We start from the raw sequence: 72,089 nt of genomic DNA, 5'->3' as shown, positions 1-72,089 counted from the left end.
TATTAAGCTCAAAAAGAAGAAAGGCCAGAATAAGGATTCCTCAGTCCTTTTTAGAAGGGATAACAAAACAGGAAAATAAATGTAAGGTCAAATAGAGGAGCAGGGATTGAAGAAAATATTTATAGAGACTGCCTCATCTGGAGAGCCACCCCATATACAGCCACCAAACCCAATCACTATTGATGCCAAGAAGTGCTTACTGGCAGGAACCAGATATGGATGCCTCCTCAGAGTTTCTGTCAGAGTCATGCAAATACAGCTGAGGTTACTTGCAGCTAACCAATGGACTGAACAGGGTGACTCTAATGATGGAGCTAGAGTAAGAAAAGACATAAATGAGAGGGTTTGCAACCTGATGGGAAGAACAACATAATCAATCAACCAAACCTCCACAGATTCCATAGACTAAAACACCAACAATAGAGCACACATTGAGAGACCCATGTCTCTAGTTTCATATGTATCAGAAGATAGCATTGTCTGGCATCAAGTGAATAGGGCTTTGTTCCAGGGAAAGTGCTTTTTACCAGTGTAGGGGAATGGCCAGGCACTGAGCTGGAGAAGGTAAATAGGAGAGGGAGCACCTTAATGGACACAAGTGGAAGGGAAGGGGGATGGATCAGTGGGAAAGGGGATAACAATTGTAATGTAAATACAGAGAATAGCCAACAAAATTATTTTAAAAACATAAAGCATTGAACAAAAAGTAAAAGGAAAACATGATGAAATAATAGTGATCAATTGAGAAATGATCTTGTTCATGTTATTTGTTAATTTACATATGTATATATTCATTGACAATTTTTTTGGTGATGTGACTGCCTGGTCAGTCTCAATATGGATAGTCACAAAAAGGATGCCTGTTGGTGCATGGTACATAGAAATAAATAAAACACATTATTTAGTAAACTTTGTAATATTAAATGCACTGAGAAATAGTCATAATAATCAGAAATCAGAAAGTCCTTTATATAAAACCCCATGGAAAGTAGGTTAATTGCAACAGAGTATAATATATAATGTGTCAATCATACCTGTTACATGTTCTAGAACTTTCCTTTGGCCTCTTCATTATTAATATTTTTAATAATGAATTGGAGAAGAAACTCTTGTTTACAGAAGTTTGGAGATGATAAAATAGTAAAGACAATAATGAGAAACACACAAGATTGCAATTGTGATCTTATTAGACTACTCAAGACTAAGTGGGTAGTCATTGAAGCACTTTGTTAAACACTGCTTCCCCTGAATTTGCTTGTTTCCTCTTAGAAGAAAAAAAAAAGTGCTTAGAAGAGTCAGATTTAAAGATTTGCACCTAACCAATGAACAGAAGCTGATGATCCCTGTGGTTGAATTAGAGAAAAGCTGACTTTGTAAGAGGTCAATTTAATTTTAATTAACCTGGACCCCTAAGATCTCTCAGACACTGGATCACCAACCAGGCAGCATACACCAACATATATACAACAGAGGACTGCTGGGTCTGGGTTCAGTCAGAGAAGGTGCAGCTAATCCTCAAGAGACAGGAGGCCCCAGGGAGTTTGTAGGTCTGGAGAGGAGGGTGGGGTGAATAAAATAAAAAGAAGTTTCAAAATGCTAAGAAAACCTACAAGTCTCAGAAAACTTGGTAGCTTGAATGACTGAGAAGCCTTCTTCCCAAAGTTACAGGAACACTTATACAACTGCAGTGGAATGGATACTCTGTCTGTGTGTTGCACAGGGAGATCAGTGAGCCTAGTATCTAAGGAGTCAGCTCTGTACTCAAGAGGCTTCAAGAAAATGCAGCTGTGTTTGAGTCATCCCCAATTCCTTTAGAAAAATGGATATAATTATTGCACCAATGAGTTCGACTTTTGGGTTTATATCGCTGCTCAATAGGGATACGTGGACATTTCTTCAAACCTCTAAAAAACGTTACACATTCTCAAAAAAAGATTAAAATAAAATTCACAGCAAGGAAGGTACTTTGTAAATATACCCTTAATTTTAGATATATATATGAATTTATTGTTTTATACTTCTGCCTTGAAGTATAAAATTCAGCAGGATTCGTTCAAGACTAAAAGCTTTTGACATCTCACCATGTGTGTCTATTTTTGTTTTATATTTTTACCTGAGATGAATTATTTAAAGCTTTTTTTATAAGCATGTCATCTTTAATAACACTTTAATAACTTTTACCTTTAGAACTGGATTGATAAATTCTTCAATTAGAATGAAAAATTTGTTTAGCCCGTTTATGTCTAGTAAGAAAGTAAATTGATGCTGTTTTGTTTTTTAAATAAAACACCTGTTGATTCAATAAAAGTGACAGAATTGTTATTTTCAGATGTCTCTGACATTATGCATGCAAGTAAGTGAAAAAGAAAGTATTTTAATTTTAATCAAGCATAATGCCAGGAAACACTTAGAGGACATATGCTACTTCTTCGTATCCAATACACATAGTGTTTTGCTGTTCCTTTTAAGCTCTTTAATACTGCCAGTAGGCTAATTAGAATCAATGTAAACTAATTTGTAATTTCTACTTTAGTACTCAGTGATAGAGACAAAACTATTCACATTACCAATGTTATTGGATCTGCTTTTCTGCTTGAATCTCTCATTTTAAGTTTTCTGTAGTTCCTATCTACACACTATCATTAAGATGTTTACAAAGGTTTTATATTGCATGGCAAGTATATATTCTTAGATATTATCACTAACTCTCATATGTTCCTGGTTCCATAAGGCTCAAAATCTCTGTTTCTTAGCATATGAGTGATAAAATGAAATTTATATGTCTCTTTGATTTGCTTCTTTTAATAATCACACAACTTTGTATGTATTTATGGAATATGAGGTATGTTTCCATATCCTATATCTAAAGCGAATATGTTTTCAATAATCCCTGATGTTTTCTAAATAACCAGATTGCCTTTTGTTTCTAGGAAATAGATTTAACAACATATATTAGTTAACTGATATTTAAAGAAAAAGAATGCATCAGTTATCTGTTAAGTACCAATAGGATGTAAATCCCCACAGTAATTCCCTTTCAGGGCCAAGATTGACCAACAGGACTGAAAGAAGTAGAGAACAGCAAGGTGCCAAGAAGAGCCTTAGATCATTTTAACAATCTTTGAAGGTTAATCTTCCAATGGCAGGGCTTTCATGCAGCATACTATAGTTATATAGCTTTTATGAACTGCCACCCTGGCTGGAGTAGGCATTGATGTACCTAATTTTAAGTCATTTATGCACCTTTAAGTGTTGATTACCCACACTCCTGTAACTAACACTAAACTCATTTTAACACCATGTTGAATGATGGTGACATTCCAACCGTGGTCTGTGATCAGGTCTCTATCTGTTATGATTAACTGCTGTTCCATGTCTCCCCAGGGAATAATGGGACCAAACTGCTTGTGTGTGTGTGTGTGTGTGTGTGTGTGTGTGTGTGTGTGTGTGTGTGTGTGTGCATGTGCACATAATATATAAACTATAAAGTCAGGGTATGCCAATATTATAGTTATAATTTGAGGTATGCATTCATAAGTCTATTCACTGACATAATAATAGATCCATATGTTATCACACCATATATTATGGTATAATTATTCAGACTATACATGCACACATGTCAGAGGCAATTCTACATTGCAATAGTGGTGTTCATGCTCATTTCCTGCACTGTATTGATATAGATTTTGAAGAAAATAAACGGACTACTTAAAGTCAAGTCTTCCTCAGAAAATATATCTCTACATTCAAATGTTCTACATTATTATCCATTTATCACTGTAAACAGATTTGTCAACAATGGTGTTTATGATGAAACAGAATTATTTTATTACATGTATTAATGCCAAGTAAAGTTATATATTGTGAGCTTATAAGTAATTTATCAGAATGTAGTGCAAAGAATTAAGATAAGTTACCTGGAAGAGTGCCAAAACATACACACAACACTCAGACACACACAGAAACTCACAGACACACACATACACACACACACAGACACACACACAGACACACACACACACACACACACACACAAGCACACACACACACACACACACACACACTGGCTTACTCCCCTTGCTAGTTTTACCTGCTAACTTTTTATCCAGAGGTAGTTGAAGAAGTCATATTTGGAGGATTCCCTTGAACAATCTGATCTGACTAGTAGGAATGTATGTAGGAGATATTTCTCTGACAATAACTGATGTAGTGGGCCATAGCTTAGTGAATACCCAGAAATCATGGATATTTTATTTTTTTGAGTTGGGGATATAATGTGAGCTTATGATTCTACTCTATTTAAAAAAATACACAATAATTTAAGTAACTACATTGAAAACCCTAGTTCACTGTGTAGCTCAATATAACCCTGTGCATGTGACCTGTGTTCTGTAAGAGTGATATTTGGGAATATTACACAGGTTGCAAGGCAGTAAGTTATTCTTTTAGATTTTTCTTCATATTTTGATGATAGCATTCCACTTTTAGTTGCTGTTCTGGCCTTTCTAGGAATAGAAATCCAAGCTGAAGTAAACCTTTTCCTTTTGGTTAGATTTGCTTTTGTTTAAGTTTTAACACAGGAGCAAGAAAGGAACAAGAACAATTCATGTTACTTTTCAAAAAAAAATCAAAGTATAGAGGAATGGAGTGAGGTTATCTTGAGTGTTGTAGGAAAGAATAAACAGAGTTGTAGAAAAAGAAAATATGAGGGCAGCTTGAGAAAGTGAGAATGTTTAAAAATGCTTTGATTCAGGGAAACAGGAGGTACAAACAGAATTTTAAATGATGGTGAAGATTCATATGCTTCTTTGTTTTCTGGTGTTTTGAGGACACAACCGATCCTGTAGAGTTGCAGTAATCCCTCCAAACCAAGTAACACCATGCAAAGTAAACGCCACTCAGTATGAACGCAAGCTTCATGCCTAGATAGGGCAGATCTAACTCCTCACTGCTTTATTCCCCAGCGATGACATTCCTTACAACTTGCAGTTTTTGCAGGCCAGGAACTTCAGTTCCTTCCTCATTCCACCTCCTCTTCCTATGTTATCAACTTTTCTCTCTTCCTAACCTCGCCAACAAAATTTTCAGCTCCACCTTCCCTTACCGTGCCCAATCACAAGCTGTAGACTTTGTTTTACAATTTAAAATGGGATGAAGGGGCCACCAGGAACAGCAGAGATCCAGGGAGGCAGGGCCTGTGAGACTGCACTGAACGGATGCAGAGAGGGCTAGGCACTTGAAAAACACCCACTCCTGATTGGTTCTGGGGAACAGGAAATCTGCCTTAGGGACACAGTTTCCACCCAGAAGGCCCTGACATGCAGAACAAACACTCAGGCTATTTGTCACCAGGAACAGCAGAGATCCAGGGATTCAGACCTGGTGAGCATGTTCTGTGTGTGGGGCACAGAGAAGTCTGGTCTGAGTGCACAGAAAGTGCCCTGCCACCACGATTGGTTCAGGAGAGCAGGAACTCTGCCATAGGAACCTGGTTTCTACCCGGAAGGGTCTTGCGTGCAGACCAGACAGACACTCAGGACATTTGCCACCTGGAACATCGGAGATCCAGATATGCAGGCCAGGTGAGAAAGACTCAACCTGAAATCATACCTCAAGATGATGATAGAGATCTTTAAACAAGAACAGGAGGAAAAACATAAAAGAAATAGAAGGTTTTAAAGAGGAAACACAAGAAACACTCAAAGAAATCAAAGAACTACAGGAAAACAGAACCAAAGAGATGAAAGAAATGAAGAAGGAATTTAAAATGGAAATGGAAATAATAAAGAATACAGTAAAAGAGACAACCCTGGAGGTAGAAAACCTAAAAAAGAAGTCAGTAGTCACAGATGCAAGGATTTCCAACAGACTACAAGAGATGGAAGAGAGACTCTCAGGGGCCAAAGACAACACTAAAAACAGAGATAACAGTCAGAGAAGATGTGAAAGCCAAAAAGCTCCTAACCCAAAATGTCCAGGAGATTCAGGACAGAATGAGAAGACCAAAACTAAGGATAATAGGCAAAGAAGAAGGGAAAGAATATCAATTAGGAGGCACAGTAAATATCTTCAAGAAAATCATAGAAGAAAACTTCCCTACCCTTAACAATGAGATGACCATGGGCATAAAAGAAGCCTAGAGTACTCCAAATAGAGTAGATGACCAGAAAGAAAATTCTTCCCTACACATAATAGTAAAAATGCCAAGTACCCAAAGCCAAGAAAGAATACTAAAAGCAGTAAGGGAAAAAGGTCATGTAACATAAACACAAACCAATCAGAATCACACCTGACTTCTCAACAGAGGATATGAAAGCAAGAAGATTCTGGACAGACATTATGCAGACCCTAAGAGAACACAAATGTCATTCCAGGATGCTATACCCAGGATGCTATACAAAAAAACAAAAAAAAGAAAAAAAGAAAAACAAACAAAACAAAAAAAAAAAACAAAAAAAAACTCTCAATCACCATAGATAGAGAGACCAAGATTTTCCAGGAAAAAACTACATTTACACAATATCTGACCACAAACCCAGCACTACATCAAATTACAGGAGAAAAACCCAATACAAGGAGGAAAACTACATTCTAATAAAAACAAGAAAATACCTAAGCAAAAAAAAAAAAAAAAAAACCAAAAGAAGAAAGACACACAGGCACAATTTTACCTCTCAAAGCAAAAATAGCAGGAAACAGCAACCACAATTCCTTAATATCTGTTAACATAAATGGGTACAATTCCCCAATAAAAAGATATAGGTTATCAGACTGGATACATAAACAGAATTCACCATTTTTCTGCGTAGAGAAAACTCATCTCACAGACAAAGGCAGACACTATCTCAGAATAAAAGGTTGGAAAAAACCTTCCAAGCAAACGGCCCCAAGAAACAAGTTGGAGTAGCCATTCTAATATCAAATAAAGTTTCAACCAAAAGTTATCAAAAAAGATAAGGAAGGACACTTTTTACTCCTTACAGGGAAAGTCTATCAGGAGATACTCTCAATCATTAACAAACAAGAGCACCTATATGCATTAAAGAAACCCCACTAAAGCTCGATAAAAATACATTGCACCTCACACAATAATAGTGGGAGACCTAAACACCCCACTCTAATCAATGAACAGATCATGGAAACAGAAACTGAATAAAGACTCAGTAACATTAGCAGGGTTTGTGAACCAATTGGAATTAAGAGACATCTACAGAACATTTCATCCTAAGTCAAAAGCATACACCTTCTCAGCACCTCAATGCACCTTTTCAATAATTGACCATATACTCGGTCACAAAACAGGTCTCAATAGATATAGGAAGATTGAAATACTCCCATGCATCCTATCAGATAATCATGGTATAAGGCTGCTCTCTAACAACAAGAAAGACAACAAAAGCCCATATACAAATGGAAACTACAATGCTCTATTAAATGATAACATGGTCAAAGAAGAAATTAATTAATTAATTAATTAAGGATTTCATAGAATTTAATGAAAATGAAAACACAACATACCCAAACCTCTGTGATTCAATGAAAGCAGCACTGAGAGGAAAACTCATAGCTCTGAGTGCTTCCAAAAAGAAACTGGAGAGAGCATACACTTTCAATTTGACAGCACAGTTGAAAGCTCTAGAACAAAAGGAAGCATATACACCCAAGAGGAGTAGATGGCAAGAAATAATCAAACTCAGAGCAGCAATTGAGCAAATAGAAACAAAAAGAACCATTCAAAGAATCAACAAAACCAAGAGCTGGTTTTTTGAGAAAATTATAAAGATTGATAAACCCTTAGCCAGACTAAATAGAGGGCAAAGAGAGAGTATCCAAATTAACAAATCAGAAAGGAAATTGGGTATATAACAACTGAAGCTGAGTAAATTCAAGAAAGTTTCTACTATAAAAGCCTATACTCAAAAAAGCTAAAAATATGGAAAAAAAGAGATGAATTTCTAGACAGATACCAGATACTAAATTAAACCAGGACCAGCTAAACCATCTAAATAATCCCATAACACCTAGAAATATAGAGTCAGTCATCAAAAGCCTTCCAACCAAAAGAGCACAGGTTCAGATGGGATCAGTGCAGAATTTTATCAGACATTTATTGATGACCTAACAATATTCTCCAAATTATTCCACAAAATAGAGTCAGATGTAACATTATCCAACTAACTTTGAGAGGCCACAATAACCCTTGTTTCTAAACCACAAAAAGACTCTAAAAGGAACTAGAACTTCAGACCAATCTCACTCATGAACATTGATGCAAAAATATGCAATAAAATCCTTGCAAAAAGAATCCAAGAACACATCAAAATGATCATTCACCATGATCAAGTAGGCCTGGGATGCAGGGATGGTTTAATATACAGAATCCACCAATGTAATCAACCATATAAACAAACTCAATGAAAAAAACCACATAGTCATTTCAATAGATGCTTAGAAAACACAAAATTCAACACCCCTCCATGTTAAAAGTCTTAGAAAGAACAGGAATCCAAGGAACATACTTACAAATAATGAAAGCAATGTACTGCAAATCAATAGCCCACATCAAACTTAAAGGTGAGAAACTTGAAGTAATCCCACTAAAATCAGGGATAAGACCAGGCTGCCCACTCTCTCCCTACCTATTCAACACAGTACTGGAAGTCCTGGCCGGAGCACTTAGACACAAAAGGACATCAAAAGGATACAAATTTGAAAGCAAGAATTAAATCATTACTGTTTGCAGATGACATGATAGTATATTTAAGTGACCCCAAAATTCCACTAGAGAACTTCAACAGCTGATAAACAAGTTCAGCAAGTTAGGACTTAATGAGTCATCGAGTAATGTGACTTAATGAGATTGCAAAATTTCTGTAAGTCTAAGGACACTGTCAAAAAAATAAAATGGCAGCCAACAGATTGGGAAAATTTCTTCACCAATCCCACATCTGATAGAGTCCTAATATCCAAGGTATTCAAAGAACTCAATAAATTAGATACCAGAGAATCAAATTATCCTATTAAATTAGGGTACAGAGATAAGCAAAAAGTTCTTAGTTGAGGAATAACGAATGGCTTAGAAGCACCTAAGGAAGTGCTCCACATCCTTAGTCATCATAAAAATGCAAAGCAAAACAACCCTGAGATTCCACCTTACAGCAGTCAGAATGGCTAAGATAAAAAATTCAGATGACAGCAGATGTTGTCAAAGATGCAGAGAAAGAGGAACACTTCTTCACTGTTGGTGGGGTTTTAAACTGGTACAACCACTCTGGAAATCAGTCTGGCGATTCCTCAGAAAATTTATCATAGTACTAACTGAAGACCCAGTTATTCCACTTCTGAACATATACCCCAGAGACACTCCAACATACAAGAAAGACACATTCACCACAATGTTCATAGCAGCTATATTTATAATATCCAGAAGCTGGAAAGAACCCAGATGTTCTTCAGTAGAGGAATAGATACAAAATTGTGGTATATTTACACAATGGAGTACTACTCAGCTTTCAGAAACAATGACTTTATAAAATTTCTATGAAAATGGATGCATCTAGAGAATATCATCCTGAGTGAGGTAACCCAGTCACAAAAGAACAGACATAATATACAATCACTGATAATTGGATACTGACCCTAGAAAGCTCTGAACACCCCTGAAATAACTTACAGACTATATGAAGTTCAAGAAAAACAAAGGCCAAAAAAAATTATTATGCTTAATATTTACACACCAAAAAAAGTTTTTCTATTTATTACCTTTTGTTTTACATGTGCTTTATGCTTTTTGTGACTAGTAAGATTTTAATGCATACTATCAATCCTTTAAAAAAAATCAAGTACTGACAAAAATGTATTCATATACTTCTATGCAAAAATGCTTTTAAAACTTGTGCATTTATTGCTGTTTCATAAAATAAAGTTGGTCAATTAAAAATGGGATGAAGGTTCTGATAAAGTAATATGAGTATATGATTTACTTCTTGCCCTGGGCAACTCTTGATTAAGCAGAATTATCATCAAACCAGAGCCAGCACCTGGGCGATCCACAACACTCTATCTTCTTAAATGCTGAAATTTTCTGTAGCAGGCAGAGGATGTGTGTTTGTTTTCTTTTTATTTATTTTTTATTTTTCTTTTTATATTCTTTTTTCTATTTGATATTTGTGTGTGTATATTTTAAATGTTATCCCCCTTACTTTTTCTTTCATCCCTCCTACTCCCTGCTTCTATGATGATGCTCCCATTCCTACTTTTCCACTCCCATCTCATGGCCTTGGCCTTTCCCTACACTGGGGAAACCAGCCTTCACAGGACCAAGGATTTCTTCTAATATTGATGCCACACATAGTCATCCTCTGATACATATGAGAATAGAACCAGGGGTTTCTTCATGTGTACTCATTGGTTAGTGGTTTAGTCCTTGGGAGCTCTTGGGAATCTGTTTAGATGATATTGTTGTTTTTCATATGGGTTGCAACCTCTTCAGCTCCTTTAGTTCGTTCTCTAACTCTTCCATTGGGGACCTCGTGCTAATTGTGAGGTTTATCTTGAATCATCTTCATATATATTATTAAGGCTCTTGCAGAGCCTCTCTGAAGACATCCATATCAGGCTCCTGTCAGCATGCACTTCTGAGCAACAGCAATAGTGACTGAGTTTGGTGTCTGCATATGGAATGGATCCCCAGGTTAGGCAGGCTCCAGATAACCTTTCCTTCAGTCCCTGTTCCACTCTTTGTCCTTGTACTTCCTCTTCTCTTAAGCAGAAAACAGTTAAATTTGCCTGAACTGTAGGGACATTTCTAGTGTATCCTGCTAGAGGGGAGAGAAGGGGAAAAGTCCATGCTCTGAATTAGATTGGATAATTTAATTTTTTTGGCATTTTTGCTATTCTTCTATTTTGTTAAAAGGAGAAAATTCAATGTAGAAGAAGAAAGGAGAGCAGAACCAGAAATTACATGGGAAATTTTAATTAATTTTTCATTGAAACTGTTAAATCTCACTAAAAATATGTATATAAATTATGTATTTTAATAAGATTCTTTAAATGAAATTTGAGTCCTTTATCTTTTAAGATAATATAATATTGTTCTTACATTTCATTTTATTTTGTATCATTTATCATTTATCTCTTTTAGAGCATACTCCCAGTAATCTTGTCAGGCTTCTTAATTCACTTTTGTTGCAAAATCTTCTATCCTTTTGTATTATGTAAGAGAAATTTAATGGATTTAACTTTCTGTTGCACCCTATGGATAGTGTAGTCATTTATACATGATTTATATGCATGCATATATTTGTAGTTACTCACACACATATACATATATATGTGTGTATGTCTGTGTATATGTATATATGCATTACGTAAATATATGCTACATATATATATATAATATATATATATATATGTATATATATAAAATTACATATTTAGTCTATGTAACTTTGTATTTGTTTGTATTCCATTGGGGAATTGGAAGTAACTAAGTAAAGTACAATTTCTTCTTTTCTCTGAAAAGATATTAAACAATTGAAGCCATATTTCTTGAGTTAAGACTAATATTTCTTTACTATCTGATCATATTGAACATTCTTATTTAATAATGTATAAACTTGGTGAAGTTAGCAGAAATAAGTGGCAGAGACTTGAAGGAAAAGATGGTGATATGTTTTTTGTAAATTGTGCATTATTCCTTTTGCCACTAGGTGTACAGGGAAACATCAATGCAATTATGAATCTATATTAATTGTGACTATGCTTACTAATGGTGTCCCACATCTACAGTGACCATACTGAGAGCTAATGACTTCTGAAAGAGGAAGAGTCAGTATTCCTCAAGAACTGTTCTGCTGAGAGTCTACCAGTACTTCAATAGAGACTGATATACTTTGTCTACTATTAACACTTGGAAGACCTAATGTGTTTAAGACAAAGAGCACATAAACTTGGAATGTGAAAGTAATAGGGTAGGTGGAAAAGACATTGGGTAGGAAGAAATGAAGATAGGTTTCATTAAAATACATCATATCCACATAAAATGTGTAAAGAAATTGAAACAAAATGGAACAAAAGAAAACAGTAAAATTCAAAATATATACCACTTGTAACATAAAGGCATATTGTGTTTGTTTAGAATTATATTCATTATCTCTATGAAAACTTTAGACTGTGGAATAGGTTGTAAAATCAGGTACAAGATAAATTCTTCCTGCTTTTTCTGCTATTTTGTGTCACTGGTAAACTATCAAAAGCTATTTTGCATTGAGGACATTCTGTCTATGTATTGGTGCTTAGATTTTTTTTCAAAATTTGATGAGTTAATTACAAGAACGTGTAAACACATTTACAGAAACATTATATGTACATAAAAAGCATAAGCAAACTAAGGTTTTCTGATACAGCTATGAAGTACTCGCTGTCTCTTTGTGTATAAATCTGACATCTTAAAGAGGGAGTTATACATCTGCTTTATTCCCTGTAATAACGGTGATTTCTGGGAATTGTTTGCTGAATATCACCGCAATAAGATGTACATCATTTTTATTGATGATAAGGGAGATTCCATTAATGATACTTAGGTGCATCATTTTGTTACTTGGGAAATATAAATCTGTTTGACTCACAGGAAAAAAAAAAACAAAGACTTCATGACCTATGTATACAGAACGAGTAGAAAATTATGAAATTATACTTAGAACAATTTGTAAAAGTGATTTGAGTACATTCTTGCAAAGTGTGTTTAAATTTGGAAATTTTAGTATCCCTGAGAGACTTCACCCAAAGATAGTACTAGTGATACACCCTTAAATTTTATCACATGGGAGGTAGAAACATGGTATCAAAGACAACATCCACTGCAAAATTTGTTCTAAATTATACTGAACTATAACCACAATTACACAAAAATACCATGGTCCATGTATCTATTGGTTCGTTGTATAAGTCAAAGGGATATTAACATTTGTTTATTTGCTGTCTCTACGAGAGTTACTCTGTGAAGTGCGCTTTTACTTAATAATACTCACATGACACATTGGTAAAGGATCATGATAGTCTATAGTTAAAGGAGCTAATATTTGATTTTCATGAGTTCAGTATCTGAGGGAATAAAAAGAGAGGGCTTTTCTCTCTACCATTTCTTCTCTATGCAAAATTGTTCATCAACTTTTATTCTAATACCCAAATCTTTCTGCTTTTTTTAAAAATCAGTACTTAATGTTTTTAAAAGTTTGACAGTATTGATTGAAAACTTATAAGTTACAATGAGGATAAAATACATATAAAAAGAAACATGAAAATAGTCAAAGTTTTTTTGGTGTGTAAACGTTAAACATAATGATTTTAAATACAAAGAGTTGCTACAAGGCTACATTCTTAGCACTTGTATTATTAATAATTTAAGTTCTAGATGTGCCACACTCTAAGAGGGTACTGTACACTTATTTTTTTCTAAGAAAGACCGAGGTTTTCAAATTTTGGTCTTCTATCTTTCTGTGCTTAATATGGTCTGTAAGTTGTTTATTGGGTGTTCAGAGGTATCTGGGGCTTGTATACAATTATCAGTGACTTCATATTGTGTCTGTTCTTTTGTGAATGGGATACCTCATTCAGAATGATATTCTTCAGTTCCTTCCAAATGCCTAGAAATTTCATAAAGACATTGTTTTTAGTAGCTGAGTAGTACTCCATTAAGTAAATATACCACAATTTCTAAATTCATTCCTCTATTCAAGGACATCTTGGTTCTTTCCATTTTCTGGCTATTATAAATAGTGCTGTTATGAACATATTGGAGCATGTGTCCTTGTTATATGTTGGAGCTACTTTGGGGTATATGCCCAGATGTGGAATAATGGGGTCTTCAGGTTTTTTGATGTCCAATTTTCTGAGGAACCACCAGACTACTTTTCAGAGTGCTTGTACCAGCTTACAACTCCACCAGCAGTGGAGGAGTGTCCCTCTTTTTCCACATTCTTGCCAGTATCTGATGTCATTGGAGCCATTTTTACTGGTATGAGGTAGAATCTCAGGATTGTTTTGATTTGTATTCCCCTGATGACTAGGGATGTTGAGTATTTCCCTCATTGTGTATCAGTCATTCGATATTCCTCAGTTAAGAATTCATTGTGTAGTTCTATACCCCATTATTGCATAGTATTGTTTAATTATCTGGAGTATAATTATTTCAGTTCTTTGTATATATTGGATATTAGACCTCTGTCAGATGGGAATATTTAAGTGACTCCAAAAAATTCACGAGAGAACTTTTACAGTTGAAAAACAATGGAAGCAAAGAGGCTTGATATAAATTAACTGAACCAAATCAGTAGCCTTCCTTAACTCAAAGAACAAACATGCCGAGAAAGAAATTATGGAATAGATGCCCTTCACAATAGTTGCAAACAATATGAAATACCTTGGTGTGACCCTAACTAAGCCAGTGAAAGATTTGTATGACAAAAAGTTCAAATCTCTGAAGAAGAAAATCGAGGAAACTCTCAAAAAATGAGAAGACCTCCTATGTTCATTGATTGGAAGGATCAACATTGTAAAAATGGCCATCTTAAAAAAGCAATCTAAAAATTCAATTCAATCCCCATCAAAATTCTAACTCAATTCATCCTAGAGTTGAAAAGAGCCATTTGCAAATTCACCTGGAATGACATAAAACCTAGAATGTCAAAATCTATTCACAACAACAAGACAACTTCTGCGGAAATCACAATCCCTGACCTCAAGCCATATTACAAAGCAATTGTGTTCAAACACACATGGTATTGGTACAGAGATAGGCAGGTAGATCCATGGAGCAGAAAAGAAGTTCCAGAAATAAACTCTCACAGATATGTTTGACAAAGGAGTTGAAAACAGTCAATAAAAAAAAAGGACAGCCTCTTCAACAAATGGTTTTGGTTCAACTCTCAGTCAGCATGCAGAATGAATTTCAATCCTTTCTTGTCTTATTGTACAAATCTCAAGTACAAATGGATCAAAGATCTCTACATAAAACCAGGTAAACTGAAACTATTAGAAGAAAAAGTGGGAAAAAGCTTAGAACATTTAGGCACAGAGGAAAATGTCCTGAACAGAACACCAAGGGCTTATGCTCTAAGAACAAGAATTTAAAAAATGGGACTTCATGGCATTGCAAAGTTTCTATAAGATAAGGACACTGTCAAGAAAACAAAAGGGCAGCCAACACACTGGGAAAGAATCTTGTTGCTTTAAATCCTCCAAGCTCCTTCCCTAGAAAAAGAAGCCAACTCCTTCTTTAAGATACAATGTTTGCTGATTAATATCCCAATTCATGTCCTTCACTAACAGTTTCTTTTGTGTTTTTGTGCTGGTGATTGAGGAAGTGGGAACAGTTTTCTGAACATGCAGTTCTAGTTTTACACAGATATACGCACTGGCTGTTACATGGTCAGGGTGTGCCCTAATCCCTTCGGCCCTGTAAATAATTTGACCCTGTACTATGAGAGAATCATCATTATCCCAATTTGGACACTTTATATCATATAAATACTATTTCTTATAATTATATGCAATTACACAAGTCTTCATTAATTTAAAAAGATGAGTAATGTTACAGCAACAGCACTTAAGTTTATGGTGTTTTAGAATGACTTTTAATTTTGGAAGGTAAAATATAATATAATTTAAGACTCATGGAATTATATTTTCATGAATACAAGTCATCTTCATACTTAGTGTTCTCCCTTATGTATGTATGCTACAGAATTAACATTTAGCATACTAAGGAAAAAAACTGCCATGAAATAAATATTATTGTTAAATTTTTAGTAATATGAATGTTGCCAATCATATTAACTGTAAATGGCTAGCTATGAATATATAGACACAATTGTGAGTTGAATACTACAGCTTATATAGAATCACAATAATTAAGAGGAGAAAAGCAAACTATCAGAACATACCCATGCAGCAAGAACATGATTGGTTTATCTATCTTATTGTCTTCTTCTAATTTTATAACACATGGATAAATTTAAGTGCCGATTTAAATGCTTCCAGAATGAGAATAACTTTTGTATATTTTATTTTATTTTTTAGTTATTCATGCAGTCTGTCTTAAGATGGGAAAGTCTTTTCATTTTCACTTGAATACATTGCAGAACTGGGGGATTTTTGCTATTAGGAACTCTTCACTAATATGAGGATAAAACTGGAATTTGTCATGACTTTGAAGGAAAATGATACCATAAGATGCTCATATAATTTCATTTTCACTTCTTAAATTCCCCTTCCCTTAAACTCACCATGTTTGGCTTTCCAGAATAGTGTCACTTTGCTTACTTAAGTCTATGAGCCAGGGATTCCAGGGTCTAAAAGACCCTGAGAGCAAAATTAACTTTTAGTCTGACCAAGTAATCATTTTGTGAATAGTAATCTAATGGCCTTAAAACTAATACATTTGTCTAAGGAAATGGCTCCTGAATGCATCAAATAGATCCACATGGTATTTCTTATTTAATTCACTGGTTCAAAGGCCAAGAAAAACTATATTTTATAAAATAAGTGCCAAATTGATATAGTCTACATATATTCTCTTTTTGTTGTCAAACAAACCCTATGCATGCCACTTTAAAATCCTAATCTTTTAATATATATATATACAATAGCAAAACACAATGTAGTTCATAATGTAAAACAGAGTAAATTCAATAATTTAGTGAAGCTAGAATTATAATATTTTATTATATATTATCAGAACAGCTAATATACTACCCCTAATTTTTATAGAATAGGATACTTCATTGCAATTTTCTAAAAATGTTACCAATATTACCTTTTATAGCTCCTATAACACTTGAAATTATGTATTATTGCATAATTTCATGTATTAGTAAAATTTTATTGTGAATAATGCATACAAACTCACATTACAATAAATGTGTAATGTTTAATGTTTGTACTTTAGCAAGATTGCTAAATACTGTTATACAATTTAGTAAAAATGTCCATTTTAATTAAATTGCAATCAAGATTCACAAAGGAAATCATAAATAATTCTTACTTGAAAAGGTGCGAGTGAGCCTTTGTGAACAGGTGTTTTATTTGATTACACACATTAGATAGGTCAAAAAATGTTTCAAGATTTCTGAGCAGTCCTGAGATTTTACCATGTGTTAAGTGTAAAATTTTAAAAGTAATTTTGACTTTCATGCTTCTGACAAGAGATAAAACCATTCCGAAAAAAAAAAAAAAAGAAAGAAAAAAGAAACAACTAAATAACCAAATAAAAACCTCACCTAGCCTTTCAGACTTACTTTAAAGTTGCCTAACCCTCCAGTTTTGAACTTTATCTATCTGAATTATTTCTTGGCACCAGCAAGGCACAGCTGGTGACCAGTTTTAACCCTGTGTATTCCATATTAATAGCCAAAATGTAAAATTCTCAATTAAATCTTTTCTCATAATTAATGGCTGCTAGTGAAAGTACTGAAAAAAAAATAGCTCAAAGTTAAAAAAAAAACTACTCTTCCTAAGGACCACAGTTTGTTTACTAGGACCCACATGACAGCTAACTTCAGACTCTAAGAATGAGTTGCTTTCTTCTGGCTTGCAAGGGCTGCCATATGGACAAACACACACACATGGACATGTACATGCACTCTTAATCACACTCTCACTCTCATATGCACACATACATGTACATGCACACAAAGACACACACAAAACCACACATATACACATAGAAAAATAAAATATATATTGTAATAATATTTAAGATGTACAGAATTATGTGTTTGTTTATAGAATGAATTATACCTATCAACTTGCATCCTTGAGTATTATTTTGAGTATGTATCAGAAGGTCATTTTTTGGAAGGCTAAACTTCTCCTTTGGATAATAAGGAAGCTCAAATGACTGATTATTTTGTTATGCAGTTTTACTTCACTGTCTGTTTGGAGCTGCTTTCATTTGTCTTCTATCTTCCCTCTACTCTCATCAGTAACTTAAAATAAACTATTCCAGGCCCCCATTCCTGAAAAGAGATAGCCAACTAGATGAAGAGTGGAAGGCTGTCAGTTACTGAAGAGCTTGCTGTGGTTAGAATCAGTCAAAATACTATAATAATGTGGTTTATATAGGAAGCTACTTCCTTTCAGAGATGAATGTAACAGAAGGGTATTGATGGTAACAAAGATTACAAACTCACAAAATAAGTCTTCTAGAAAATGCAGATGTTGGGTTCTCTTTGGCTGACATTAAAACAATGCTGCTTAACCAAGCATCATTTGAAAACATTGGGTACACAATTAAGTTCATGTAACTTTTGGAAATGCCATGCATGTATCCCCCTCAGCGTACAAAAATTTTGAACAGTTCAAAACACCCTGTGTAATGTATTTCATGAATGGTTTCACATCAAGAAACAGCTTTAATGAATGCATTTCATTTGCTTATATGAGCATTTTTATCTCTTTAAAAATGTTTTGGCATTTAATCAGTATTGCATGTTTCTTAAATGTACATAACAATACTTTCATTTTAATTTCATACATGAGAATATTTCCTTTAAAATATTTAATAAATTTCTAATCAAATATATATCAAATAAATTCTCTTAGTATTCCATTCATTATATTTTGATAATGTATTTGATAATATACTTAAGACCTTCCATGACTCTTTCCAAGTCTTTCAATACTTCATAACACTCAACTTAGTGTCCTTACCTTTTTGTGTCTGTAAACCCACCAATACCAGTATGTGCTGTCTATGCTACTGTGAGTGTGACCACACATTGTAGCTTGGCTGACTTACTGTCCTGTCACAGTTACTGTGAATTCATATGTACAACTTCCTTATTTTGTCTAGGAAGCATTATTTATCTGAAGTCATCAATTATCTGTAGATCATCTAGTTCTGCACTGATTATTTTATAGTGATCCTGAACCTTGGGATTAAGGGATATAATACAGATTCACATTTAATCCTCAATTTCATAGTCTTAGGACATGACAAGCTGTGCTAATCATTCTTTATAGAAAAAGAAAAGAAGAAATAGTAAAAAGAGTAGGAGATAAGAAGAAGGAAAAGAGGAAGTAGGAGGAGAAAAAGGTGGAGGAAGAAAGGCAGAGGAGGAGGAGGGAAAAAAGAAGAAAGAAGAAGAAGAAAGAAGGAGAAGAGGAAGATGAAGAAAAAGAAGAAGAAGAAGAAGAAGAAGAAGAAGAAGAAGAAGAAGAAGAAGAAGAAGAAGAAGAAGAAGAAGAAGAAGAAGAAGAAGAAGAAGAAGAAGAAGAAGAAGATGAACAGGAGGAGGAGGAGGAGGAGGAGGAGGAAGAAAAGGAGGAGGAGGAGAAGGAGGAGAAGGAGAAGGAGGAGGAGAAGGAGGAGAAGGAGAAGGAGGAGGAGGAGGAGGAGGAGGAAGAAGAAGAAGAAGAAGAAGAAGAAGAAGAAGAAGAAGAAGAAGAAGAAGAAGAAGAAGAAGAAGAAGAAGAAGAAGAAGAAGAAGAAAAAGAAGAAAAAGGACAAAAAGAAGAAGAAGAAGGACAAAAAGAAGAAGAAAAGGAAAGAGAATCATCAGAAGCAGCCTCTGAGGAAAGTTTATGAATGCACTGAAAATAATAGTAATTCATTAGAACTTGGTTTAAATTTTCTCAGCTGTTTAGTCTAAAGAAAAATACTCTCACACATACAAAACGTTCATTTAAAATTAAAAACTAAAAAAATAAAATTAAAATAAATTTTCAAGAAGGAAAACATTGACTTGAAATATATATATATATATGTATGCTGAACTATTTTCAACTTTCTGAGGAAGCACCAGATTAATTTTTAGAGTAGTTTTACCAGTTTGTAATTTGATCAGCAATAAAGTAATGCTCTTCTTTCTCCACATCCTCTCCAGGAGGTTCTGTAACTTGGGTTCTTTATTATTAATTATTATTATTATTATTATTATTATTATTTTTGTTGTTGTTGTTGTTGTTGTTTTTGTTGTTGTTGTCAGTTTTTAATTTATTTTAAAGGTTTGATAAATGCATTGAAATCTCACTAGTTACAATGAGCATAAAATACATGTAAAACAAAATGTAACATGGAAATAGTCAACGTTTTCTTGGTGTGTAAAGATTAAACATAATGGTTTTTACATACCAAGAACTGCCACAAGACTTCATTCTTATCTCTTGAATTATTAATGATTTAAGGTCTAGGTAACTGGAGTTCTTAATATGTATATGGTGAAATCTCAGGGTTAATTTGCCTTGCAGCTTTCCTGGTGAATACGGATATTTAAGTGCTTCTTCTTATCCATTAGAAATACTTCTGTTTAGAACTCTGTTTAGCACTGCACTCCACTTTTAAATCAGTTTTTCTTTGTTGTTTGTTATTTTCTTATGTTTTGTACTTTTTTAGTCTACCTTCTTGCATTTTTTATGTAATTTAGATATAAGCCTCTATCAGATGTAGATTTAGTAAAGTATTAAAGACCTTTGCCCAATCTGTACATTGTCATTTTGACAACTGACAAAATGACAGTGTCTTTTGCCATACAAAATCTTTTCAGTTTCATAAGGTCCCCTTTTTCAATTCTTGATCTTAGATCCTGAGACATTGGAGTTCTCTTTTGGAAATTTTCCTCCATGCCCGTCAGTTTGAGGCATTTTCCACTTTCTCTCTTATTAGATTCAGTGTATCCAGTTTTATGTAGAGGCCCTTGATCCACTTGGATTTCATGTAAGCAATGTAATAAATATGAGTCCATTTGAATTAGTCTACTTACCAATTGCCAGCTAGACAAAAACTATCAAAAATGCTCTCTCCTTTTCACTGTATGGTTTTGGATTCTTTGTTAAATATCAAGTGTCCAGCGATCTGTGGGTTTATTTCTGGGTCTTCAATTCTATTCCACTGATAAAAAATATCAGCATCTGTACCATGAGGTTTTGATCACCATATTATAGCTTGAGTACTATTCACTTTTTATAAACTAGTACTTCATGATTTTTGCAGCCAAATGGGTGGTACTAAAAAATAATATCATCCTGAATGCAGAAACCCAGAACTTTTAGAAAGGAGCTACATGGTTTATAGTCACTGATAAGTGTATATTAACCAAAATGTACAGAATACAAATGACACAACCCGCAGACCATAGGAAGATTAACAAGACAGAAGCCCCAAGTGGGATGCTTCAATCCTTCTTAGAAAAGGGAACAATATAATTTTCACAGGAGGCAGAGGTACAGAGTGATCTGGGTGGGACAGTGGAGTACAAGGGAAAATTAAGGATATGATCAGTTATAGAATAACACAGGAGAAAATTCCATAGGGTCAGGGGAATGAATGAAAATATGCAGCTGCTGGGTGAGGACTATTAATGGTGGTGACCTATAGAAAGTCCCAGAGATCTGGAATGTGAAAGACTCCCAGGACTTAGTAATAGTGACCTTTGCTGAAAAGCCCAACCTGAAAATACTACCTCCAGTCGATAGAAAATGCCCTCAGTGGTGGGATCAGGTTAACAACCCACCTTCAAAACATTTCACTCAGAATTGTTCAGAACTAAAAGAAATACAGTGGAAAAATGAGCAAATATTTTAGGAAAGGTCTTTCAGATCTAACCCAAATTGGAATCCATCTGATGGGTGGAGTTATAAGAAGAATTGGAGGACCTGAAGAAGACTGCAGCCCCATAAGAAGACCAACAATGTCAAATAATCTGAAATCCTGGGAGGTCTCAGAGGTTAAACCAATAACAAAGTAGCATACATGTGAGGACCCTGGCACATGTGTAACAGAGGACTGCCTTGTCTGTTGTTAATGGGAGAGATGAGCCTAATTCTATAGAGATTTGATGTCCCAGGGGAGGTGACTTACAGGAGAGAGAGGTCCACATTCTTAGAGGTGCAATGAAGGAAAAACAGGGTGAAGAACTCTGGGAGAAGGCAGAATTTATGATGTGAATAAATATCCTTTTAATTAAAATTGTAATTAATAGTATGCAGAAGACAAATGTACACATGTCCAGCTACTGATCTTAGCAAATCCTACTTTTACATCACTTCCATGAATTATACTCTAATTGCATAAAACACAATGAGTACTTTCTATAATGTAACTTCATCTAATTATTATATTTCTATTATGCCCATTTTAATGTTGACTTAATTGAGGCAAATACATTGATTAAATCACTGCGGTGTATCTTCTGCTCTTCATATTGCTTTTAACACCAATTATTGTAAGAATCATAGATACTTCTGAATTTTGCTAAATTTTTTTTCTTTATTTTCATACAACTTTACTTTAAGAACAGAGATATATGTACAGATTATTAAAAGCATTTTAGTGTAAATATATATGAATATATTTTGTCAGTACTTGATTTTTTTACTTTATTTTTAAAAACAAAGATAAATGTACAAATTTTCAGCATTTTTGCATAAAAGTATATGAATACATTTTTAAGGTTGAAAGTAAGTATTCGTAGGTACATATACATACACATATGTATATATGTAACAACAATATAGGAAAAGAGGTTATTAATTTGAGGGAATAGCAGAGACACAAGGAGGGGCTGTAGGGAGGAAAAGGGGATGCCATACAGTTCTATTTTAATTAACATATATTCTTTTTTTTTTGTTGTTCAACTTCAGAGTCTGTGAGTTGTTTTTTGGGCTGTTAAGAGCTTTCTGGGGTTAGTATCCCATTATCAGTGACTGAATATTATTCTTTTCTTTTGTGACTGGGTTATCATACTCAGGATGATATTCTCTAGATGCATCCATTTTCTTAGTAATTTCATAAAGTCATTGTTTCTGATAGATGAGTAGTACTCCATTGTATAAATGTACCACAATTTTTGTGTCCATTCATCTACTGAAGGATATCTTGGTCCTTTCCAGCTTCTGGCTATTATAAATAGAGCTGCTATGAATATTGTGGTGCATGTATCTTTGTGGTGTGTTGGAACATCTCTGGGGTAAACGCCCAGAAGTGGAATAACTGGGTCTTCAGATAGTACTATGTCCATTTTTCTGAGGAACTGCCAGACTGATTTCCAGAGTGGTTGTATCAGTTTACAACACCACCAGCAGTGGAGAAGTGTTTCTCTTTCTCCACATCCTCAACAGCATCTGTTGTCATCTGAGTTTTGGATCTTGGCCAATCTGACTGGTGTGAGGTGGAATCTCAGGGTTGTTTTGATTCGCATTTCTCTGATGGCTACGGATGTTGAGCACTTTCTTAGATATTTCTCAGCCATTCGATATTCCTTGATTGAGAACTTTTTATTTAAGTCCATACCCCATTTTTAATAGGGTTGTTTAATTCTCTGGTGTCTAGCTTTTTGAGTTCTTTGTATACCTTGGATATTAGGCCTCTATCTGATGTGGAGTTGGGAAAGATCTTTTCCTACTCTGTTGGCTGCCGTTTTATTTTCTCGACAGTGTCTTTAGCCTTACAGAAACTTTTCAATCTCATTAAGTCCCATTTGTCAGTCTTTGACATTAGAGCTTGAGCCATTGGTGCTCCGTTCAGGAAATTTTCTCCTGTGCCTATGTGTTCTAAGGTTTTCCCTACTTTCTCATCTAATAGTTTTAGTGTACCTGGTGTAATGTGGAGATCTTTCACCCACTTACACTTGAGCTCTGTTCAAGGAGATAAGAAAGGGTCTATTTTCATTCTTCTGCATGCTGAGTGCCAGTTGGACCAACACCATTTGATGAATAGACTGTCCTTTTTTCATTGAATGTTATAGCTCCTTTGTTAAAAATCAGGTGACTGCTAAAAATTTTTAATACTTGTTTTTGCCAAATATCATTTTATCTCTTTCTTCTCTCTCAAGAAATTTTGTACTGTTTCCACAAAACATGTATTATTATATCTATTTTTATTTCAAAGAAGCTAACTTTAGCACAATGAAATTTTGTTTGACAATATTAATTCAATAAGCCAATGAACAAACTCAGATAAAATCTCTCATTTCTACTTTTATAATGACAAGGAGGTTATAAGTTTGCCGAATCTAGTTTTAGTTGTCCTTATTTTTTACATCTGTTTTTCTGCCTTTCAATAAAATCTCTACGTTGTTCTGCATAATTGACCAGGCCCTCATTTTATTTATTTTTATCCATTCTCATGGCCTCTTTTTCCATGATTGGATTTCAGGTCCCTTTCACAGGAAAAATTACTGGTACTATTAAAAACCTTGCCTTTCGGGTCAAAGAGGCTAGTAATAGAACTCAGCACTCTGGCTTAGCTTAACTGCCATGGCAAATAAAAAAAAAATACACCTGCCATCTGAGAAGTTATGTTTTTAGCCTTTGCCAAATGTTATTTTCATTCTTTGTGAGAGAAGCTTCACATTGCAGGGAACCATGATGAAAACAGAGGCTTATTTCCATTCAAGATAGATAGGATAAACTACAGACAAAGGCTCTACTATTTGTAGAAAATTATCCCTCTCCAAGTTTCAAGAAACACTGCAGAGGAGGGAGAAAAAAGAATGTCAGAGTCAGAAAACAGAGGGAATGGCTGTGAAATGTTATATTGGGGAGGACATTGACAATGCCGTTGAAAACATGATCTCCATACTTATACCTGGCCAGAGTAAGAATGGTTCTATCAATATCCAATCATGGGTTTCAGGGAGTGAGTGAGGTCCTAAACTTCTCCTATGAAGATTTGACAACTGAAATACTCTTGGGATCTGAAATCATTGTCTTTATTTGTGTACTAAATGGTAATTCTATGACCTCACAGAAGTCCTGATTAAGTCAGTTGATCATATAACAAAGCATGAAGGCTTGAGTGATAGGAAGAGGCCTAAGTCAAGATAGAAGTCACAGGGAGGTGAATGTAAATGGAATGAACAATGTTGACATACAAATTTGTTAAAGAATAATTTAAATCCATAAACACCAGGGCAATACCCCCAAAATACCCAGAATTCATAGCTGACAAATTGATGCCCCTGTAATTTATTTTACTTGTCTACAACAGAACTTGAATCAGACCTTTATTTTATCTATCGGTTTATTATGATGATTGCAGCTTTTATCCTAATAATTAAAGACTATCATATGGAAATTTTAAAATTGAGGTCAACAAGTTTTACAAAACATGACCTACAGTGAAACAACTCAAAATGAAAAGAAATGAACAAACATCAAAAATTATATCTAAATAAAACAAAACATAAATTACAAACATACAAACAGATATATAAAAAAGTAACTTTACAAAACTTCTGCTATACCTTCCTTGCTATCGATCTACTTTGGAAACTATTTTCTGATGAATGTAAGCACTGCCTGCACATTTGGCTTTTCTCCTGACCAGTGATCCACTCTGCGTTTGAATCCCATTGATTACATCTCTTATTCATCATTTTGCCTTCAAGATGCATCTCACACTTATTTGTGTGAACATGACAGGCATTACTGGAAAAACTATTTTTTGTTCCAGCTTCATATCTACTATATCGTGTGCATGAAGAAAATATTCAGAAAAACACTTAGGAATGCCCAGACTCATCAAGTATGGTAAATATTTTCATGTAAGCGCTTAATAGAATAAGTCATATAACAGAAATACCCAATTCTTACATTTGTAGCTAATTGTATATGCTGAATCAAAGGGTCAGGATTAGAGTAAGATGGGTATAAGTTTAGGGAAACATATGATAAAGTGGTAATTGAATTCATGAAAATTTTTATCCTCGAATTTATTTGACAGGCTTTGTTGATGTTCCTCTACAGACAGAATTAACATAAGCAAAACTTGGTCACTTGAAAAATAAAACTTTTTTACAGATATAGACATATTTAATTTGGAGAAATAAAATATAAGTTAAAACATGAGTGTTTCATGACCCAGTATGGGTCAAATAATAAGGAATTTAATTTTCTTATGTTCAAATTTCTCCTATATGTGATAACATGTAATGATTTGTTAACTGCACAGTAGAATGTGTTTCTTATTTTGCAAAGTGTTATCGTGTTATCAAGCAGTGGTTTAGTCAGATCTCAAGAAATTACATTGGTTTTATTATGATCATTTTTCACATCAATAAACAATATTAACTAATTTTTTATCATATTCACTGAAAACAGAAGATGAAAAATAGTCCCTGATTTTAGATCCTAACTTTGCAATAAAAATAGACTGTTTTAAGTTTTAATTTATTATTATTAAGTTATATATTATATTTTCAGGAAAATATAAAGTGTCTATAAACTATATATTTGTTAAGATTATAGACTATGTTTTTCAGATTTCTGTTGTTTTAGTTTTTAACATACACCAACATACTTTCTTATTTATTGAACGCAATTACATTTTGTAATTATTATTAAAGTAGTATATTTTTAAATAAAGTAATTACAAGAAATTCATTATATAATGAAACACTACCCAGTAGTCTGTGTGCATTCAGTTAGAATTTTCATATTAATAATAATATCAAATAGTATCAAAGTTTCAGTAGAATGCCATTATTCTGCACAGACATAATGATTAGACAAAAAAATGCTATGAACAATTATGTTAATTTAATATGCTAATATATTTTATATTGCATTGTCACTATAATCTACTCAATTCATTTTACTTTCAGTGATTTTAAAAATACTATTTGATTCTTGTAACCCTGGAATTTTGTTTTTTTTTCAAATAAGCATGTTTTAACTTAATTTGTTTTGTTCTTTCTCTTTGTAAACCATAATTTACAAATAACTATATGTGTTTTATATATATCTATATTTTTCTAAAGTAAATATGTACTGTTTCAAATATATGAATATGAATTATAATATATTGGTTTATATACATTGATATATTTAACTATGTGCATTAAGAATTGTAACTGAAAGATGACCTCATTGTTAGATTATGTTACCTTGAATAGAATATGCATGAATTTATTTTTTTCTGCCAATGGTGCACTTTTTACAGTCATGGAAAACATAGAATAATACAGTTTTGATTGCTCCATCTAGTTCTGTATTTTATGACCTTTTATTTTTATAACACATTCAAGGAAGTGCCCCTAACATGATTCTGTTCTGTTTTAGCATCCAATTTTCCATTTGCAAATGAGACAAATATTTTCAGGTGATGGGTACATCATCTACTAAAGGACAAAACCAATGCCTTAAATTCATTTTATGATGCAACTGCATCCTTTATGTCCAATTGCCACAGGTCTGAGATGAAAGATCTTGCAGACCATTAAGTTCCTTGTATTTTCCCTGAATCAGCAGAAAATTTTCAGCACAGGTGTTTCTGTAATTATGATACATTGGGAAGACTCTCCGTGTTCAATGGCCCTCACACTCACACTTCCATCTCATCAGTCACATGTCAGGTGAACTCCACCCTGTGCCCTGAATCTCTGGTGTCATTAAGAAGCTGCAAACTTCAGAGGGCAGATTTGCAGCTGTGATGTATAATACAGAACATTTCATGAAAAATGTATGAGTGGGAGATTTTTCCCTAATACTTTCTGTGTAGCAATCTGCCAGAACCATAACCACCCAGACATGTTTATTATACAGATTTTTAAAAGAGGCTTTCATTGCTCTTTGCAATAGGATGCTCCCTTGTTATTTTATAAACACTCCATTGATATTCTTTCTGCAACAAAGTGCTTTAACCCCAGGAACACAGCTGCTTCTTGCCAGTGAAATCTATATTTTCAATCACACTGGTTTCACCTTGATAGAACTGTAGTCTTAATGCATGTCCTGATTTGATAACTCAAACCAAGTAGTTATATTTACTTAAGAACAAATAAACAGATGTAATTGGATTTAGGGTGCCTAGATAATCAGATGACTCTTAAAAACTATGGAAATGAAGAATATGATGGTAATTGATAATGAGGTAGCAAGTATGAAATGCCTGACATGTTTCTTATTTCTTCTAAATCCCACTAGTTTTTAGTGATTATATTATTCTAGCTAGAGTTTTTTTATTAGTTTCTCATATGTATTCATAAACTTAGTATCTTAGTCTCTTTCGACAAATAAACATGTTATTTATATATTTGTGTTTGCAAATCTATGGTACAGGCTTATATGTTTCTTTCACTTTATCCACATCTCAATTTATATCTTCTCATTCTTCGTTTAATCATGGGCTACCTCTTGTTCACGCCAATGAGTCAGGCACTTCTTTCTGTGATTACTAATATAATGGCCCTCAATATTTTATAGCTAGGTTGCTTATATATGTATGGTTAATATTTGAAATTATCAGCTAGATTCAAATGTGTTTTCATCTCTTGAAGACAGAAAATACAAATGTGGATGTATATTACTTAGAACTAGAAAAGAGAATGACCATATCCGTGTTATCAATAAATATATACACTTAGTGTAAAATAAAAACTTCAAGTTATATACAGTTGTCCATAAATGCTGTGATAAGAAGTAATATGCAAAGATCACATTCATTTATTTTCATTTGTATTTTTCTTGGAAGGAAAGCACATGATGGATGGTAAATATAATAGTAAAAATATTCAGGAGGTAATACATAAAGGAATATATGCATGCTCCACTTAAAACAAATCCACAACTCATCTAACTCAATCACAACATGATGAATCATGAGCTTTGCAGGACTTTTAAAAGTCTTACACTATTCAGAAGAACTTTCCTTATATGACACAGCATTGCTTAATGTCGGGAAATGGAACAGAAAAACAAAAGGACAAAAAAAAAGAATTAAAAACTAAAATCTGATGTTCTTGTGAAGGATGGACATTAGGATCAAAAAGCTTTCTGAGTTTCAATCTGAGTTTGAAAGGCAGCTTTCACTTGGTGGCTCACAAATAACTATAGCTCCAAATCCGAGGGATCACTGCTTATTCCGGACTTCTCAATCGCAGACACTCATGTCAGTCACATGCATAGATTCAGGCAAAATACCCACATCCATAAATAATACAACAAAAGAAACAAGGATGTTCAGATACAGTTTTTTTGATGGGTAGACAACAACAGAACTTACATCTTCACATATATAAAAACTGGTATAAATCAAGATTTCTCACTGTGGAAAAACAATAATAATTATTTTTAAGAACATCTGTGATGAAGACTACATAAAACGCAACATTAGTCAATGCTTCCAGTTATTGGGAAAGATAAAACCAAATGACCAGAGTGCACCTGAGTCCAACAAAGAAACAAGGACAGATCAAACCACTCGCTAAATGCTACCATTGCTTTAAGGGCTTAACTAGACTTAAGAATGAGAGATTTCTTGTTTTATTTAGACTGCCTTGTAGCCATTATGTCCTGTGATAATCTATATCCTGAGGTCAGTTCTACAATTGAATCTTCGAAAGAAATCTTTGAGGTAGATATTATCATCTTTGTTTCATATGTCACAAACCTTTTTTTTTTAATTTTTTTACATAATTTTCACTATTGGAAAACTTGTGAAAAACTCATTCATGATTATTACATCCAAAATATGCACATTTTGGTGTATTTTACCATTAGATCTTGTACATAATTTTCAATTTTGGCTTTGGAGTTACTGCTTGAATGATTGAAAGGCAACATTAGAAACTAAAAGTGCTTATATAATTTTGGACATATATTTAATTTCATTCTTATAGCTATTTCATCAGTTTTTCAATTGTAATTTGTCTCTTTCGAACTTAAATGATCTGTAAGGTATAGTACAATATACAGATTATATAATTCCATGTTTGCCATTCCACTGACATATGCGGAAATATGTGGAGTCCCAGAACGGTAAAAACGACATTACAGAAAACTAGAATGTGTTCATCACTGGCTGTAAGGAACCTTTTATACTGTCTAGAGGAATTTCATTTTCCTTTCTCAATCATTAGCTGAGCTTGAGAATTCTAGTTAGCCTTGTGTGTTTGCTTATATGTTGTGGTAGCTTCTTTTCTGCCCTGAAATCATATTGAACATCTTTCTGGTGTGTATGGGGATAGGGGAGGTTCTGCTGTGTAACCAACAAGGTCTCACACAGGACAGGCAATTGTTTACCACTGGATTATGTCTAAAAAGGTAGCAAAAATATCTACAAGACTGAAAGAGGATGGAAAGCTATATAGGCCAATGAAATGGCTGCTTAAAATTTGAGTATTCACAAATAAGGTAGAAAAGGGATATGTGTAATAAGCAGTGTGATGCTACTTAAGACATAAAACAAGCCTCTGTGAGGAAACTTGATCTTTATGTTTTCATCAATCATTCTTAAAATCAGTCTTATAGCAAGTATGAGGTAGTATATATATATATATATATATATATATATATATATATATATATATATATATATATATATATATATATGACTTTAAATATTAATACCTCTATTCAATGTTACAGGAATCTAATTTCTGTTAGATGGTCAAGAATGTATTTAAAGATGCAGAATGTACCTGAGGTTCATTGCTACCACAGTAATCACCATGGCGACAGACAGCAGCTCAAACCCCTAAAGCACTTTCTATTTGCCAGGCCTGTGATATCAATTAGCACATGTCCAGCTTCATAGCATCATGCTAATTTATTATTCTAGAACTACCACAAGGAATCTGAAACACAGTAATAATAAAGATCAAATATACAAAAATAGAGGAACCAGAATTTAAAAAAAAAGAATATTGAGCAATTATATAAATGTTCTAGAGAGAGAGAGAGAGAGAGAGAGAGAGAGAGAGAGAGAGAGAGAGAGAGAGAGAGAGAAAGATATTTACAGGACACCATCCTGCACTTTCCAAATATATAATATTGATTTACCCACTGATCTTTCAGGCTGGCAAGAACAACAATTTTAATATAGGACCTAGTCTATACACTGTTTTGTTTTCAAAGATTATAAATATGTTAATTGTTGAAGGAATTTACGTAAATTAGAAGCTCAGTAAATTATGTACTGTTTGGCTGACTATATTGGATTTTCTAAAATTGTGCTGATTAATCCTCTCAACTTGAAAATGCAATTTATGAAAATTGGTATCCAAAATAATTGTGGCATTAAAATGCAAATATGGATAGTTTGTTGATTTTTAGCTAAAGTTTATAATCTCAAATTTATGAAGTTTGATCTGTTTAAATGAAACTTGTTTAACCATAGTTAGAATAGTCCTCTAATATGATTCACTTGGATTGAAATGATTTATTAGCCATTAATATTTGACATTTTTGTTTCATCTGCTTTGTGTATTCATTTTAATTTCCCACTGTATCTACTCTTTGAAAATACATTTATTGTGAAAGTTATTCCAATATATTTTGTTTCTATTCTATTTTTATTTAAATACATTGGAAGTTTAATCTAAACTTTAAAAAAATGATCTCTTTTTATAATAACATAGTTTAAAATAGAGATTTTACAGTACTTATATTAGTTCAAGAGTTACAAAAGCATCTTACAAATTGCAATTATATGAATCTAATTCTTTAGAATTTTATGATATGTCTGAATTATAATTTTTGCTAATATTTTAAAGGAGTCTCAAAACAATTGAGTCTCAAAAACACCACCACCTCTTTTAGTAGCTTTAAATAATAGATATTTTAAATAGTATATGCATGACAAGAACTTCAAATATCTTAAGAAGGAAATTGAAGAAAATATCAGAAGATAAAAAGATCTCCCATGCTCATGGATTGGAAGGATCAACATTGTAAAAATGGCCTTCTTACCAAAAGTAATCTACAGATTCAATTCAATCCCCATCAAAATTTTAACTAAATTTTTCATAGAATTGAAAAGAGCAGTTTGCAGATTCATATAGAATAACAAAACACCTAGAATAGCGAAATCTATTCTCCAGAACAAGGATCCCTGACCTCAAGGTATAATACATAGCAATTGTGTTAAAAAAACAGCATGTTCCTGGTACAGAAATAGGCACATAGATTAATGGAACAGAACAGAACATCCAGAAATGAACCCTCACACATATGGTCACTTAATTTTTGACAATAGACCTGAAAACATTCAATGTAAAAAGGACAGACTCTTCAAAAAATGGTGTTGCCTCAACTGAGAGTCAGCATGCAGAAGAATGAAAATAGATCCTTTTTTATCTCCCTGTAAAAAGCTCAAATGCAAGTGGATCAAAGGTCTCCACATAAAACTAGGTACACTGAAACTATTAGAAGAGAGAGTTAGGAAAACCCTAGAACACATAGACACAGGGGAAATTTTTCTGAACAGAACACCAAAGACTCATGCTCTAATCAACAAATAGGACTTAATGAGATTGCAAAGTTTCTGTAAGGTTAAGAACACTGTCAAGAAAACAATAGAGCAGCCAACAGAGTGGGAAAAGATCTTTACCAATCCTACATCTGTTAGAGGTCTAATATCCAATATATACTAAGAACTCTAGAAGTTAGAACCTAGAGACTCAAAAAATCCTATTAAAAGTGGAGTGCAGAGCCAATCAAAGAATTCTCAATTGAGGAATATCGAATGGCTTAGAAGCACCTAAGGAAATGCTCAACATCCCTAGTCATCAGGGAAATGGAAATCAAAACCAATCTGAGATTCTACCTCACACCAGTCAGAATGGCTATGATAAAAACTCAGATGATAGCAGATGCTGGTTTGGATGAGAAGAATGAGGAACACTTCTCCACTGCTGGTGGGGCTGTAGACTGATGCAAACACTCTGGAAATCAGTCTGGTGGTTCCTCAGAAAACTAGACATAGTACTACCTTAAGATCCAATTTTTCCACTTCTGGGCATATACCCCAAAGATGCTCCAACATGCAATGAGGGCACATGCTCTACCAAGGTCATAGCAGCCTTATTTATAATAGCCAGAAGCTGGAAAGAACCCAGATGTCCTTCAGAAGATGAATGGATACAAAAATTGTACTATATTTACACAATGGAGTACTGCTCAGCTACCAGAAACAATGACTTTATTAAATTTCTAGGAAACTGGATATATCTAGAGAATATCATACGTAGGTAGTAACCCAGTCACAGAAAATCAGACACAATATGCAGTCACTGATAATTGGATACTAGCCTTAGAAAGGACTGAATACCAAAGAAGACAACTCACAGAACATATGAAGCTCAAAAAAAAAGTGCCAAAAAAAAAAAAAAAGCCAAAATTGGAAGCCTCAGTCCTTTTTAGAGATAATAATAATAATAATAATAATAATAATAATAATAATAATAATAATAATAATAATAAAGTCTATAGCATTGTCTCGGAGTGGGATACACCTAGATCTTAGAGCTAAAAAGATGACCTTGTGGCAATTTTTGGTAATTAAAATCTTTATGATTAATCTTTACGTACCAAAAACTTTGAGTATTTTAATGTTATTTTTTGTACATATAATTTATTATCTTTGTAAATAGAAAGATTTCAATGCAAATTATCAGACCTTTAAAAATTAAGTACTGTGAAAAATATATTCATGTACATTTACGCTAAAATGCTTTTAATAATCTGTATATGTATCTCTGTTTTTTTAAAATAAATTTGTAAAAAAAAAGAAATGTTTAATGAAGCAGTTCACACTTTAAAAGAAGAAACATAGATAGATACATACATAAATAGATACAGAGGTAGATACATAAATAGATACTTAGATCATAGTTAGGCAGAATATCTTTTCTAAGAGTAAATGGAAATGTTAATTAAACTGATATAACCAAGTTAATATTGAAAGTTATCTGATGGGTAAACTGTTATATTAATTGTATTTTGATGTTCAATATATAAAAATGATGGTTTCAGACACTTTTGTAACTTATCATGCCTTATAACTCATTAGCATGAATCTATGGTGGGTAAAAAGTAAAAATTTAATAAATATAATCTATTTAGAAAATATTTATTGAATATTTATGATTTCATCCTTCTTGTACACAGTAATAATTAGTACTAAAATTTAGATCACACACAGTTTACTGTTTTTTATTTTAGACAAAGGAAATTACATCCTACTCAGGCTTTGTTAATTATATATTTGTATAAAAAAGGAATTTAAAAATAGTAGGGTCATATTTTTCAGGATGTATGTGACTAACTTTGAGCAAGATATTCATCCCAATATAAACTTCCTTAAAATATATATTTTTACATATGACAGCTCATTGGATTTTGTGTTTTTTAAAAAAATTCAAATATATAGATAACTGATAGATATTATTGCTTAATATATGAAATGAATGAATTATATCTACAGATATGTGCAGCGTACAATTCATATGAGAAATGAAATTCATGCTTTTAAACTATAACCATGCAATGTACATATCCAAGAGTAAGTGTTATTTAGAAACACTGCATTGTTTCCCAGACTAACTTAAACAAATGACTTGGAAGGAAAACACTGTCAATATGGAGTGACACACAGGACAAACTACATTTTAGCAAATGAGCTTTTCTGTATGAAATGTAAACACTGGATGGGTAAATTTTCATTTACAATTCAGAAAATTGACCATTTTCAAGGTGATTAGAAACTGACGGTACAGATTGTTTGCTGAATAATGAATTCTGTTTTGTTCCATAAGGCATAACACAAAAACCTGCAGTCACAGCGTAGCTGGAACATATTGTGCACATATGCGCCAATAGTTCAGTGCTCTAGGTAGAGTAGTATTTGTTTACTTACTGAACCAACCTATACATTGAAGAAGAATCTGTTTGGAAGATAATCACCAGGAAAGAAATGAATTTTTTTTTGATTAACCTGTAAAAGTGAAATTCATACAGGAACCTCCAGCTTTGCAAGATCAGGTACTTCAGCTGAACAAAACTCAAAACTCTCTGTATGCCAGGAAGTAATGAATGTGATTATAATTATCATGAGTGAAATTTATGATTTATTTAACATTTAAACATGTATTGCAAAACGTTAAACATTCTCTTCTAACAAAATTGCCAACTAACCAAACCCACCACAGCTCCCAGGGTAAAAACACAAACCAATGAGTTCCCATGGAGAGACAGATCCATGGCCACAGGTGCTTACGCAGTAGAGGATGGCATTGTCTGTCATCATTGGGAGGAGAGGCCTTTGGTCCAGTGAATGCTCATTTTCCCAGTGTAGGGGGATGCCAGTGTGCTGAGGTGGGAGAGGTTGGTAGAGAGAGGGAGCACTTTCAAGGAGGGGGAGAGGGATGTGATTGGGGGAAGGAGTTAACATCTGAAATGTAAAATACATAGAATATCCAATAAAATTTGTTTTGCACACAGAAATAACAATACATATAATGTAACACATTATACTTTTAACCTATTAGATAAAATAGATAACAAAATATTTAATTCACAGTAAATTGCCTTTAGAATAATTTGACCTCTTCTTGCCTTTTCCTTCCTTTCTTAAAGATTACAATACCAAGTTTGAATCATTTTAATGCTTTACAAATTGTCATACAATTTTCTAAGTATGGATAAACTTTAAATATTTTATTCTCAATGTCATAGGATAATTTGGGGTATTTCTTTAAAGTGAAGGCTTTTTTTTGGCATCGCTTCCTCTGGGAAATTTTCACCTTTTTTTATAACTACTTTCTTCATTTATGTAGGTCTATGCCTCTCCTTGTTCCTCTGGTTACATATTTATTGTATGTTTAATGGCAGCAATGCCCATATTCTGAGGTCAGATATTTCTTATGTGAAGCTACACAGGTTCAAGTAGAACATTAATGCAAATATTTATACTTGTCTCTTAAATTCCATTATATTTTTGTTGAACTGTTTTCTCTCATGTTTTTCAACATTCTTAAAATGTATTTGAGAAACACACAGCCACAAAAATTGGTTACATTTAGACTGAATAACATACTCTGGGTAACCAATCACATACAGGCTTTGAGAAATAGAATGGTGCTGATAAATTATTATTAATTTTGCTATTATTAATTTTATATGCTTTGTGAATGAAATCCAGAGAATCTTGTATGGTAGTTAGGCAATATACCCAAGAGACATATCCTACCATATCATGTCTATCAATATGCTTATCTGTTATTGGGCAATGATTCCAGTATTAGTAGCTAAATTTAGATATTAAGAAAAGTGAATTTGATTGTATTTTACTAAGTGAGTATTCTGAGAGTTTTGGGCTAATATCCACTTATCAATGAGTACTACCACGTGTGCATTTTTGAGTCTACAATACCACCATCTATTTACCTATGATCCTTATGAACTCATCCTTTTTAATAGCTGAGTAATACTCCATTGTATAAATGTACCACATTTTCTGTATCCATCTTTCCACGAATCTCAAAGTCCATATTAATATTTAGAAGAAGGAAGACCAAAGTGTGAATGCTTCTATCCTACTTAGAATGTTGGAACAAAATAATAACAGGAGGTAAATGAATGAAGGGATCTGGGCAGAGACAGTAGAGGAAAAATAGGGGGCAGGAACAGGTATTGTCATGGACAAGAAAGACATACAGAGGGTCAGGAAACTGAACAGAAATATGTATCTGTGGGAACAAGGGAACTGGGGTAGCCACTAGAAAGTTTCAGAACCTAGAGAAGCAAGAGGGTCCCAGGACCCAATAGAGATGTCATTTGTAGGATATTTTTTATTAAATGAGGAGGAAGATCTCTGCCTCTTTTAGATGGTACCACTTCTGGATTGGTAGTCCTATGCTCTGAACAAAGGGAGAATTTGTGTATATAGAGATCTCCCCCATCATGTGTGTGTGTGTGTGTTAATAGGTAGAGGATTAAACCTTCATCTCACTGACTTTGTGCATATATGTATATATATGTGTGTGTGTGTGTGTGTGTGTGTGTGTGTGTGTGTTTGTGTGTGTATGTGTGTGTGTGTGTGTGTGTGTGTGTGTACATATACATACATACATACATTTCATTTCTATTTCTTAAATTAAGCCATGGTTTTAGTGAGCTCTTCCATTCCCTTTTTTAGAGTGCTGTTTCTAAGTGTATTTCAAGGGCTTCATCTCCAAAATAATTGACGATTGTCCACTGTGTTTGATATAAGCAAGAAGTGCTATAAAGTTTGTTCTTTCAAGCACCTTCAATGTGTTCTGTGGATTCTAATTTGCTGTTTGTTTTTTTTTTTACAATTCTAGAAATATATAAGTAAACATATGTATATCTATACATATAAATTATGTACATATATAGCCTTTATAAATTAAATAAAATACATACATTTTACATTAGAGATTATGTTTATAATATGTAATTTTAACCTTATTAAGATTCAGTGATATCTAGCTTTCATCAGTGGGTTCATATCTTTACATTTCTACTGAAGTTGATATCAAGCTTTAGCCTCTATTTGTCTTATAGGAGACCAGACTTGATTTCAGTGAGGTTTATTTTGGAGTAATATCCATGGGATTCTGAGGATGTATTTCTTATTGTTGGAAAGAATGTTTCATAGTTAATTATTTTTATTTTTATTTTCTAGAATTCTGGAATTTCTTTGTACAGTTTTCTTCAGGATGACATGCTTATTTTTAAATGTGAGGTATTGAAATGACCATAATATTACTTATGTTGTGGTCAACCTGTTGCTTTAAATGTTATAATATTTGTCAATATATAAGCAGTTATTTTTAGACAGTGCTTTACTCTTTTAAGTTTTGGACTTCTCATATTTTTTTTCTTTTTCTTTGATGGAAAGTAAATTTAGGTTTGAGAGTAGGGTTTCAGCATTCAGATAAACAGAGTAACAAGAGCAGCTGACATAGAATAAATGAATGTCACAAGGAAACTCAATTATTTGTCTGCAAATAAATCAAATAAAGGAAGTTTATCTAAAGCAGCAAAATAGAAATCAATTTTTCCAGGGTTAGAATAGCTTTTGCTGCTATTGTTCTAGTTTCTTTTGGATGATGTTCATGCTGAGGTACTCAAAAAGATTTCCTTATTTTGTTTTGCTTTGTTTTCTGTGTGTTTGGTATGGGTAGACACAGGGTTTTGAATTTCTCCAGGACAGAGGTCCTTTCTGTGATTTTCTCCAAAGTGGGAAAAAGAAGGATCAGGAGCAGGAGAAGCAGGAGATGCAGAAGAATCAGAAGAAGCAGAGCAGAAGCAGGAGGAGAAGGAGACAGAGAAGAAACAAAATCAGAAGAAGAAGCAAAAGCAGAAGAAGAAGAAGAAGAAGGAGGAGGAGGAGGAGGAGGAGGAGGAGGATGAGAAGGAGGAGGATGAAGAGGAGGAGGAGGAGGAGGGGGGAAAAGCAGGAGGAGGAGGGGGAGGAGCAGGAGGAGGAGGAGGAGGAGGAAGAGGAGGAGGTGAAGGAGGAGGAGGAGGAGCAGGAGGAGGAGCAGGAGGAGAAGAAGATAAAGAAGAAGTAGAAGAAGAGGTAGAAGAAGAAGAAGAAGAAGAAGAAGAAGAAGAAGAAGAAGAAGAAGAAGAAGAAGAAGAAGAAGAAGAAGAAGAAGAAGAAGAAGAAGAAGAAGAAGAAGAAGAAGAAGAAGAAGTAGAAGAAGAGGTAGAAGAAGAAGAAGAAGAAGAAGAAGAAGAAGAAGAAGAAGAAGAAGAAGAAGAAGAAGAAGAAGAAGAAGAAGAAGAAGAAGAAGAAGAAGAAAAGAAGAAGAAGAAGAAGAAGAAGAAGAAGAAGAAGAAGAAGAAGAAGAAGAAGAAGAAGAAGAAGAAGAAGAAGAAGAAGAAGAAGAAGAAGAAGAAGAAGAAGAAGAAAATGAAGAAGAGGAAGAATAATTCAAATAATAATGGGACAAAAAATGGGAAAGGAAATGGGAAGAAGAAAAAGAAAGAAAGAAAGAAATGAAATATGCTGACTTTAAACTGTCCACACATTATTTATTCCAGAAGCAGAGATGGGAACAGGGACAAGGAGAGGGACACAAGAGCTCACCACTTTGATCAGTGACTATTTGATAAGTCAAACAGTAATCAAAACCCCACACTTGAAATGGAGAACACCTTTATTGTTAACTATTCCTCACAAAGTGTGTAAAAAGCACTCTATAATATTTATGCAATTGCACCACCTCAGAGTGGGCTTAGGATAGAAAAGAATAGTTTTTTTTTTGTCTCAACAGAGCAATTTGCCTGAAATAAATGATCATCTGACTTAGATCATGAATCATTTATTATTGAAAAACTTTATTTAAAAAAAGATAAATGTACAAATTTTCAGCATTTTTGAATAAAATTATATGAATACATTTTAAGGTTGTAATTAAGTATTTGTGGGTACATACAAATAGACATATGTATTATGTAACAATAATATAGGAAAAGAGGCTATTCATTTGAGGGAATAGGAGAGAAACTGGGACGGGATGTAGGGAGGAAAGGGGGATGTTATACAGTTCTATTTTAATTAAATATATTCTCTTTTTTTTTCTTGAACTTCACACAGTCTGTGAGTTGTTTCTGGGGTGTTCAGAGCTTTCAGGGGTTATTATCCCATTATCAGAGACTGCATATTATGTCTGTTCTTTTGTGACTGGGTTATCTCACTCAGGATGATATTCTCTAGATGCATCCATTTTCTTAGTAATTTCATAAAGTCATTGTTTCTGATAGATGAGTAGTACTCCATTGTATAAATGTACCACAATTTTTGTATCCATTCATCTACTGAAGGACATCTGGGTTCTTTCCAGGTTCTGGCTATTATAAATAGAGCTGCAATGAACATTGTGGTGCATGTATCTTTGTTGTATATTGGAGCGTCTCTGGGGTAAATGCCCAGAAGTGGAAAACTCAGTCTTCAGGTAGTTCTATGTCCATTTTTCTGAGAAAACACCAGACTGATTTCCAGAGTGGTTGTATCAGTTTACAACCCCATCAACAGTGGAGAAGTGTTCCTCTTTCTCCAAAACCTCACCAGCATCTGCTATCATTTGAGTTTTGGATCTTGGTTAATCTGACTGGTGTGAGGTGGAATCTCTGGGTTGTTTTGATTTCCATTTCCTGATGGCTAAGGATGTTGAGCACTTCCTTAGATGTTTCTAAGCTATTTGATATTCCTCCATTGATAACTTATTTTTTGAGTCTGTACCCCAGTTTTTTTTTTTTCAGTGTTTGGCTTTTTTTTTCCATAGGTTTGATAGTGTGCATTAAGGTCTTACTAGTTAAAATCAACAAAAAGTACATGTAAAATAGGATGTAACCTGGAATTAGTCAAAGTTTTCTTGGTGTGTAAGGATTGAGCATAATGTTTTTGTTTGTTTGTTTGTTTTATGTTTTTTTTTTCTTGAACTTCACGCAGTCTGTGAGTTGTTTCTGGGGTGTTCAGAGCTTTCTGTGTTTAAGAGCCTTTCCTACCTGCACTTTCAAAATGCCTACCTCAAAAGAAAACTAAAGTAAGTGTTATTAGATATGGACACACTTTTCTGCCTGGTGCTTACTATATAGTTGTCTTCTCAGACTCCTTTTTCATATTTATTATTTATTTAAAATATATATTAAAATTGATGTACCCAAATAATTCGAAGTATTTTATTATATGACTTTTATTTATTTATTTATTTATTTATTTATTTATTTATTTATTTATTTATTTATTTTAGGGTTCACAGCCTTTATTGGTCCAACAATGAACAGCAAAGAAAATGTTTACTATCATCCCAGTGGGGTTATGAAGACGTGAACACCACTCAGAGAAAGACTATATGATTTTATAAAATTTAATATTTTTTAAATTATTATAAGTAGTTGACACTTCGTACTAACTGATGTCTTTGCATGTGTGTTGGCACTAGATCTATTAGATAGAGATAACTAAGCACACTGTTTTATAGAATGTTCTAAAATATGTATGTGAGAATTGTGTGTGCCTTTCTACATTTTAAAACAGGTGAGTTATTCTTTATTGTTTGGAAGAAACAATAACTATTGTTAAAACATACCTTCATGTTTCTTCTATTCATCCCAGTAAACACCATAGAGATGTATGGATTATAATTGCAAAAAAATTGCAAATAAACACCTACAAGTGCTCAAAAGGCTGAGTCCCCAAGGACACCCTAAAGTGTATTTCATGAATGCAGTGTAATTCATATTGAAAATCAGCTCAGCCCAAACTGGCTTTGAAATTATTCTAAAACTACAAATATGTTCTCCTTCTTTAAGTTTTATACAATGACTAAAAAAGAGCAAATGTAAATTTATGTAGATAAGGTGTTCTTATAAGTAGATAAAACATAACTACTGAAATGTACAACTCAGTCAAAAATATGTACAGTCAAATATGCTATTTCTAAAGATGCGAAATGAAGAACTGAACTTAGAAAAATTTAATGTGAGAAAAGTAGCTACACCTCATAATTTAAATCACACATACAATATTGAAAGCATCACTAACTGACAGCATGCATCTTGAACAACAATAATGTTTACAATGCATTAGAAGATTTTTTCAATGATTTACTTTTGATGCATGTCTTTTATGAACCTACATGTTCATGTTATATATCATAATAAATTTATGTATCATTGTAGTAGTGTGTGAAATCATTTTATACACATACACTTCATACAACCTTCAAATGATCTTTCTAAATGTATATAATTGATCATGATTTTATGAAAGAGAAAGTTCATGTCTATTTATATGTTTGCCTCTTGAAGCTCAAAGTTATTCGGAATGAGTCAAGAGTATACCCAACTATAGGGTTTTTTTCATTATTTTATAGGATGTTCTCTTTTTTTACATTTCAAATATTAACCCCTTTCCCAGGATCCCATGCCTTCACCCTTCCACTTGTTTCTATTAAGGTGCCTTTCCACTTACCCTCTCCAACTCAATGTCTTGGAATTCTCATACACTGGGAAAACATGCCTACACTAGACCAAATACCTCAGCCCACTGATGCCAAACAATGCTATCCTTTGCTACATATGAAACTGGAGAAATGGGTCTCACAACGTGTGTTCAATGGTTGGTGTTTTAGTCCGTGAGATTTCTGGATGATTTGATGGGTTTATAATATTGTTCCTTGCATGGGTTTGCTAACCCTATCAGCTCCTTCAGTCCTAGCTGAAGATCTTTAATTGAGGTCCTCCTGGTAAGTCCAGTAGCGGCACGTATTTAAAACTATATCAGGCAATCCCCATCAAAATTCCAACCCAGTTCTTCATTGAGTTGGAAAGATAAATGTACAATTTCATCTGGAATAACAAAAGACCTAGAATAGTGAAATCCATCCTCAACAACAAGAAAACATCTGTGGCAATCACTATCCCTGACCTCAAGCTATGTTACAAGGCAATTGTGCTGAAAACTGCATGGTACTGGTACAGAAATAGGCACGTGGATAAATAGAATAGAATAGAAGATCCAGAAATGAACCCTCAAGTAAATGGTCACCTGATTTTTGACAAAGGGCTGTAAACCTTCAATGGAAAAAAGACAGCCTATTAAACAAATGGTGCTGGTCCAACTGGCACTCAGCATGCAGAAGAATGAAAACAGACCCTTTCTTATCTCTTTGTACAAAGCTCAAGTGTAAGTGGATCAAAGATTTCCACATTAAACCAGATACACTAAAACTTTTAGAAGAAAAGTAGGGAAAACATTAGAACACATAGGCACAGGAGAAAATTTTCTCAACAAAACACCAGTGGCTCAAGCTCTAAGGTCAAATATTAACAAATGGGACTTAATAAGATTGCAAAGTTTCTGTAAGGCTAAGAACACTGTCAAGAAAACAAAATGGCAGCCAACAGAATGGAAAAAGATTTTTACCAACCCCACAACTTATAGAGGTCTAATATCCAAATTATACAAAGAACTCATGAAGTTAAATACCAGCAAATCAAACAACCCTATTAAAAATGGGGTAGAGAGATAAACAAAAAGTTCTCAATTTAGGAATATTGAATGGCAGAGAAGCATCTAAGGAAGTGCTTGACATCCTTAGCCATCAGGGAAATGCAAATCAAAACAACCCTGAGATTCCACCTCACACCAGTCATAATGGCTAAGATTATAATTTCAGATGAAAGCAGATACTGGAGAGGATGTAGAGAAAGAGGAACACTTCCCCACTGTTGTTGGGGTTGTAAACTGGTACAACCACTATGGAAATCATTCTGGTGGTTCCCCAGAAAATTGGACATATTTCTACCTGAAGACCCAAATATTCCAGTTCTGGACATAATTCCCAGAGACTTTCCAACATACAACAAAGACACATGTACCACAATGTTCATAGCAGCCCTATTTATAGTGACTAATAGTGGGATACTAACGCCAGAAATCTCTGAACACTCCAGAAACAACTTACAGGTTATATGAAGTTCAAGAAAAAGAATGGCCTGAGAGAGAGAGAGAGAGAGAGAGAGAGAGAGAGAGAGAGAGAGAGAGAGAGAGAGAGAGAGAGAGAGAGAAATCATTATGCTTAATCTTTACACACCAAGAAAACTTTGAGTATTACCAGGTTACATCTTGTTTTACATGTTTTTCATGCTCATTGTAGCTAGTAAGATTTTAAGGCATAGTATCAAATATTTTAAAATAATCAAGTACTGACATTAATGTATTCATATACTGTTATGCAAAACGCTCTTAATATCTGTGTGTTTATCTTTTTTTTAAATTAAGTTGTTCAATTAAAAAAGGAATAAAAGAATAAAGAAAGATAACCCAGTGACTCCTCCAACTTGGAACCAGTCACATGATTGCACACCAAATCCTGACACTATTACTGAGGCCATATTGTGGGTGTACATCAGAGCCTAGCATGGCTGTCCTCTGAGAGGATCACCCAACCCTTAACTGAGACAGCTAGCCTTTGGATTGGGATCAAGTTCAAATGTGGAACAGTTAGAGAAGGGACTGGAGGAGCTGAAGGGGATTGCATCCACATAAGAAGAACAAAAGTGTCAATTAACCTGGACTCACAGGGCACCCAGTGACTTAGCCAAAACCAAGGAGTGTATGTGGGCTGATTCATGTTTCCTGCCACATGTTTAGCAGAGGAATGCCTTTTATGGCCTCAGTAGGAGAAGATGCAGTTTGTCCTGTGGAAAGTCATTGCCCCAGTGAGGAGGGATGCTAATGAAGGTAAGGTGGTGGTATATAGGGGAGGAGAACCTCTCACAGGTTGGGGTAGGATGGGTGAAAAACCTCTGGGAAGAGGGACTGGAAAGTGGTACAACTTTTTGAATGCCAATAAATAAATTAATTTAATTTAATGAAAATATATCTGTGATAGTTTTGAGAATATTTATATGAAAGGTACTTGTCTTCTACCAGATGATTTCTGAGACTTGTCAGCACTCTTCTCATGTTCTTTGAAGAGTAAGCCCTCCATAGAAGCTGGAGTCTGTGTCCCATGATCTTGAATTGAGTCTGGCCTAAAGCTTGAGTGTACTAATAAGATTTTCACACAAATCACATAGAGGAAGGTAGATATTCTTGACCATTTTTTCTACATAAAAACAAACAAAAGTTTCTTAATAACATGTGAAAAATTATAAGCTGACTTCTTACATGAGGAATAAATTGAGGCTAAGTGAACATCATCTCCCAAGCTGATATAGATAATTCATCTTAAAAAACCAGATGGTACAGAACACTTGATTATAAACCGCAAATGAGTGTCCCCCACAGAGGCTGAGAAACTGTCTAGCTCTGCACAGTCTAAAATACTAATTGGGGAATCATCAATATGCTATATTTTTGGTGATTTTTATTTATTTTTTATTGTTTTTTTTTAGTTTGCATTTGACAACTAGACATATGCTAGAGCCATCTTTATAGAGGAAACTGATTGAGAAACTATCTATATGACTGATCAATAGAAAAATCTGTACAGTATTTCTCAATTAATAATTGATGTGGAAGTGTCCAGTTAATATCAGATGCATCATCCCTGGGTAGATGGTCCAGAATTCTATTAGAAAAGTGAAGGATTCATCTATGAGAAGCAAGCCAGAAAGCTTCATTATTCTGCTACCTTTAACTCAGATACTAAGTCAAGGTTTCTGTTTTAAAATCCTAGCCTACCTTTCATCAGAGATAAACTGTGACCAGGGTCATATAGCAGACATAAATATTTTCTTCTTCAAGTTGGTTTTGAATGTGGTGTTTATCACAACAATAAAAATGAAATTAAATCACGAATTTATTTTCATTGTGTAGTTTGAATTCAGGATTTCATTAACCTCATCTCCCTCCACTGACTGGTTTTGTTTCACTCAAATATACTAATAATTCTTTCCACATTGGTTTTCTTTTGCTTGTTTGTTTATTTCTTTAACTCATTAATATTGCAACCTTTATAAGATTTTTGTGTTAAAAATTTCCAATACAAGGCTCCAATTTTCTCCTGTGTTGCTGACACCAGATTATTTCCATTTTTTAATTATTATTATTTTTTTTTGCATTGACTTCTGGTTCTGTTTTTTCTTTCAATGTTCTGGCTTTAATTCCTTTGGTTATTTGCACTCTTTTCAGAATCGGTGACTATTCTTTAGCAGTGAACTGTAGTCATCCAGCTCATTGCATATTTGGCTCTAGTTGAATAATTGGGGAATATGAGATTTTGGCAAAGTCATGTTGTTCTGTCTTTTCAGATTCCTACATTTGTAAGGTTGTATGTATGCCTAGCTTATAATTTTCTTCCTAGTAGGTTTTGTGCATATTTTTACTGAGTCCTCTTCTCCTGAAGGCACAATACCAAGGACCATAAAGGAAGGAAATGAACTGCCTTTGGAATGGGCATCCATTTCTTATTGGAATATTGCTCATGTTTTTCGATACACATTTGTTATTTCTTTGGTGAATATTCATCCTTATTCTCGTTTTCTCTTTAGAACCTAGTCATGTTCCTTTTTGTTCTGACTCTTTCATTTACCACAGAATTAACTTTTAGGTCATCATTTCACAATGAATCAGATTTTCATTTTATATGTTGCTGTTAATTAAATTGTACCTTTCCTCCAACAAATGTCACCATCATTGATAGTCAAAATATGGCTTTATATGAAAACAAAATCTTTATTTATTCAATTAATTAAATGTAGAAGAAATTAGAAATGCATATTAGGTATTTGTCACTTATAAAACAGAGGGAATATGGATGGGCTCTGCTTCTTATGGTATAAAATTTAAGAAAAATGGTTCCTATAATTATAGTTTTGTAGTTTCCTAATACCAAGTGGTAGAGCACAAAATACATACATTGGTGCTTTTTCTAGTTTCCATTTATGAGAGAAACACACATAGACTATGCATTTGATATAATAATACAGAGACACATTTTGTATTGAATTCATTTTACAATCATAAAAAAGCAAACTATTGAACTGGGTATAAATTTGAATAAGTAACATGTAGTATTTTGCATAATATATGCTTTTGTTTTTAACATTTGGTGTATGACAATATATTTAAATATTCTAGCCAGTTATCAGTCCATACCATTTATCACCAGTGCTAAGTTCTTTATCATAATTCATATAAACTTTCAGCTTCTAAGGAAGGCATTCTATAGTGTTTCATCTTTCCTCTGCATTGAGTACATATACATTCTGAAGGAGTCTAAATTGATGAATAGCAAGTTATGCCTAACAATATTTAATTGTAACTAGTACTATTTTGAATAAAGAGGAAATAAAGTTTGAACTAGTAAATAAAAGATGACTATAGATTTTGGATTAAATCATATATATATATATATATATGTGTGTGTGTGTGTGTGTGTGTGTGTGTGTGTGTGTGTGTGTATACATATATATATCAGAGTGCTTAAAATAGCATAAAATAATACTAATGGATATTCATGAACATGCTTTTAAAACAACTGTTTGTTTCTAGAATTTACAGGACATATAAATATATATGAGAATTTATTTTATGGTAATAAATATAATAAAATCTTTCATTTTTGTCCAATGAAATGGCACATGCACTCTTCTTTTTGTTTTCACTGTATTTTAGAGTCAGAAGTTGGATGTGCCTTGTCCCTATGGAAGGGACTACTATTATACCTTGTGATGACATATACTGAGCTTATATGTGTGATGACATTAAATCTCATGAGAGAAGGTACACCTTCTAGGTCAAAGACACTCCCAAGTTGAAAAAGGCCCTTTCCTTTTTTTTTGTTAAATAATGGTCTGATGCAATCTGGACACTCACTAGTTAAAACAACGCTGGTCCTTTAGAATCAAGAACAAAGAAAAATATAGAAATTATTTTTCCCCTGGCATATTACTATAACACACATAGTAGACTAAGACATTAAGTGAATCCATAATATCCAAATATTTAAATTTATTACAGAAAAATTCCTTCATGATATTAACTAGCCGTTAAGTCATACCTTTATCTTAAGTCACAGAGAAGGATTACTATATATTTCCAAACAGGGTTTAAAAACTAGCCTTACAAGTTTCAACTAAGTTAAGTCCCTGGGTATAGATAAGTTCATTCCCCATAATAACAGAAACCTTACAAATGGAGAAACAAGACAGCAAGGGCTTGCTGTTTAATATTCATGTTATTTTTACATTACTGTTTTGTGTCAACATCTCATTGCCAAAGACATGCAGAGAATGGGGTCATTAAGCATACCGTTTAAAATATTGAAAAAAAATCTGTAAAATGGCTTCAGTTTCAATGCAGCCTTGGCAATGGAAACCTGGATAATTGGTGGCACTCCATGCCAGTAACATTTTAGAGCTGGAGTCACATCAAGAACATTAACCATCTTTCATAAAAAATGAAGAATAAACAGTCTCTAGCCTTCTTCTGTACTCTGCTGTGTTCAGGGCTTGACATTCATTGACGCCAATTTGGATGCCAGTGCACACAGCTGAATGGTCCCACATTACAGGAGCCTTCAGCATGCATTGAAATTTGGAAGAGTTAGAAAACAAAGCATGCCTACAGTTAAACATCTTTAGCCCTTTCTGTATCGTGCTTCTGGATTTAATTCTCATGGTCCTATCATAGGCCAATTTCTCATCAGGGCCAAAGAAATTTACATTTATCAACATTCTGTGATTCTATTTGCAAGGCACTTTGTTCATTAGATTTGGGGCTGTTTTATCCATTTTCCTAAGCCAGTAATGCTAAAAAGACATATGGATCTATGGGATGCAATCACCTCTCTTATTTTGACTAGACGAATTTGAATTTAGATGAGGAACAAACTGAAACTGTTGTCTTTTACTTAAAATGATTTGTCCTTAGGGGTGACTTGCTTCTCCTCTTCAGTTACTATCCATTGGAAAAAAGAAAAACTGGGGGAAAATAGTTGAAGACAATTTACAACAACACTTGTGTTATAGTGAAAAATGGATATTAAAGGAAATAATTTATTTTCATAAGTAAAAACAGACTGACAATTTATCCTTAGAACATATTTTGTTATGCTCCTTATGTTTATGTCAATATGTCAATATGATTTTAATAATTTTGTAGTTCCTTGAAAAAAGTTTTTTTTTTTTTGTAAATTCACTACCTTGTAATATTAACACATGCCATGTGTGTATCTGAGTACTGTTACACTGAACTAGACTTCAAACCAAAGATTGATCTTTTGAGCAGTAAAATTATGGTGTTTGGCTCTACAAAATGAAAAGTGACTACAAATTTTAATTAATTATGACTAATAATTATAAGACCTATTTTATATGTTTAAATTTAATTATTGTGTTTTTTTATTATTATCATGATAAAAAGTTAACTTAGTAACAGTATATAAAGAGAGTAAAGATATTTTTCTGCAAAACATGAATGAAATTTATTAAAAAGCAATTTTAAGTTGAGTATAGATGATTATTATTGAAATAAGAAAGTATCAAATTGACCTTCGAAACAAAAACATTACAATTTCAATAAAAACATTATTCCCTCAATATTTTTACTTTATCATTTGAATGTCTCCTAGCTTCATCTCTGTGCTTTATGTTTGGTTAAAATGATTTAGCAAAATGATTGATTTATCGATTAAAAAATTAAGGATTTCAAAAATATTTTTATTGATATAGTGTGAAATCTCTACATGTTTTAAATTTAAAATGGTCTTATGTAACTGATTTCTAGTTTTCTCTGTGATCAGCTAAATTATATTAAACTAAAAGGTATTATATTATGACCTGACAGATATATTTTATTTTAATATCTTCCTGCTCACAGAAAATGTAATTTTTCCTGACTCATACTAGATTCAAAAAAATTAATTCAGTCAGTAGTCAGTTTAAAAAGTCTTCCCTGAACCAAGCACTATATAATATGTCTACGGTATACAATTTTGCAAAGTTATTGTCAGGAATCATGAATGGAGATCTTGCAATGTACCATTCATTTTATGTTGCTTCTCACATCTGCCCAATATTTTTTATGAATCCGGTTCAGCTAATCAGATTGTGTCATATATACGAATTCAGGTTAAATATGCTGTGAATGTCATTGGTCATTGTCAAATGTTCTACACAAAGTTATCATATATGAATGCTGTCTTATGCTTTGCCTGGCATTACACATTTATGCTGCACCTCAAACTTGACCAGAGCTCTCTTATTATGCCTAATTTGTGGTGACAAAAATGACCTTAGAGAGGAGAAAAGGCCTTTCTGTCTTCAGTCAGGCTCTGACAGTCTTCAAAGAGAAGACTGAGGCTAAGAAAGGACTGTTCAATATCGTTCAGATGGAGCTCAAAGTGGTCACAGATACAGATAACACTGAACTTGCAAGGCAGCTGGAAGGGCATAAGAGATCAAATGCAAAAATGAATAAAGGTGATGATGCAGAATAAATAAAAACCCAAACTGAAGATTAACTTTTGAAAAACAGTCCAATTTAAGGAGGACAAACAAGCCCCTCCTGGCTGTAAACCCTAGACTTGAAAGTTTTCCAGCATTTAAAATTTTAGAGCTGATACCTTTCATTTCTAAGTATTTAAGGATTCAGCAAACCACAATCAAAATGCCCTCCTTTATGTCAGCTGTTTTCACATAGTGGCTCTAATAACTCAAGCAATTTTTAAGGGAATAGATTGATTTGACCAGAGGCTAATATTAAGCAGCAGTCCTAAACTTGGGCTTAGATTTTCTATCCCTTATGTCTCTGGATTGGCAAACTTATGGTTCAGAGATTTACCAGGGTTTCCAAACACAAAAAATCCCAACCTTTCTATATAAACTGTATTCATTTAGATGTCAAATGAATTTCTTGGATATTTTAAAAACAATGTACAGAGAACTAAACAGAGACTTCTCTACAGAGGAATATTGAATGGCTGAGAAGCAAGTAAATATCCAGTGTCTTAGTCATCAAGAAAATGCAGATGAAAAGGACCTTGAGATTCCACTTTATAATAATCTGAATGGTTAAGGTAGAATACTCAAGAGACTTTGTATATGCTGACAAAGATTTGGAGAAGGGAAACACAATTCCATTGTCGTTGGAATTGTCAACTCATAAAACCACTCTGGAAATCAATCTGGCAATTTCTTAAGAAGCTGAAAATAGCTATACCTGATGACTCAGCTAACTCGCCCCTGGGCATAAAAGTGAAAGATTCTTCAATATCCCACAAGGACATGTGCTCTACTGTCTTCACAATAGCTATATTTGTGACAACCAGAAACTGGAAGGAAACCAGATGTACCTCGAGCAAAGGATACTACAAAAAAATAGTAGTACAGTTACACAATGGAGTAGTATTCAGCTATTAAAAGAAGAACGACATGAATTTTGCAGATAAATGGATGGAAGTAGAAAATATCATCCTGAGCAAAGTAACCCAGACAAATAAGGACACACATGGTATGTTGTTGTGGTTTCCTTAACAGTTAATTAAGCCAAGGAATAACAGCCATCTGCTACTCCTTTTCAGTAGGTTATGTTTGTTGATTTCCTTTTCTCAGTGTTTCTATTCCTGCACAAACATCATGACCAAGGAACAAGTTGTGGAGGAAAGGGTTTATTCAGCTTAAACTTCCAAACTGTTGTTCATCAGCAAAGGAAGTCAGTACTGGAACTAAAGCAGGTCAGAAAGCAGGAGCTGATGTAGAGACCATGGAGGTATGTTACTTACTAGGTTACTTTCTTTGGCTTGCTGAGCTGCTTTCTTATAACCCAGTTCTACCAGTCCAGGGATGGCAGCATCCACAATGGGCTGGGCTCTCCCTCCTTGATCACTAGTTAAGAAAATGTCTTATAGTTAGATTCCATGGAGATATTTCCTCAACTGAGGCTCCTTTATCTGTTATAACTCCAGCTTGTTTCAAGTTGACATAAACCCAGTCAGTACAGTCCACTACAAAGAAGCTTTCTCTTTGGCTAGTTTCATTCTGTGTTTGCAGCTTTTCTGAACTCTTGACATTAACCTTGTTGAGACTGTTATAAACTATGAGGACTTTTGAAGCTGGACTAAATATAGTTTTTATTATACTACAGTATATTGTGGCCACTATAGACTCTTGTGTTTAACAAAGCATAACAGGGTCAGGTAGTGAAATGTGGTGGTTTGAATACACTTTACCCTGGTAATGATTCTATTAGGAGGTGAGGCCTTATTGAAGGAATTGTGTGACAGTGGGGATGGGATTTAGCAGTCTGTTCCTGTTTGCCTTTAGAACAAGTTTTAACACTCACAGCAGTTTGTGAGCTGTGCCTGCATCGATTCTGCCATGCTCCTTGATGACAATGGAACTCTGATCCTGTAAGCCCACCCCAATTAAACATGGTATCTGTTCACAGTAGTAAAACTTTAACTAGGATATATGTGCTTAAAAATAAGTGAATATTAGCCAAAGTGTTCAGATGTGCATGGCATGACCCACAAAGCCAAAGAAGTTAAATGAGAAGGCCCAAGTGAGAATGCTGTTCTATGAAATTGCAACAGCATGAACATTATCTTTTAACTTATTTTTATCTCCTGAAGAAATTTTGTATTCATAAAACACAAAGATGTTTAAAAAACTAGAAAAATAAAATGTTGATTATTTAACCATCCCTCATTACACATTTGTAAAATAAGAACATTGTTTGCACACTTATAGCCTTGCTTCCAACATGATGTACAGACATATATCTTTTAAGTATATATAAAATTGTATATATATATATATATATATATATATATATATATATATATATAGTATAAATTAATTGTACAGATTCATAAACATATATGCTTGACAAAATTCAGAATGCCATAAAAAGGGGGAACAAAATAGTCATGGAGGCAGAGAGAAGAAGTGACTAGGGTGAGAGATGAGAAGGTGGATAGGATTTGGGGCAGGATAACACACTGGGAGAGGAGGGAGACACAGATGTTGAGAAGAATTAGTGGAGTGAATCTTCTTAAGCCTCAAAGCCCACTCCCAGTCACAGTCTTTTACTGACAAGGTTATACCACCTAACCTTCCTTGAACATTTCTGTTGTAAGCAAAACAAAAAAAAATCCCAGATATTTGATTTTATTGAATGATGATTCAAGTAAGAGTCTGCTAGATTATAGATGTAGAGAAAGAAATGGCCTTCAGACTTCACCAATGACCCATAAAGGAGAAGCTCTTCTCTTCTTTCACCATGTCTTAAATATACATCAACTCAAAGACCCTGCTTTCTGTGTACTTATATTCACTCCCTGTAGCTGGTTGATTGCTCTTCCTCTGGACATGGGGTTTATGTTATTTAGTTCTTCTATTAAAGGCCTGTGCTAGGGCTGAGCCACACCACATGTAGTTTTTGTTGTTGTTGTTTTATCATAAACAAAAGACTCTAGAATCAAATGATGATCCATAATTGGAAACAGATTCTCAATGTTCACAATCTCAGGTTTCACAATGTAACAGTCTTTCAACTAGAGACTAGGTTTTCAAAAAGATGAGCATATGAAGGTCATTGTCCTTCAACACTCCCCTAAATTTGCAATAATGTTTTGATTTCATATAGTGTTTTGTTTTAAACTGCAACTTCTTCTAATCTTTAGCCTAATTAATGCCTTGTTCAATCTCCACATCTCCACAGACAATTCCACAGCTGCTCTTCACAACCACATTGCATCCACTTATTATGAGAACCAACAAGATATATCATTCCTTGTCTAGTTAATATTTTGCATAATATACAAACCAGGTCTGGTGGTACAAGGCTATGATCAAAGCAGGTAGACCGCAAGTCTGAGAGCTACATAGGCTAGGTTAAGTTAAATTAAAAGCCTGTAAGATCTATACACTCACAACCTGTCTGAAATAATACCAATGAAAACAGCAAACAAAAAGAAACCATGAAAGAAAGAAAAAAATAAAGAAACAAGCAAACAAAGAAATGTCCTCAGCTATTAGAAACAGTGACTTTATGAAATTTCTAAGAAAATGAATGCATCTAGAGAATATCATCCTGAGTGAGGTAACCCAGTCACAAAGAAAAACATAATATGCAGTCACTGATAATTGGATACTAACCCCAGAAAGCTCTGACCACCTCAGAAAAAACTCACAGGCTATATGAAGCTCAAGAAAAACAAAGACCAAAAAATAAAAGCATCAGTACTTCTTAGGAAAGAAATAAATGCTTACCATCCTCTCAGAGTGTGGTCCACCTCGACTTTAAATCATTCATAATCCAAGAGCTAAGAATATAGCTTTGTGGCAATTTTTGGTATTCATAGATCATTATAATTAACCTATACTCACCAAGAAAAGTTTTTCCATGTTATGTTCTGTCCTAAATGTACTTTATGGTTACTAAACTAGTCGGATTTCAATCCATGCTATCAAACTTCTCATATATGTATCCCTCTTTTTTAAAAATAAATAAATAAATAAAGTTGTAAGAAAAAATATCAGATGAAACCTCAAGGCTATGTAAAAATGTTATGCTTATGTAGAGTTAAAAAGAAAGTCTCATTTAAGAGATTTTCTTTGAAATAAAGACACATATATAATACATTTTTAAAAAAAGAATTAAGTACTGACAAAAATTTTCATATAGTGTTATGCCAAAATGCCTTTAAAATTTTGCATATGTATTTCTCTTTTTTAAAAATAAAGTTTTAAGAGAGAAAAAGAAGAAATGTCCTAAGTTGTTGTAACACTATTTTCTTATTTGCACCCTTCAGTGCAAGAAATCATATATACTACCTTCCTGATTCTTGATATGTTGAATAACACACTATTTCGGGGTCATTCCACTTTCTATTGAAAAATTTTAATTTCTTTCTTTCTCTTTTTGTTTTTTTTTTTGCAAATTATACACTTAATGAACTCTTTAAAACTTTATTTTTTCAGTATTTCATTTAACTAATATTCAGTCATTGTTTATATGCTTATTCTTTAGATATTTTGTGACACTTAATTTACATATGTAATATTCATTGATATTACTCTTGTTGTATACATGGTATAAAAGTTTCTTTGTGAAATAATTAAATTTCCTTCATGTACATCACTAACCACTCTTGTAAAATATGTACATTCACAACTAATCCAAATTATCTTGTTATTCAAGATATTTTGTATAAATATTCAAACTATTCAGTTTCAATACGTACAATTGATTTTCTTTATCAGCTAAAATTAAAATATTAAATAATTTAAAATATTTAGAAGTTATACACATACACACACATATGTATATATACGTATACTCCCTTTTGTGACTAATAATTAATTATATTTGGAAAAAGTAAAATGATTTCAAATGGCAGATGCTTCTTGACCCTAAAATTTAACAACAGCTCATAAAATATTAGAAGAATACATAACATTTATTGCTAGTTCTTCAGAGATAGTCGTAAAAGCATACAATATATTTGAACTTGTCTGAGTTAGAAAACTCACTGCTCATGGGACCACACAATATAAAAAGCACAGGATTCTTATAAAAAAGAGAGCAGTCTCATGTTATTTACTGGTGCCCACAAACTTAAGAGGATGAAAAATTGATCTTTGGGATCTTTAAATGAATAGGGACTCATACATTTCCAGATAAAATCAAAATGTTTTAAGAAGTTAAATCTATTCATATGCTAGAAAATAAATAAATAATCAGCACAGTTCCTCATCACAATAAAGAACATATTATCATTCAAACTTTTTTTTTAACCAACAAGATTGAGTCTCAGGCTATTCATTAATAACACAATCCAATCAGAATGGCAACGAGCGCTGTAGCTTGCACATATGGAAGGTAAATGTTTAAGTTATTGAGAATTTTCCACCCTGATTTCCAGCCCTCTGTAAACTCACCAATAAAGTCTGAAGCATACAGTATATTCTACAATAGGGTTTTGCTCTCAGTTCAGAAACAGAAACTCCATTAACCTACAATTGAAAACAATGTTTCCCATTCCTAACACTGGGATATTTCTTAAATCGTTTCTGGTGGGTAAATATATTTTTCTAACTGGTGCAACAATATTTTAACTATGTGAGTATAGGTACACACATGCAAGCATAATATACTTTAAGTATGTATGATATCACATTTCTTATGGATTTTAAAACCTTCTTAGTGTTGTGTATACCTCTTCTTTTTTTCTCCCTATGTATTTCCTTACATTTTTTTCCCAGTTAAAAACCCACCTTCATTTCCCCCTCACTTCTTAATATGTACTCTTTTGAGGACTCTTGATTTATTTCTTTAGCCCATTTTCAATTTGATCATTTGTTTTCTTTCGTGTCCTAAAAACATATTTGACATTAATGTTTTATAAGAAATATAACTATAACATTATTATTTTTCCTAAATATTTTATTAGATATTGTCTGCATTTACATTTCAGATGTTATTTCTTTCTCATAATCCCATTGCCACCATAAAGGTGCACCCTCTCCCAACTACCCTATCTCACCTCAGCAACTTGGTGTCCTTCTACACTGGTAAAAAGAGCCTTCGCTGGACTCATGGCGGCTCCTCTGCTGCATATGTACCTTGGGCCATGGGTCTTTTCATGTGAACTCAGTGGTTGGTGTTTTAGTCCCTGGGAGAAGTGGTAGGTTTGGATAGTTGATAATTTTTGTTCTTCTCATTGGGTTGCAAACCCTTTAAGCTCCTTCAGTTCCTTCTCTAGCTCCTTCATTGTGGTTCTCATGTTCAGTCTGATGGATAGCTGCAAGAAACCTCCTCTGTATCAGTATGGTCTGGCAGAGCCTCTAAGAAGGTATCCATATCATGTTCTTGCCAGTAAGCAATACTTGTCATCAGCACTAGTGCTTGTATTTATTGGACATATATGGGGTGTATACCTAAGTGAGGTTGTCTCTGGTTGATCTCTTCTCCCACTCCCTGTTCCACAATTTGTCCCTTTAGTTCCTCCAATGAATGTTTTGTTCTTTCTTCTAAGAAAGACTGAGCCGCCTCACACCAATCAGATTGGCCAAGATCCAAAAGTCAAATGATAGCAGAAGCTGGCGAGGTTGTGGAGGAAGAGGAGCACTTCTCCCCTATTGGTGGGGTTGTAAACTGATACAACCACTCTGGAAATCAGTCTGGCGATTCCTCAGAAAATTGGACATATTACTACCTGAAGATCCAGCTATTCCACTTCTGGGGATATACCCCAGAAATACTCCAATATACAACAAAGATACATGCACCACAATGTTCATAGCACCTATATTTATAATAGCCAGAAGCTGGTAAGAACCCAGATGTCCTTCAGTAGATGAATGGATACAAAATTTATGGTACATTTACACAATGGTGTACTACTCAGCCATCAGAAACAATGACTTAACCAAATTCTTAATAAAATGGTTGCTTCTAGAGAATATCATCCTGAGTGAGATAACCCAGTCACAAAAGAACAGACATCATATGCAGTCACTGATAGTGGGATGCTAACCCCAGAGGCTCGGACTGACCCAGAAACAACTCACAGACTGTGTGAAGTTCAAGAAAAAAAGAAAAAAACAAACCAAAAAAAAAAAAAAAAAAAAAAAAAAAAACAAAAATCAAAAAAAAAATGTCATGCTCAATCCTTACACACCAAGAAAACGTTGACTAATTCTGGATTACACCCTGTTTTACATGTACTTTTTGGTCATTGTAACTAGTAAACCTTAATGCAGAGTATCAAACCTTAAAAAAAGGATAAAAAAAAAAAAAGCCAAGCACTGACACAATTGTATTTGTATACATTTATGCAAAAATGTTTAAAATTTTTTTCTTTTATCTTTGTTTTTTAAAATAAAGTTTTAAAAAATTAAAACAATCTCAAAAAAGAAAAAAGAAAAAAAAAGAAAAAAGAAAAACTGAGCCATCCACTTTCTGGCCTTCCTTCTCTTGGAGCTTCATAAGTTCTTTGGATGATTGTTTGGGTATTCCAAACTTTTTGGGCTAGTATCCAGTTATAAGTGAGTACATACTATGAGTATCCTTTTGTGTCTGGGTGACTTCACTCAGGATGATAGTTTAAAGTTCCATCCATTTGCAAAGAATTTCATGAAGTCATTGTTTTTATAGCTGAGTATATGTACCATAATTTCTGTTTCCATTCCTTTGTTGAAGAAAATATGGGTTCTTTCCAGCTTTTGGCTATTATAAATAAGGCTGCTATGAACATGATTATGCATGGATCCTTGTTAGATATTGGAGCTTCTTTTGGGTATATGCCCAAGAGTGGTATAGCTGGGTCCTCAGGTAGTACTATGCCAAATTTTTGAGGAACTGCCAGATTTATTTCCAGAGTGCTTCTAAACTGATCATACTTGATAATGATTGATTTTTTTTCTGTAAAATGGTTTATATTTTACAAGAGTGCATATATCTATGGTTGCTCTTAGCTCCTCAGAGATTGCATTCCCCTTTAGGAAGTCTTTTATAGAACATATATCTACCAGAATATTGCATAGCTTTGCTTACAATATTTTTGGGGAGACGGAAATTTAGCTTGAAGTTTCCCATTTAATTATATATTTCTTTTCATTTTGATAAATGCATGACCAATTTCATTCTACAACTACAGTCAATTTTTTTTTCAAGTACCATTTTTAGTGGAGACTCAACGTTCCTTCAAATGTAAATTTTTAGCATTGTTTTTGTCAAATATTAGACATATTTTTATCCAATCATATTTTGAACTTCCACATTTTCTACTAACATATATACATGTTTCTGAGTAAGCCTATTATGTTTTATTTTAATAGTTCTGTAATATAGCTTGAAACCTCCTATAAAAATACCTCTAGCATTCTTTTTTTCCTCTTTTTTACTAGATACTATGTATTTGCAGTTGAGATGTTTTCTCATTACCCCCCATATCCTCTCCCCTTCCACTTAGCTTCACAAAGGTGCACTCCCTCCTGATCCCCCTTTCCACCCAATTGCCTTGTCACTCCCCTGCATTGGGAAAACCTGCCCTCTCTGGAACAAAAGCCTCTTCTCACATTGATGCCAGACACTGCTATCTTCAGTTACATACAACTGGATCAATAGGTCTCTCAAAGTGCTCACAGAGGTTGGTGTTTTACTCCATGGCAGATTTGGAGGGTTTGCTTGGTTGATAATGTTATTTTTCCATTAGATTGCAAACCCTTTCAGTTCCTTAGGCCCATTCTTTAGCAAATTTATTGAGATCCCTGTGTTCAGACCATGGTTAGTTGCAAGCATGCTCAGTTTCTTGAATTTCTACAGCCATGTTCTGCAACATTCAATAGCTAGTAAATGAAGACACTTTACATTGCCTTGAACTCAGGAATGATATTCCACTGTTAAAAATGTGAAGTACTAATATTTTAAAATAATTCATAGAACTGAAAAATATTACACTTATATATGTAACCCTGACTCCAAACATCACATATTATTTCTCATCTGAGGACTCCAGCTTTGAAAATTTAGGTTTGAAGATGTAACTTGAAGAATCACAGAATTCAGAATAGTATAAGTAGGCCAAGTGAGAAATGATGCAAGAGAAAATTTAATGAGGAGTATGGTGATGTTTAGCTGTAATCAATTATGATACGGGGAAACCAAGTTGTGCCCCCTCCTTTTTTTTAAATGACTTTATTTTACAAAACAAAGATAAATGTACAGATTTTAAACATTTTTTGCTTAAAATTATACTTTTTTGTCAGTACTGTTTTTTCTGACATTAAAATAATTTTTCACATAAAACCATGTGAATATATTTTTTTTAGTCAGTACCTGACTTATTTCAAGGGCCAGACAGTACGCATTGAAAACCCAATAGTTACAATAAGCGTAAAGTACATGCAAAACAAAATGAAACATGGAAACAGTCAAAGTCTTCTTCTTTGTAAATATATGTATATATTTTTTTATTTTCTTTATTTCTTGAACTGCATACAGTCTGTGAGTTGTTTCTGGGAGAGTGCAAGCCTCTGGGATTAGCATCCCACTATCAGTGACTGAATATTATGTCTGTTCTTAGGTGACTGGGTTATCTCACTCAGGATGATATTGTCTAGATGCAGCCATTTTCTTAAGAATTTGGTTAAGTCATTGTTTCTGGTGGCTGAGTAGTATTCAATTGTGTATATGTACCACAATTTTTGTATCCATTCATCTTCTGAAGGACATCTGGGTTCCTTCCAGCTTCTGGCTATTATAAATAGAGCCGCTATGAACATTGTGGTGCATATATCTTTGTTGTGTATTAAAGTGTCTCTGGGGTATATGCCCAGAAGAGGAATAGCTGGGTCTTTAGGTAGTACTATATCCAATTTTCTGAGGTATCGCCAGACAGATTTCCAGAGTGGTTGTATTAGCTTGCAGCCCCACCAACAGTGGAGAAGTGTTCCTCTTTCTCCGCAGCCTCGCCAGCATCTGAGGTCATCTGAGTTTTGGATCTTGGCCAATCTAACTGGTGTGAGGTAGAATCTCAGGGTTGTTTTGATTTGCATTTCCCTGATGGCTAAGGATGTCGAGCACTTCCTCAGATGGTTCTCGGACATTCAGTGTTCCTCAACTGAAAACGTTTTGGTTAGCTCTGTACCCAATTTTTTAATAGGGTTATTTGATTCTCTGGTGTCTAGCTTTTTGATTTTCTTGTACACCTTGTATATTAGGCCTCTATCTGATGAGGTGTTGGTAAAGATCTTTTCCAATTCTGTTGGTTGCCGTTTTGTTTTCTTGACAATGTCTTTAGCCTTACAGAAACTTTGCAATCTCATTAAGTCCCATTTGTTAATCTTTGACCTTAGAACTTGAGCCATTGGTGTTTTGTTCAGGAAATTTTCTCCTGTACCTATGTGTTCTAAGTTTTTCCCTACTTTATCATTTAATAGTTTCAGTGTATCTGGTTTAATGTGGAGGTCTTTGATCCACTTACACTTGAGCTTTGTACAAGGATATAAGAACGGGTCTATTTTCTTTCTTTTGCATGCTGAGTGCCAGTTGGACCAGCACCATTTGTTGAAAAGGCTGTCCTTTTGCCATTGAATGTTTACTGCTCCTTTGTCAAAAATCAGGTGACCATACACATGAGGGCTCATTTCTGGATCTTCTATTCTATTCCATTGTTCCACATACCTATTTCTATACCAGTACCATGCAGTTTTCAGCACAATTGCCTTGTAATATAGCTTGAGGTCAGGAATAGTGATTTCCGCAGATGTTTTTTTGTTGTTAAAAATGGATTTCGCTATTCTAGGTCTTTTGTTATTCCATATGAAATTGCACATTGATCGTTCCAATTCCATGAAGAACTGGGTTGGAATTTTGATGGGGATTGCATTGAATCTGTAGATTGGTTTTGGTAGGATGGCCATTTTTAAGATGTTGAATTTTCCAATCCATGAGCATGGGAGATCTTTCCATTTTCTGAGATCCTCCTCAATTTCTTTCTTTAGAAGTTTGAAGTTCTTGTCATACAGGTCCTTCATTTGCTTAGTTAGAGTCACACCAAGGTATTTCATAGTTTTTGTAACGATTGTGAAGGGTACGTTTTCCCTAATTTCTTTCTCCACATGTTTGTCCTTTGAGTACAGGAAGGCTACTGATTTGTTTGAGTTAATTTTGTATCCAGCCACTTTGCTGAACTTGTTTATCAGCTGTAGGAGTTCTCTGCTAGAATTTTTGGGGTCACTCAAGTACACTATCATGTCATTGGCAAAGAGTGATGTTTTTATCTCTTTCTTTCCGATTTGTATCCCCTTGATCTCCTTTTGCTGTCTAATCGCTCCAGCCAGGACTTCCAGTACTATGTTGAATAGGTAGGGGGACAGTGGGCAGCCTTGTTGAGTCCCTGATTTTAGTGGGATTGCTTGAAGTTTCTAGCCATTAAGTTTGATGTTGGCTGTTGGTTTGCTGTACATTGCTTTAATTATGTTTATGTATGACCTTTGGATTTCTGTTCTTTCCAGGACTTTTAACATGAAGGGGTGTAGGATTTTGTCGAATGCTTTCTCAGCATCTAGTGATATGACCATGTGATTTTGGTCTTTGAGTTTGTTTATATGTTGGATTACGTTGATGGATTTCCTTATGTTAAACCATCCCTGCATCCCAGGGATGAAGCCTACTTGGTCATAATGAATGATCGTTTTGATGTGTTCTTGGAATCGGTTTGCGAGGATTTTGATGAGTATTTTTGCATCAATGTTCATAAGTGAGATTGGTCTGAAGTTCTCTTTCCTTGTAGGGTCTTTGTGTGGTTTAGGTACGAGGGTTATTGTAGCCTCAAAAATTAGTTGGGTAATATTCCATCTGATTCTATCTTTTGGAATAGTTTGGCTAGTATTGGTGTTATATTCTCAATAAAAGTCTGATAAAATTCTGCACTGAACCCATCTGGACCTGGGCTTTATTTGGTTGGGAGTCTTTTGATGACTTCTTCTATTTCTTTAGGTGTTATAGGGTTATTTAGATGGTTTACTTGGTCCTGGTTTAACTTTAGGACCTTGTATCTGTCTAGGAATTCGTCCATTTCCTCCAGATTTTTCAATTTTGTGGAGTATAAATTTTTGTAATAGGATCTGATGATTTCTTGAATTTCCTCAGTTTCAGTTGTTATGTCCCCACTTTCCTTTTTGATTTTGTTAATTTGTATACTCTCTCTTTGCCCTCTAGTTAGTCTGCCTAGGGGTTTATCAATCTTGTTGATTTTCTCAAAGAACCAACTCTTGGTTTTGTTGATTTTTTCAATGGTTCTTTTTGTTTCTATTTGGTCTATTTCTGCCCTAATTTTGATTATTTCTTGCCGTCTACTCTTTTTGGGTATATCTGCTTCCTTTTGTTCTAGGGCTTTTAGCTGTGCTGTCAGGTTGCTAATGTGAGCTCTATTCAGTTTCTTTGTGGAAGCACTTAGGGCTATGAGTTTTCCCCTCAATATCACCAGGAATGCTAGAGCACCACAGGTTTTGTCCAACACTACATCTCAAGGTTTCAGGGACCTGCTGTAGACATATGATACGTGTGTACATACATATATTTCTTTTAATGTTACATGAACAAATTATCATACAATAAATATTTAGATCTCTTAATAATGATAGATGAAATTTATTCATTTTATTTGGAACATGTATTTGAAACAAAATACACATTTTCCCATTTTATAGGAATATTTTTAATATTATTCTACTCATTATATATTACTGTTTCTCCCTCATTATCTGCAATTACAGATATTTTTTGTTCAAAGTAACTGCTCTTGTTTATCTGACATTTTAGCATAATTATCATTTATTTATGTTACTATTCTTTAACTTGTTAGTACTGTCAGTTATTTTATTGTTCTTTTTGATCCATGTCATTTGTTCTATCAAACATCAAATATTTTCTATAATCTTATGTAATATAAATGAGACACTGAGAAAAGCTTACAAACCATCTCATTTTATTTAATTCTTAAAGCAATTCTTCTTCACACTTTACTGTCTTCCTCAAAGCTTATGCCATACTTTAGTAATTCAAATAGCATAATATTTGTCTCATATTTTGATTACTTATGAAGTGGTGGCCCATTATTAATGATCTTGCAATGTAGAGATTTGTAAAAGTTTATATACTATGAAGTCACACACTAAATTATACAGTTTAGCTGATTTTGCTCTTAATAACATGAAATTAGCAGGTAATACAATTATGATAAAATCAGTGATATTTAATTGACATGGAAGATTGCTGGTGAATAAAAAGCATAGCAATACATGTATGACTAAAGTTTAGAAATCCAAAAAGCAGGAATTTGGAGGTAGAGGCAAAGGAGGTCTGATCAGAAAGCAGGAGCTTGGTAATAAAGGCAATGAAGGGCCAAAGAAGCCTGACTTTGATGGAAAGAGTAACGATTGTTAATATCAGAGTCAACAGTCTACTGAACATTTTCAAGATGTTTCAAGACAAATCAGCACTGCTCTTAAGAAAAACAAAAATATTGAGTGAAATGATATCACCATCCCTAAACCCTAATACATCTTGATTAGTTTCTCTCTAATACAGTATGTTGTGTTATTCTACTAGATTAGCAGGAAGATAATAAATATTATATAGTAATATTTATCTGGAGGAAATTATATGTCATTTAATAAACAACCATGGTAATAATGTGTCATTCTCTTTTTCAGTAAAATCTCCTGTGTGCATTTTCATGACCAAATTTGTTTCTCTGTAGGAATACCTACAGCACTTCAAATACTGATGGATATGTAAGTAGTTGAAGCAATGTTCCTCAAACTATGATATTCAAACAAATGATATGGAGGCCCAGTTAGCAAAAAAATTTTCTTTCAAACTCAGTGTGCCTGGGAGATATCTATCACTTTTTCTTTTTCTAATAAGCTCCTGGGTGATGCCTAGTTCTTGGTCTCTGAAATATGCTAATAATTTAAGTAGTGCCATTTGCAGACATGGCATATATGCTATGCATCACATTCTATCCATTTTCTCAGGTACACAAGACACTACAAATACTATAGGAAAATATTTTACTTAATATATGTAGTAAGTTTACATGAAATTTGCAATACTCAATGGATATATTATGGTATTTTAGTATGTGTGGTATATTTGCTCTCTATGTGTGCACACTTGTGTGTGGGGGAGTGGTGCATATCTAACCATGCGGAATCCAGAGGTCAACACAGGGAATGTTCCTCTAGCACTGTCTGCCTTATATTATGAAAGAGTCTCTTGCTTAACAGGGAGATCCCATGTTTCCCTAGCAAGGCTTCTGGGGCTTGTTGTCTTTGTTTCACTAGTGCTGGGATAAACATTTAAACACTATTTTTGGCATTTTGTGGAGTTCCTTGGGCTGGAACTCAGGTCCTTATGCCTCTGAAGCAAATGCTCTACCCACTGTGTCAATTCCCTGATATTCTATGTTGCATTTTTTTAAAAATATAAAACATTGATGGGGTGTAACATGTTCATATACCTGACACGTATTCCATGGATTTGACAGGTGGAAACATAAATTTATGTTTCCATCTGTATCAACATAATTAAAACAGTTTAGCATCTGATTTAAGGCTCATTTTAAAATTAAATTTAGGCCCAGTCAGCAAGGTTGCCCGTGCCCAGGGCGGCGGCCAAGATGGTGGTGGGCGCGTTCCCCATGGCGAAGCTGTTCTACTTGGGCATCCGGCAGGTGAGCTAGCCGCTGGCCAACCGCATCGAGAATGCTGGCCGCCGCAGCGAGTTCTTCAAGACCTACATCTGCCTGCCGCCAGCCCAGCTGTACCACTGGGTGGAGATGCGGACCAAGATACGCATCATGGGTTTCCGAGGCACAGCCATCAAGCCGCTGAATGAGGAGGCAGCAGCAGAACTGGGTGCTGAGCTGCTGGGTGAGGCCGCCATCTTCATTGTGGGCGGAAGCCAGCATCTTCCAAGAAATAACCAGCTGCTGGGCCTGGACTTGTCTGTGGCCATGTGGTCGCCAGTAGGGCTTCCTCCTCACACCTCCTGGCCTGGCTGCTCTGGCCTAGCAGAAGCCACGAGGACCTTGATGTACTGTGACGTGTGGTTAGCCCTTACTGACAGAATCTGGGCATTTCCCCCTGGGAGCACTCAGCAGAAGAAGCGTTCAGAGTCCATCCAACCCTGACTGTAAGCACTCAGCCCCATCAGGAACCACACTGGACTTTCAAGGTCTTAGCCAACCTGTCTGTGTCTCTCCACTGCCGTAGCAAAGGTAAAAAAAAAAAAAAAAAAAAAAAAAAACGGAACCAGGGCTCTAGCCTGATCAGGATGTAGACAAGGTCACCTGCCCATCATCAGAGAGCCTCCATCCTTTGGTGGCACAGGCCACCGTGAGCCTTGCCTCAGGCCAGTGCAGCTCCCATGGAGGCAGCAAGTGCAATTGGTGCCCGATCTCTCTCTCCTCGTTCTTCCTCTGAGGTCCCGAGGGGGTCATGCCTGTGCAGGTCCCCTCACCCCTCAGCCTGTGGCATTACCCCATTCCCTCCCTTGGCACAGACTGACCCTAGCTGGCTCAAATCTGACTTGTTTCAGGTGGCACATATTTCTCCTGTCCTTCAGTGGCGTTTCTCAGTTGGGTGGGTTAGATGTCACACACATATCTGCCTGCACCCTCCATACCCCCTTTAGGCCTGGGTCACTCCACCCTTTCTGTGGGTTCCACCTTCCTTGCCCACTCCCCCAGACACGACATATTACTAGGAATGTGACGTAGGACAGAGTAACCTGTTCTCCCACCGTTCTGCAAGCCAGCAGCTGAGGTCAGGGTACTTGGGCCCCACTTTCTTCTGGCTTCAGCGGCTCCAGATCTGGACTCTGTCCTGTCTTCATGTGGCTTTCTCTTCCTCCATCTGTCTCTTGCAAGGACACCTGCACTGAATATAAAACCCACCTTAATCTAGGATGACCACATTGAAAGAGCCTTTATTACATCTCTGAAGACCCTTTTTTGAAGTGGGGACACACAGGTCAGAGGATTGGGACATGAGGTTTTCTTTTGATACCCTCAATTCAGTTTGTTGCCTTCTGCTGTTCTAAGAAGATAAGAGACCCCTGCTATGCTGTTTGGCCATCTGGCAGCCTTCTCACAGCTTCTGGGGTTGGGCCAACCATTACAGCTCCAGAAGGATTGTGGGTGCAGCAGTCACTGTCATGTCTGTCTAGTTCCTGATGGAAGGAGCCCCAGAATAAGGAGGCCTCCTGAGGATATATGGGAGTCATAATTAATATGAACCTTCAAAGTGGTCCAGTGTTTATTAACAATAGAGAAAACCGGGCATCACGGCACACACCTGGAATTCCAGCATTCAGAGGCTGAGGCAGGAATGAGCCTGGGTCCCATTGTAAGTTTTAGGACAACCAACTGAACCACAGAGTCTTTAAAAAATGAAGAAAAAAAGAAAGACAACCTCAGAGGAAAGCCAGAGGTTTGGCTCTGGAGGAAAAGGGGCCGAGACTCATTCTGTGAGCTTTTTCCTACACTGGGAAACTGAGGCCCAGAAAAGAAAAGCTAAGGGACTTGGCCAAGACCCCATAGCTCATAAGTGACCAGCTACAAAGGGTGGGGAGGAAGGACCAGAGGCCCCAGATGGTTCTGGCTGTAGCACAAGGTGAGACAAAGGCTCGACCTCTTTTCAGTGGCACACCTGAGATCTCTGAATATAGGAAACAGGGTCATTCTCCCTGGCCCTGGTCCCCATAGGTGGCACTTGCAGGGCTTCTCCCAGGGGGTGAAAATGACCCATCCGCAAGTGTCCCCAGACTGAAACTGTACCTCAGTTTCTTCTAGAAGAGGCAGAAGTTGGTGTCTTTAAATTCAGGAGCAGCTGAGTTAGGTGAAGGCCTAACTGGGGACAAAGGACACACATGGCTACGTGATGAGGGGAGGACGGGGGGGGGGGGAGCCAAGGGAGTCCAGTCCGGCACTAACAGCCCCAGCACCAGCCCTGGCCACCCTGCCCTGGGTCAGTCCCCAGCACCTATGGCAAAGCCAAGACAGGGGAAGGACACTGAGCTCTATCAGGTCAGTCCTTACACCAACAGCCCAGCGTCATTTTGCTCTGTTCCCTGGACAACCCCATAGGAATATTTTCTCTGCTTGCTTGGGAAGAAACGGGCACTGAGATGAAATGTCACCTTCCGGTCACCCAAGCATGGAAGTAGTCCTCTGTGCCCAACCTGATCTGGGGAAGCCTTCACATGGTCCTGGTGTATGTGGACATGACTAGGCCTGTGGCCGCCTCACCTACAGTGACTGTGCAGGAGTGTGGTGCAGTATGGTTCCAGAAGTCTCTGCAGGGCAGGAGGCCAGAGCAGCCTCCATGGCTCTGGCTCCCCACTCGCTGTAATGTTACATATTTCTCACATGGGGAGAAGGAGGGGAATAAATTTGTGAATGAGAAAAAATAAAATAAAATTTAAATGAATTCAAAAACTATTTCTTAAAAAAAATTGAAAACTTTAACATAGGTTACCACAATTGAAAGGCTGAGATTTTATAAACAGCTTGCTTCTATTTCGTTGTACAGCATGATGATTATGTTTAGTGTATCATATAAAGGGAGCTTATGGCAAGTTTTAGCAAACGACATCAACTTATACCTTAGTAAACGCATAACGTGCCAGATATTCTGCTGAATGTCTCCATTAGATAAAGGAGGGGAAACTTAATTCCAATATTTAAAAATACCTTATGAACTCTGTAATTGGAGACTTAGCTGGATCACGTCTGTCAGAACTAGGAAATGTGAAATACACAGGAAATACATTTTCAGTTCTTCATTTTCCACATGGAGAGAACATGTTTCCCTTGCTTACTCCCTGCAGGGAAACATCTGTCTCTTCTCTCCATCCACATCATTTTGAAAGATGTTTATCCCAAATCTCCTCAGGTTACTGATTATTTACTTACTGTCCTTCCACACCAGGCTCAACCTTTCTTCTCTTCTCAACTGTGCCAGTACTAGAGCCTGAGAAATAAATCTATCAGACTTGCAGCCTTAAACTAGATTTTTCAGTCAGATTTTTTTTATTATTTTTTATTTTAGGGAATGAAGAAGGAAGAAGATAGGAAATATGAGTTCTACTTTTATTTTCTATCACATAACTCATATTTTTCTGATTGATTTTAGGACTCATCAACATGAATTCCCCTAGCAGGTGCTACATTACCAAGTACTCTACTGCTCTACTGTGATGTAATTACCACATAGCATCTTCAGCAATTGTTGAGGCCATTGTCCCAACCAAAGAATGTACGCACTCCTATATGTAGGTGGCAGGCTCAGGGGGAACTAATTTTCACATGAGGGGTACCCCAATAGTTACTAACACACTAGCCATCTAATATTGAAAGAACACCTCTGTTGTGCATTGCTAATATCCTTCTTGCCACTAGGATTCTTTTTCATGCTTCCAATATGAATCTGTCCTATAAAACTACATATATTCAAAACTACAACATATATATTTCATATTTTTTGTTTATTCTGAATAAAATACAAGAAAGCATCAGTGTAAATCTCTCAATCCCAATTTTAAATCCAGGTAGGCAAACATTAATTTAATTATGGTAGGTAAAATTATGGATTAGATAAACTACAACAATGAGAATGTGCTAGGTAGATATTAAAATGCATTATTAAAATGCATATAAAGGTATTCAATATCTACATAATTATTAGATATCATGATAATGTTTTATTGAATATCATGATAATGTTTAATTATTAAGTATTATGATAATGTTTAATTATTAAGCATCATGATAGTGTTTATTTAGTCAGTATCAAGATAATGTTTAATTATGGAGTATCATGATAATGCTTAATTATTTAGAATCATGATAATGTTTAATTATTAAGTATCATGATAATGTTTAATTATTCTGTATCATGATATTGTTTAATTATTCTGTATCATGGAAATGTTTTTAGAGAAGTCATTTTCATAGAATGGAAAGTTGAGAGATAGTGATAGAATTTTAAATACTTTATTTTTAAATTATGCTCAAACTTTTTTGGTTATCAACCTTACACACTATGTCTTGTAAGTTAGTGTTTATTTTTTCATTCAGTTGAATAAGTCATTATAGTGTTTACTACTAACATACTTTGCTACAGGAATTAATTTTCATCTGTCTGCTGTCTTCACTAAGCTGTAAAATTTTAGTAGATATTTCAGATGTCACAGAATTATGCGAACTGATTTATTCTTATGGGATTCATTGATGTCTTGTATATGTTCTTCTTTATATTAACATTTGAGAAAAGTCTCAGACATATTTTTAATATGAGTAACTACTTCCATTCCCTCCATATTTGCTGTTGAATTCACTGCTTTGAGAATTCATCTCCAGATTCACACAAAAACTGTTCATCTTCATGTCTACAATGACCTTTCTGTTACTAACCTCAGATCGAATCTTATTTGGCCTACCTATGTCCTGTGTACACTAAATCCCAGTTAATCATTGCCCTTTTTTTTATTTGTCATCTTTGTCCTTATGACATCTAAATGCTGAGATGCCCCAGAATTTAGTCCTTGGACATTTTTCTGTCCCTGTACTCAATTTGAAACCTCATCTATTCTCTTTACTTTAAATAGGCTGGCAAGTCCCAAGTCTACATCTTCAGCCTCAGAACTCACTACTGAATTTATTACTTATATAACTGAATTTTGACATCTCCACTTGAATGTTTAACAGGCATAGTGAATTCATTTAAGTTATAGAAAATGTTAAAGCTAAGTGAATGTTGAAAGATTTGCAAGAAGTTTTCTTTATTACTTTTATATCCTTTATTCCATTCGCACCATTATTTTAAGAAATATTAACTACTGCATTCAATTGCCAGCCTGAAATTATCACATTTATTTCATCCTCTTCTTTTTGTCTTTTGCACAATATAGCTGATATGAACAATTTGCATTGACTCTGTCATCAGAGTATACACAGTAACCTAATTCTTGGTACAACATTAGTTTCATTATTCACACTCACATTATTCACATTATTTATATTATTCAACATACATGTCAACATGTAAAATAAAGTATCCAATGTGTCTCTTTATGTTAGTCTTTCATATTTAGATATATTACATAAAAAACAAACTTCCTTTTTATTCAATTACACTTCTCCTACAATGTGTTTTTTTTAATTAGCACAGATATTGTCTATGGTGTATGTGTATGAAATGGCATTATTGTTACCAGTTATCTGTAGGAATGATTAACTTCAGAGAAGCCAGGCCAATGCATGCAGATCTCATACCTAAATAGTTCCATATTTGTCACCTTGCACAAAGCTCAAGTCCATGTGGATCAAGAACCTCAATATAAAGCCAGATATCACTCAATCTAATAGAAGAGAATGTGGGCAAGAGCCTTGAACTTATTGGTAAATGGGGAAATTTCCTAAACAGAACTTCATTGTCTTATATGTTAAGATAAATAATTGATAAATAGGACCTTATGAAACTAGAAGGCACACTGCATAGTCAATAAGACAAATTGGTAATCTACAGATTGCAAAAAAAATCTTCACTGACCCCATATCCAATAGAGGAATAATATCCAAAATACTTAAAGAACTAAAGAAGCTGCCAAAAAAAAAAAAAAAAAAAAAAAAAAAAAAAAAAAAAAAAAAAAAAAAACACCAGTCAAAATATTAAGTATTAGGTATAGAACAAAACTGAGAATTCATAAGGGAGGAATCTTGATTTCTGAAAAGCACCTAAAGAAATGTTCAAAGCTCTTAGTGATCAGAGAAATACAAATCAAAGGGACCCCAAGACTCAAACTTACACCAATGAGAATGGTTAAGATCAAAACTTCAAGTGAAAAGACTCATTGACAAGAATGTGGAGAAAGAGGAACATTCCTCCATTGCTGGTGTGCTGGCAAACTGGTACAACCATTCTGGAAATCAATTTTGATGTTCTTCAGAAAATTGGAAATAGTTCTATCTGAAGGCCCAGCAATACCACTCTTTGGTATATACCAAGCCATAGGGTCACATGTTCCACTGTGGTCATTGTGCCCTTATTTGTAATAGCCAGAAGATGGAAACTACCCAAATGTCTCACAACCAAAAAATAAATATAGAAAATGCAGTTCATTTACACAATGGAATACTAGTAAACTATTAAGAATGAGGATATCCTGAGTTTTGCAAGAAAACAGATGGAACTAGAAAATATCATCCTGAGGGAGGTAACTCAGACTCAAAAGGACATTCATACTATATATTCACTAATAAGTGGATATGAGCCAAAAAAGTACAGAATACCCAAGATATAGTCCACAGAACTCAAAAAGGTCAGCTAGCTAAAGGGCCCAAGTGAGGATCCCTCAGTCCCACCTGAGAGGGAAAAGAAAGTAAGTACATGGGAGGGACCCTAAATTAAATGCCCTACATGTGGAGACACAACATGTAGAACATAAAAGTTAGAAACACCTATAGCAGAAAGACAGAGCATCAAGTGAATTATAATGGGGTTGCCACCCTACTGTCAAAACTCTGACCTATGATTATTCCTTTCTGAAAGAACTGTGAGGATGAAAATGGAGAAGTGCCTGAGAAAAGAAAGGTATAGTGAGAGACTCAAATTGAAATTCAGCTTAATGGAATGTCAAAAGGAAGAAGTAAAAACATCACTATTTTCAGATGACATGATAGTGTACATAAGTGACCCGACAAATTCTACCAGAGTACTTCTATTGTAGGGCGCTGCCTGCACATTCTCCATTACAAGATGGCACTGACATCCAGCTGGAGTTAGCAGTAAACAAGTCATGTGCACACGCGCTGGGTAACTTTCCACTCCTTGAGCTCTGCCTCTCCCGTGGCGTCATAGGGCCTGATGAGTTTCAACCAATCAGGGGGCTCCACGTCCAAGGTGAGGACTGATCCCTTTATAAGGGGATGGGCTAGATAGTTTGGGGTCTTCGTCTTCACGTGTTGCAAGCTTATGCTCTGCCTCTCGAGAGCATTAAAGTTTACCGCAGAAAAATCCTATTTCATGTGTTGAGTCGTTCTTGCTGGAGAGACGGTTGCGTGGGACATCTGGTGCCAAAACCAAGGAACTCGACCACTCCATTGTCTGCACCACTGAAGACCCCCTGTCTCTGGGCAGGGAGGATCCAGAACTGCGGGGAGATAAGTTCGGCAAGGTATGTCTGACCCTGGATCTTTCTTTAAATTTGGTTTAAATCTTCCACGGCCGTGTGAAGGGTCTGTAGAGGCTCTGGTCTTTGTCAGTGCAGTTTTTATTCTCTTCCTCTTAATTTCTTACTG

The sequence above is a fragment of the Micromys minutus genome, assembly GCF_963924665.1.
Source record: "Micromys minutus genome assembly, chromosome: 14".
In the NCBI taxonomy this organism is placed as follows: domain Eukaryota; kingdom Metazoa; phylum Chordata; class Mammalia; order Rodentia; family Muridae; genus Micromys; species Micromys minutus.
Note: the sequence above shows the minus strand (reverse complement) of the source record.